The sequence below is a fragment of the Coregonus clupeaformis genome, chromosome 34 (genome assembly GCF_020615455.1).
Source record: "Coregonus clupeaformis isolate EN_2021a chromosome 34, ASM2061545v1, whole genome shotgun sequence".
Classification (NCBI taxonomy): domain Eukaryota; kingdom Metazoa; phylum Chordata; class Actinopteri; order Salmoniformes; family Salmonidae; genus Coregonus; species Coregonus clupeaformis.
In genome coordinates this window covers 36,348,642-36,420,730 of record NC_059225.1, presented here as the reverse complement: position 1 = coordinate 36,420,730, position 72,089 = coordinate 36,348,642, and the positions used below count along the sequence as shown (strand labels likewise).

At 45.0% G+C, this 72,089-nt stretch overlaps 1 non-coding gene and 1 pseudogene across 1 annotated transcript; one reads left to right on the top strand and one right to left on the bottom strand.

Moving 5' to 3' along the window:
• Positions 1 to 14,313: 14,313 nt before the first annotated feature.
• Positions 14,314 to 14,488, top strand: LOC121550117 (annotated as a pseudogene).
• A 27,270-nt stretch (positions 14,489 to 41,758) lies between these two features.
• Positions 41,759 to 41,871, bottom strand: LOC121550133. The gene has a single exon (XR_005996916.1). It is a non-coding gene; the product is annotated as a U5 spliceosomal RNA (small nuclear RNA).
• Positions 41,872 to 72,089: the final 30,218 nt, after the last annotated feature.

The following is a 72,089-nucleotide window of genomic DNA, read 5'->3' as shown; positions in this document are numbered from 1 at the left end:
GTGAGAATGAGAGGGGGAGCTCAAAGAGGAGATGAAGGCGGTAGAGGAAGAGGAGAAGGAGGTAGAGGAAGAGGCATATGTAGAGGAGAAGAAGGTAGAGGAAGAGAAGGAGGTAGAGGAAGACACCTAGGTAGAGGAAGAGGTAGAGAAGGACTTGAAGAGTTGATAGAACCTGAACAAAGAAGACGAGGACCAAATTTGACTCGAGAAATCCGTGCAACACTTATTGACCATGTTATCAACCATGGACTGACACTGATGGAAGCTGGACAAAGAGTTCAACCAAATCTCAGCAGAAATACTGTTGCGTCAGTACTTCGGACATTTCATCGAGAAAACAGGTAAGCTAACCACACAGTATACATTGAAACTGAAGCTTGTATAATCAATATTGTTTACTGTGACATTTGACAGTAGGCTGCATATATATATTTATTTATTTTTATCTTGTTTTTACATAGGATTGAGGGTCGAGGACACCAAGGTGGAAGGGGCCCTATGTTTAGTCGTGCACAAGAGGCCGCCATTGTGAACATGGTTTTGGCCAATAATTGTATCAGGCTACGAGAAATCCAAGCCAATATCATCAATGATGACAATATTTTCAATAACATCCAACTAGTCTCTCTGTCAACATTAGGTCGAATCCTAAAGAAAAATCAAATATACATGAAGCAACTGTATCGGGTACCATTTGACAGAAATTCAGAGAGAGTGAAACATCTGCGCAATGAGTATGTGGAGGTATGCATTGTTCATCTGACTATGGTGTGGTATCATGCACTGCTCATAATGTTCTGTCACAAAAAAATACTGTGCTATAGATATTGAATAGCATCCTATTTTCTTTAATGTGTTTCAGAGAGTCTTGCAAATGGATGCTGCTGAAATTCAACATGAATTTATATATGTGGATGAGGCTGGATTTAACCTTGCAAAAACAAGAAGAAGAGGGAGAAATGTAATTGGGCACAGGGCAATCACCAATGTGCCAGGGCAGCGAGGGGTAACATCACCCTTTGCGCTGCTATCACACAAAATGGGGTCCTCCACCACCATGCAAATCTGGGACCCTATAATGCAAATCTGATACTTGCATTTCTTGACCGATTGCATGAGATTGTCACAGCATTACACCAAGTGGACCAGATGCGGTACATTGTCGTTTGGGACAATGTCTCATTTCATCGGGCTGCTCTAGTCCAGAACTGGTTCCATGATCACCCTGATTTTGAAGTTTTATACCTTCCCCCCATACTCCCCCCTTCCTGAATCCTATAGAATAATTTTTTTTCAGCGTGGCGGTGGAAGGTATATGACCTGCGGCCTTATGACCGTTTGCCCCTCATTCAGGCCATGGAACAGGCATGTGATCTTATTGAAGCAGCTTCAGTGCAGGGGTGGATTCGTCACACAAGGCGATTCTTCCAACGGTGCCTTGCCAATGAAGACATAGCCTGTGATGTGGATGAAATGTTATGGCCTGATCCAGCCAGACGGAGAGACGGATAGTTACAGTATTCTTGTTGCTTTTACAGTAGTTCTTTCATTTCTGTTTACTTTTACTTTACTTTTCTTTAGAGTCAAAGTGTATGTACTGTAATTCATGCAGTAATTTTTATTTGTCTACGGATTTTATTTGTTTACAGTAATTGATATCATTGTTGGTTGATTACTGTAACTGATTATGGTAAGAAATACTGTAAGTATTGAAATACATACTTGAAATATTCAGTCTGCAGCATCAAGTGTTGTGCAGTGCTTGGTAAGGTTATAGTAGGCCTACAGTATTTGTTTACATTCTCCTTATATCTCAAAACAAATCATGAATAATGTTGTGAGTTTCTCACTATTTTTTGTCACCTAAATTATCTCTCACATACAGTAAGAATGTTTTTTTTTTTTTTACAAATGTGTTTTTTATTTATCACAGCAGTGTGAAACTGGCTGCAATAGTGTATGATCATTGATGACTGTGTTGGTTAAATGAAAACAAATAGCATTTTCACAAATATGTGTATATGTTTTGACTGAAGTGTGTATGTTTTGACTGAAGTGTGTCATTTTGCAAACAATCTAGGAATTTTGCTAATTGATTGTGGTGTTTGGATAATTGTGATTATATTTTGACAAAAAGAACTGTTTTCAAAATCGCGTGTAAACAATTGAAAAAAACTGTAAACAAGGGCTGTGGGATGCTAGGCAAGGTTTGGTAAAGTCGGGGGCAAACTGTGGGGTGGAGGGAATAGTGAGGAGAGTGGAGGGAGATTTGAGAGGGAGGATAAGGAGGGAGGAGAGGAAGTGGGGTCACCATGCCGCCATAGAGCGGTGGAAAAGGGGACTAGGGCTGGTCAGATAGGTAAGTCCTAGAAGGTAGTTATTGGTAGGCAGTTGTGGGATATTGATGTGTTAGGTTTACTGATGTATAGTGGTTTTAGTTCGCTGCGGTCCCCTGCAAAGGAACAGGGGTCAGGCGCAGGTTGAACACCAATACCGTGTGTTTATGAGCCATACAAATTATGTTACCAAGTACCATAAATTGAGAATGGGGGAAATGTCAGTAGGTTGGAAAATGGTTTTGACGTGCTGATAGTTCAACTGTGAAATAGATTATGGTGTATGTTAAGATGTGGTGGTACAATGTTGTGAAAACCAGTGGCTTTTTTGTTATAAAAACGTTTTGTATGGGTATGTTATAAATGTATAAATTGTTCACCATTTGGATGTATAAAAGGTAGAATAAAACTTTGAATCATCTGTTTTTATCATTTCTTAACTACCCCAGGCGAAGGGTCCCCCACAACACCTAAGGCCACGGCCTGACAGCACTGCGGAGCCTAGGGCGATGCGCCTAGGGGAGGGCTCTCCTCTGGGCCCCGACGGATGGGTACGAAGTCAATTCAGGAAGAGGCTTTTTTGATAAGGACTCACCCCGTTCTTGTACAAAGGACCAAAGACAGCTTTTTAACAAAGTGACTTTTGACAGGCTTTCCATGTCTTAACATTTTTATACTTTGTTAAATCATTTATGCACATTTTAAATGGCTTTTTATAGATTGGCTTTTACAAGAAAGGGTACTTTTATGCATGATTGCTTTATTGTTTTAAATAAACAACTTGTACCTTTTAAATGTAATATAATGCTGATTTTTATGCATTTTATGCCGTTTTTATGTGTATAAATGAATAAAAAATGTGAGCTGTTTTAAAAGGAAAATGAATCAATAAAAACTTTTCCAAAATAAAAATCTGTTCTTATCAGTTTATTTTGTGTCCCGTGGTGTTGGTAGGCCCTGTTAGCCTAGCATAGCTGGGCCTGCCAGATTCCTCTGGTGTTTACACTTCCCCCCCTTTTTTTTTCTCACTGCTGGTGGGACAAAGGGAGTGGGCCTCCATGTCAGCAGCACAGGCTGGCATGCGGAGGCACCACGCCATGCACCTCCTTTTAAAAGGAGAAGGGAGGGAAAACAATGGAGTTGTCCCAATTGGACTTCTCCAGAAAATTCCTCCAAAAAGAACTCGGTTTCAGACCTGCGCAGGTGAACTGCATCTTAACCCTCTCTTATGGGAAGGGCTTCGATGTTAGTTTCGCCGGCGCCAGCTTCCTGAGGGATTTCTGGGGGAGACTCCAGAACACCCAGGGGTCCCTGACAGCAATATTTGAGGTGACCAAGCTGACGGACAATAGCATTAAAACCGTTATTGTCCATATGTACAATGAGACTGTACAACCGGAGGACGTTGCAGTATGGTTGGGCAGGTACTACAACGTGAGGGGGACCCTGACCCAGGTGAAGGATCCCGATGGGATCTGAACAGGGGCCTGGAGGGTCACTGTCCAGCAGAGGGAGGATCCCGGGGGCTATGGTGGGTTGAAAGCCATCCCATCCACCATAGTCCTCAGAGAGAACAGGGTCCATGTTCACTACCAGGACCAGCCTAAGCAGTGCCGTAAGTGTGGTGAGCATGGCCACCTAGCAGACGCCTGTGACAAGGTGGTCTGCATGAAGTGCCGAGAGGTGGGCCACCGCTACGAGGATTGCACAAACGGAAGATCGTGCAACCTCTGTGGCGAGCGGTCCCACCTCATCCGCAGCTGCCCCTCCTCCTGGGCCAACAAGGTCAGGGCTGGCAGGATGGAGGCGGTGGCTGCGGACCGGGCTTCCGAGCGCCAGGTGGAGGAAGTGGCAGTTGCCACGGTAGCGGAGGTGGTGGTAGCGGTAGTGGAGGAGATGGTGGCGGTAATGGAGGAACTGGTAAACCTACCCACCCCAACCCCCCCGCCCCAGACTGAGGTGAGCCCTGAAGGAGAAAGGGCGGAGAAAGACGGCTCTGGAGTGGTGGTGAGTGAGAGCTCCCCAAGTGGGTCAGATAGCATGATGACAGTGTCAGAAACGACACTGTCAAGCGGGGAAGGTACAAGAGAGAGAGGGGAGAGACCCTGGACGAACACCTTTCCCTACGGAAGAGAAACGCAGAGGAGCTCTCCGACCCCGAACAGGGCAAGTAAAAGAAAGGCAAATTGGAGTGGGAGAGCTCCCAGGGGGAAGAGGAATCCAGGGTCTTCCCATCCAACTCTCCAAACCAGGACTTGTTTTTAAACCCAGTTTGTACCCCCCATAGGGAGAGAGAGAAAGGACCCCAAAAATAACCCCTTTTAAACTGTTTGAATGCCTTCTTTCCTTTTAGCACTGTTTTTACTCACCTCTTTCATGGCTTTTAACATCACCATTAACGTTAGGAGTGTAAAAACAGAGGTAAGAGCACAATCGGTTTTATCCGTTTTAGAAAGTGTTATTTCAGATGTGTTTTTACCGGAGTGTGGTCTACCCTTTTTATCCTCTTACAGCAAATGGCAGGAGAAGTGGCAGCACGGGCCCTCCATTTGGAGCGGATCCAATTTTAATAAAAACGATGGTGTTGCCATTTTATTCAAGACCCCACAGGTGTTGGTGAGGGCGAGCACAGTGGTGGTTGGGGGGCGTGCTCTTTTAGCCAAATGCACCTTTATGGGGAGGGATTTTAATGTGCTAAATGTATATGGTTTTAACAACAAACATGACCGGTGCACACTATTAGAAGACCTGCAGTCCCACATGCTGGGGAGGGATCCTCTAGTGGTGGCTGGGGATTTTAACTGTGTTTTAAGTAGAGCAGACAGGAGAGGAGCGGGAGAAGATTTTAAGGTAAATAGGTCAAGCGTTTTATTGCAAGGGTTCTGCAGGAATTTTAAACTAACCGACTGTTTTAAAACCCTGCATCCAAGAGAGGAGGGCTTCACCTGGACCAGTGGTGACGGAACCAGAGCCTCTCGCGTCGACTATCTGTTTACCCGTGACTGCCCGCCAACTGATGCTAGAATAACCCCTGCTTTCTTCTCAGATAACGTAATGCTGACGTGCACCCTTTCACTAACTTCGGGTGTGACTGTAGGAAGAGGGCCCTGGAAACTGAACTGCTCCCTTGTAGAAGATGATAGAGTAGTTAGCCATTACAGGGAGCAGTTCAGCCAGTGGCAGACGCTACAGGACTTCTTTGACACATGAGCACAATGGTGGAAAATGGTGAAGGGCAAGACGAGGACCTTCTTCAGAGAGGGAAAAAAGTATTTGATCACCTGCTGATTTTGTACGTTTGCCCACTTATAAAGAAATGATCGGTCTATACTTTTAATGGTAGGTTTATCTGAACAGTGAGAGACAGAATAATAACAGAATTATCCAGAAAAACGCATGTCAAAAATGTTATAAATTGATTTGCATTTTAATGAGGGAAATAAGTATCAGAAAATATTTCTGGCTCCCAGGTGTCTTTTATACAGGTAACGAGCTGAGATTAGGAGCACACTCTTAAAGGGAGTGCTCCTAATCTCAGCTAGTTACCTGTATAAAAGACGCCTGTCCACAGAAGCAATCAATCAATTTTCAATCAATTTTATTTTATATAGCCCTTCTTACATCAGCTAATATCTCGAAGTGCTGTACAGAAACCCAGCCTAAAACCCCAAACAGCTAGTAATGCAGGTGTAGAAGCACGGTGGCTAGGAAAAACTCCCTAGAAAGGCCAAAACCTAGGAAGAAACCTAGAGAGGAACCAGGCTATGAGGGGTGGCCAGTCCTCTTCTGGCTGTGCCGGGTGGAGATTATAACAGAACCATGCCAAGATGTTCAAAAATGTTCATAAGTGACAAGCATGGTCAAATAATAATCAGGAATAAATCTGTTGGCTTTTCATAGCCGATCATTAAGAGTTGAAAACAGCAGGTCTGGGACAGGTAGGGGTTCCATAACCGCAGGCAGAACAGTTGAAACTGGAATAGCAGCAAGGCCAGGCGGACTGGGGACAGCAAGGAGTCACCACGGCCGGTAGTCCCGACGTATGGTCCTAGGGCTCAGGTCTCTCAGTTGGCTTTTCATAGCCGATCATTAAGAGTTGAAAACAGCAGGTCTGGGACAGGTAGGGGTTTCGTAACCGCAGGCAGAACAGTTGAAACTGGAATAGCAGCAAGGCCAGGCGGACTGGGGACAGCAAGGTGTCAGCATGCCCGGTAGTCCTGACGTATGGTCCTAGGGCTCAGGTTCTCAGAGAGAAAGAGAGAACAAGAGAATTAGAGAGAGCATACTTAAATTCACACAGGACACTGGATAAGACAGGAGAAGTACTCCAGGTATAACCAACTAACCCCAGCCCCCCGACACATAAACTACTGCAGCATAAATACTGGAGGCTGAGACAGGAGCGGTCCGGAGACACTGTGGCCCCATCCGAAGAAACCCCGGACAGGGCCAAACAGGAAGGATATAACCCCACCCACTCTGCCAAAGCACAGCCCCCGCACCACCAGAGGGATATCCTCAACCACCAACTTACAATCCTGAGACAAGGCCGAGTATAGCCCACAGAGGTCTCCACCACAGCACAAACCAAGGGGGGCGCCAACCCAGACAGGAAGATCACGTCAGTAACTCAACCCACTCAAGTGACGCACCCCTCCTAGGGACGGCATGAAAGAGCACCAGCAAGCCAGTGACTCAGCCCCTGTAACAGGGTTAGAGGCAGAGAACCCCAGTGGAGAGAGGGGAACCGGCCTGGCAGAGACAGCAAGGGCTGTTCGTTGCTCCAGAGCCTTTCCGTTCACCTTCACACTCCTGGGCCAGACTACACTCAATCATATGACCTACTGAAGAGATAAGTCTTCAGTAAAGACTTAAAGGTTGAGACCGAGTCTGCGTCTCTCACATGGGTAGGCAAACTGTTCCATAAAAATGGAGATCTATAGGAGAAAGCCCTGCCTCCCGCTGTTTGCTTAGAAATTCTAGGGACAATTAGGAGGCCTGCGTCTTGTGACCGTAGCGTACGTATTGGTATGTACGGCAGGACCAACTCGGAAAGATAGGTAGGAGCAAGCCCATGTAACGCTTTATAGGTTAACAGTAAAACCTTGAAATCAGCCCTTGCCTTAACAGGAAGCCAGTGTAGGGAAGCTAGCACTGGAGTAATATGATCAAATTTCTTGGTTCTAGTCAGGATTCTAGCAGCCGTATTTAGCACTAACTGAAGTTTATTTAGTGCTTTATCCGGGTAGCCGGAAAGTAGAGCATTGCAGTAGTCTAACCTAGAAGTAACAAATGCATGGATTAATTTTTCTGCATCATTTTTGGACAGAACATTTCTGATTTTTGCAATGTTACGTAGATGGAAAAAAGCTGTCCTTGAAACAGTCTTGATATGTTCGTCAAAAGAGAGATCAGGGTCAAGAGTAACGCCGAGGTCCTTCACAGTTTTATTTGAGACGACTTTACAACCATCAAGATGAATTGTCAGATTTAACAGAAGATCTCTTTGTTTCTTGGGACCTAGAACAAGCATCTCTGTTTTGTCCGAGTTTAAAAGTAGAAAGTTTTCAGCCATCCACTTCCTTATGTCTGAAACACAGGCTTCTAGCGAGGGCAATCAATCAATCAGATTCCAAACTCTCCACCATGGCCAAGACCAAAGAGCTCTCCAAGGATGTCAGGGACAAGATTGTAGACCTACACAAGGCTGGAATGGGCTACAAGACCATCGCCAAGCAGCTTGGTGAGAAGGTGAGAACAGTTGGTGTGATTATTCGCAAATGGAAGAAACACAAAATAACTGTCAATCTCCCTCGGCCTGGGGCTCCATGCAAGATCCCACCTCATGGAGTTGCAATGATCATGAGAACGGTGAGGAATCAGCCTAGAACTACACGGGATGATTTTGTCAATGATCTCAAGGCAGCTGGGACCATAGTCACCAAGAAAACAATTGGTAACACACTACGCCGTGAAGGACTGAAATCCTGCAGCGCCCGCAAGGTCCCCCTGCTCAAGAAAGCACATATACAGGCCCATCTGAAGTTTGCCAATGAACATCTAAATGATTCAGAGGAGAACTGGGTGAAAGTGTTGTGGTCATATGAGACCAAAATCGAGCTCTTTGGCATCAACTCAACTCGCCGTGTTTGGAGGAGGAAGAATGCTGCCTATGACCCCAAGAACACCATCCCCACCATCAAACATGGAGGTGGAAACATTATGCTTTGGGGGTGTTGTCACGCCCTGGCTCTAGGGACTCTTTTAAGTTGAACCAGGGTGTGTAGAGTTTATGTTTTGTGCTCGTTGTGTCTAGTCTAGTTTTTGTATATCTATGTTGGCCAGAGTGGTTCTCAGTCAGAGGCAACGAGTATCAGCTGTTGCTGGTTGTCTCTGATTGGGAACCATATTTAGTCAGGTGGTTTTCCCACAGTGTTTGTGGGATCTTGTTCCGTGTTTTGCACCTGTGGACGTCACGTATCGATTTGTTGTTTTGTTCGTGTATCATTTAATAAATAAGTATGTTCACCTTCCACGCTGCGCCTTGGTCCTCTATATCCGACGATCGTGACAGGTGTTTTTCTGCTAAGGGGACAGGACAACTTCACAGCATCAAAGAGACGATGGACGGGGCCATGTACCGTCAAATCTTGGGTGAGAACCTCCTTCCCTCAGCCAGGGCATTGAAAATGGGTCTTGGATGGGTATTCCAGCATGACAATGACCCAAAACACACGGCCAAGGCAACAAAGGAGTGGCTCAAGAAGAAGCACATTAAGGTCCTGGAGTGGCCTTGCCAGTCTCCAGACCTTAATCCCATAGAAAATCTGTGGATGGAGCTGAAGGTTCGAGTTGCCAAACGTCAGCCTCGAAACCTTAATGACTTGGAGAAGATCTGCAAAGAGGAGTGGGACAAAATCCCTCCTGAGATGTGTGCAAACCAGGTGGCCAACTACAAGAAACATCTGACCTCTGTGATTGCCAACAAGCGTTTTACCACCAAGTACTAAGTCATGTTTTGCAGAGGGGTCAAATACTTATTTCCCTCATGAAAATGCAAATCAATTTATAATATTTTTGACATGCATTTTTCTGGATTTTTTTGTTTTTATTCTGCCTCTCACTGTTCAAATAAACCTACCATTAAAATTATAGACTGATCATGTCTGTCAGTGGGCAAACGTACAAAATCAGCAGGGGATCAAATACTTTTTTCCCCCTCACTGTAGGAAAGGAGAAGAAAAAGAGACGCATTTTGGGACCGCAGAGGCGACTGGAAAGGTATTTTAATCTAGTTCAACAGGGTTTTGATTTTAACCAGGAAATTGAAGTTAAGAAAGAAATTGAATTTTTAGTAGAACAGAAGAGCAAGGGGGTTATTTTAAGAAGCAAAGAAAGGGAATTAGAAAAGGGGGAGAAGTGCACTAGATACTTTTTTAAGAAGATAGTTAGGAAGGGTAGGATAATGACAGTTTTAAAAGATGAAGACAGCGTTTTAAAATAAGACACAGAGGGAATAAAATAAGTAGTAGAGGATTTTTATGGGGAACTGTTTGGGGAAAAAAGACGTGTGCGAGGAAACCATGGGGGACGTTTTATCATACATTGACAGAATTTTACCCAATACAGACGACCTAACAAGAGACCTGACAATGACAGAACTCGACAAAGGACTGATACATTTTAAGAGGGGTAAATCACCGGGGGAGGACGGCCTCCTTTTGGAGTTTTATCTGACCGTTTGGGATGTTTTAGCTGACGAACTTCTGACTGTTTTTACTGACTTTGAACAACTTGACAGACTACCTGACAGTTTTAGAGTAGGAATATTGACCCTTTTACACAAGAAAAATGACAGGACTGACCTGAAACTGGAGACCGATTACCCTTTTAAACTTTGATTGTAAACTTTTTACTAAGGTTTTAACACCCAGAATGTCTTCTGTCTTAGGTGATCCACCCGGACCAAGCCTGTGCCATTCCGGGAAGGAAGATCACGGACAGCCTAGTACTGATCAGAGATGCCATCTGTTATGCGAGAGACAGAAACATGCGGCTTATAGTCCTAAATTTTGATTTTGAGAAAGCTTTTGATCGGGTCTCGCATCAGTACCTCTTCAAGGTACTGCAAAAAATGGGGTTCCCTGAAAGGTTTCTAGCTTGGGTGGGATTGCTGTATGGGGACATCACCAGCAGAATCCTTGTAAATGGGCATTTGTCAAGAGCAGTGGGAGTACACTGCGGCGTCCGTCAGGGATGTCTGTTATCTACCCTCCTGTTTGTGGCTTGCATAGAACCACTGGCACAGGTCTTGAGAAGGGACCAACGGATCAGTGGGGTGGGTATCCCGGGGAGTGGGGGGATGACCGCCAAGTGCATTTTTTACATGGACGACGTAAACATTTTATGCACTGACCTTTTATCTGTCGACAGGACTCTGGACAGGACTGACTGGTACGGACGAGCCTCTGGGGTGAGACTGAACAGAAACAAGACAGAGGCCCGTGGGCAGACTCAGACTTGACCAGACTACCACTGACTGTTAAAATGACAGACATAAGGGTACTGGGTGTAAAATTTGACACGGAGGGAGGAGGGAGTAGCAATTCGACCGGGATTTTAGGGACAGTAAGACAGAGACTAGGTTTTTGGGGACTGAGACGACTGTCTTTTGACGAGAGACTGGGCCGACGGAAGCGCGGAGGTGGCCGCGGTCACGTGTACCGACGAGATGCCGTACACGACGGGGTAAGAAGAAACGACAACCAGAGGCAGAGGGGGCCGTTCACACGGTCCCAGAACCCACGGGACTGAGTGTCTTTAATTTATCAAGTAAGATATTGAGTCCTGCCCATGTCTCCTTACATAATAAAGGGTTATCTTTTGTGCCTGCAACGATTTCGATGTTAATGTAGACATGTTTAAGTTTTTTAGAAACATCAGTTTAAAAGGAACACTTCAGCTCCCCTAATTGTGATATTTCAACTGAACATGTAGGTGGCTCACCTGCACATACTCCGACTCCTTTCAGAAGTAAGAGTTATTTTGTACCTCCAGCCAATCGCAATCACTCTATTGAGACGTATTGCAGACTCGTTGAAAAAGATGTTGGTAATCTCCTTAAGAACAAACAAGAGTACATATCTTTTCAAAATTTACCCAAGGATGAAAAACAAGCTTTGCTTGATTTACAACCAGATACGTCAGTTGTACTCATGGATAGGACAGTTTATGTAAATGTGTGTCACAGACAACTGCTTGACAACACCTTTTACAAGAAACTCAGAAGTGACCCCACTTCCCAATTTCAGAACACTATCTGTTCTGTCCTTGATGGGTATTTAAGTTCTGGTCAAATCACCAAAAAATAACACGATTTTTTGGCTATTCAACACCCTAAAATTGCTACTTTTTATACTTTGCCGAAATTACACAAGAATGTTACAAAACCTCCAGGGCGCCCTATTGTAGCAGGCATTGATGCAGTAACATCCCCTTTATCGACCTATGTTCACTTTTTTATTAGACCTCTCGCAGAACAGCTCCCCTCCTTTGTAAAGGACACAAGCAGTATGATCTCTATTGTTGAATCTCTTGATCCTCTCCCTGATAATACCTTGTTAGTTACTTTTGATGTTGAGTCATTATACACGAATATTCCACACGAGGGTGGTATTGAAGCCATGGAACATTTTCTTCTGCAACATGACCCTAATGAACTACCTTCCAGTGCATGCATTATAACATTGGCTGAAATAGTACTCACACACAACTACTTTGTTTCTAAATTATTTCTTTATTCAGACGAAGGGTACTGCTATGGGATCCCCTATGGCTCCTAACTATGCTAATTTGTATGTGGGTTACATTGAGAAAGTCAATTTTCAATCCTCTAAAAAAAAAAAATATTGCCTAACATTATTTTGAAACGGTACATTGATGATATTTTTGTTCTATGGAGGGGTGATTCTAAACAGCTCCAGGCATTCCATGCTTTTCTTGTTCTGAGCACCTGAGATTTACTATGCAATCTGACACACGTCAAATCAGTTTCCTTGATCTTCTGATTTTGAGTGAGGATAATGTTTTATACACTGATCTTTACAGGAAACCTACTGATCGTAACAGTTTGTTGAGGGCTGATAGCTGTCACCCACTTCCCTTGAAAAACAGTTTGCCTTACAGCCAATTCTGTCGAATCAAAATAATTTGTAAAAAAACAAATCAGATTTCGACTGTAATATGGCTGAGACGCAAAGAAAATTCAAGGAAAGGGGGTACAAAAATGGTCAGATTAATACTGCCATTGAGAAAATTCAAAAACAAAATCGAGACCTGATCTCTTTCAAGGACAGTCTCGTAAAAATAATCATTCTTGCGTTCTAACAACACGCTATTCAAAGTGCTCTGAACAAATTAAGGGAATCGTTCAAACATTGGCACATTCTAAGATCCGATGACAGTTTTGGTAATGTGTTTTCAGACCCTCCCTTGGTTGTATTCTCGCGGGGCAGAAATCTCAGAGATCAATTGGTAAACTCTGATTTACCACCCCTAAATATCCCTGCACAACGTCTATTTGCGCCTCTGCCGGATGGAAACTACAAGTGTAACGGCTGTGCTCAATGCAATGGCACTTACAAATGTAGATCCTTCAAACACCCCCAAACAGGGAAACAGATCCCAATCAAAGGTGTTATTACGTGCTCCACTAAGGCAGTTATTTATCTTATAACTTGTGGTAAAATTTATGTGGGTAAAACAAAGCGCGAATTAAAAGTACGAATCTCGGAGCATCGTAGCACCATTAGGTGCCAAAACTCGACATACCCAGTCGCTGCCCACTTTTTGGAATCGAACCACTCGATTTCTTCCCTACGTTATATCGGCATCGAACATGCTACCTTCGGTCTCAACGTAGACTTTGATTTGAAGCCATTCTTGTGATTTTGCTATTCATTGTAAATGTTGTGGGCCTATGTAGCTAAGTATCTATGATCATATGCTATCCATGTTTTTTGTATGTTGTTTTTATCTGTGAATTGGCCAATGCTATTAGGCCACACCCGGCCATGATTACAGACACCTGCGTGTGTCCTTTCGCACTATATAAACCAGTGACCCGCAGTGTTTGTCATTATACCCTGATGAAGACAGCTTGTCTGTCGAAACGTTGGTTATTAAGATATTAAATTATTGCATCTGAGCTGCTAGAGTGTGCGGCTTTCCTTTTCTTTTTGAAGTGTTTTACGCCGTCAGCCAGCACCTCGCCTAAATAGGTGTGCGTTTCTTTCGCTTTTATCTGCCAGCAGGGGAGGACCTAATGCCCCAGCTTGTGCTGTATGGGGTGGGCCGAAGGCCTATAGCACCAAAACTCTGGCCCACCCTAACGTGTCTGAAGGACGCATTGTGGTCCTCCCGCAACCTGCTGGTAGGAAAACGGTTAGAGACCACCCCCCAGGCAGTGGCTTTGGTAGCCATGGAAGCCCTGGGATGGTACGAACGAAAGGGGGCCTCGACCCCAGGCGAAGGGTCCCCCACAACACCTAAGGTCCTGGCGGCCACGGCCTGACAGCGCTGCGGCGCCTAGGGCGATGCGTCTAGGGGAGGGGTCTCCTCTAGGCCCCGACGGATGGGTACAGAGTTGATTCGGAAGAGCAGGAGGCGGCTTTTTTGATAAGGACTCACCCCATTCCCGTACAGAAGACAGCTTTTTAACAAAGTGACTCTTGACAAGTTTTCCATGTCTTAAAAATGTTTTACCTTTGTTAAATCATTTGTGTACATTTTAAATGCCTTTTTACAGATTGGCCTTTTACAAGAAATGGTACTTTTATGCATGGTTGCTTTATTGTTTTAAAGAAACAACTTGTACTTTTTAACAAATGTAAATGTAATATATAAATGCTGGTTTTAATGCTTTTTATGCCGATTTTGTGTTTTAAAAAAGGGCTGTTTTAAAAAAGGAAATGCATCAATATCTTTCCAAAATAAAAAAATCTGTTCTTATCAGTTTAATATCTGATACGTCCCCCATCGGGGAACTACATATTAAATGGATTTTTCGAACAGGGAGTCGGAAATGGGGCTTGCTCCGTCCGCTCCAAGCATCGACCCGGTATTGCAGTACCTCCGGGAACGGTGCAACGCTGTTCTCCCATTGTCAAGGAAAAAACTACATGGAGGTAGATAAACAGCCAGCAGAAGAAAAGAGAAAGAAAACTATTCCAAACTGAAAGAAGGGCGAAGCACTTTGTGCGGTCCAGCGTTTTCCCTCAATTTTTCTTTTAAAAAATAAACATATATTGGCATTCACCAGGATAGTGTGTTTGTGTCTGTGTGTGTTTTTGACCAAAAACAGAACAAATACTTCACCAGGACAATCAGTCAGTCTGTGACTTTTACCCCACAGCCCCCGAAAACTTGGCAAGTGGGTTCGGGGACAACCTGCGAGAACCAGGCCTAGAGTAAACAGAGTGTGAACAAGTTCTATGAGTGGAGCGGAGTCCCATAGGGAACAGCCTGAGACAAAATTATGCACACACCTGCAGCCATTAGGAGTACAGGTGTCCCTATAAGAGGGGACACTTCCCCTCAATCAGCCTCCCTTTATCTTCAGCGACTGGACTGAAGAAGCTGATGAGAAGAGAAGATTCGGAACGAAAAAGTCGCCGTCGATTTCCAAGTCTCGACGTCGTCCTAAAATGAGTACACCCGGAGATTTTCCACCCCCAAAAGCTATTTTCAGAGCTCAATGTCGCTGCTCCTCCATGGCTGCTGTGGACTCACACAACTTATGTTTTGTGTGCTTAGGATCACAGTGCGCTTGGAGCGGCCTCATAGATCCCCCACTATGCTCCAGCTGATCCCTCCTTTCTTTGAAGGAGACGAAGCAGCGATGGGCATTTTTTCGGGAGGATATCCCTCTAGAGGACGTGTTATCGGTGCTAGCCTCAGCTTCTGAGGCATCATCTGAGGGCGCTGACTCAGGAGATGACAGGGATATTCCATTGGAACAATCCATAATGCTGACCCAGACGTTTAAGACCCCTTTCCCTCAGGAAATTCCCCTGGGTGATGACGACACAGGCTCTGAATTTTCAGCAGCCCCGTCCTACGCCACTGCCTCTCTGCGCTCTGATTATCCAGGGCTCATTGAGAGGGCTGCTAAGCGGCTGGAGATTAAGCTGCCCCCCATTCCCTCCAACCCGGAAGTGGACATGATGGAGGGCGGCCCTTACTCTCGGCCTAGGAGGGCGGCAGAGCCCTTGGCCCCTGCCATGCCCTCGCTTAGTAAATATGTGGAGGGCTCATGGGAGGCACCTCTGGCTGTCTGATGGCCATGAAGGATTCTGACAGATCCACGCTACTGACGATGGCCTGTTTGGGGGTCGCCGTCAAAGATGCGACGGAGCGATTCATAAAACTAGACGAGAACAAAAGCACCTGTCTAGACACCTACCGTTAGCAGGGCGCTCTAGTTTACTGGATCTACTGCTTGGCGTCGTGCCCGGCGTCAGACGGCGGCCTCCAGCAGAAAAGGGAGCGGGCCCCGCCCCGCCCCTCCTGTAGCGCCAGAGGTTCCGACCATTCTGCCGGCGAGAGAGGTCATTAACGCGTCATCCTGGCATCACCCGAAGGGCGGCCAGAAGAGACGCCGTTTATGACATGGCGAGGGGGAGAGAACGGTAGACGGCGCAGCGCCTTGTTGACTGTGCCCACTGTTCCCCCCCACCCTACTGTTGAGGGTATGGAGGAAACTGTGTGTTGTGTGTCTAATAAAGAGTTGGCTCTAATTGACTTTGTCACAAGAGAGCCCCTTTTCCATGATACACCCGAGACCGTTCAGGTGCCTTTACGCTCTCCCTATCTCCTCCTCACCACTCTGAGTGTAGCACAGCCCACTACGGGTGCGTAGCTGAGCATACACATGAGGCAGGTGTGAATAAGGGAACAAGGCAGACATCTTTGATGAGATGCCTTGTTATACCTCATAAAAACCTTACACCACAGACTGCTAGGAGTGTTGTGGTACAGGTTTCAAATAGTAGCCTGCGTACACAGCCAGTTATTGGAATGATGATGCAATCGCTATTGGGAGACGGCACTCTGACTCAGGCGAGCACCTCAGTCAGTGCAGTTCAGACCTGTGCTGCGTTCACGGAGGGCTGGGACAACGAGGTTACGAGTATAACCAACGTGTCGGCGCCCCCGTTTCTCTCAGAACGCGCTCATGTTTCCTCTCCCTTTCATGGGAGGCCCGCCTTGAGCTGTTCCACCACTTCACTGGTCGGGGAACAGTAGCGGCGAGGGCCGTAGAGGAATACAGGTCCTTCCTACTGAATGCACCACAGCTTCGCGCTCTGCCGCACTCTCAGCATTATTGGGAGTGGCAGTGAAGCTGTACCCTCTCCCCCTGGCAAGACAGGACTCTGGAGAATGGTTATGCCATCCAATTTCATCGGACCCCTCCCCCATTCAGGGGGGTGGTGGAGATGGTGATGAAAACTCCGGAAAAAGTCGCCACTCTTGTTACAGAGATTACGGAACTTTTGGCGAAGGAGGCAGTCACAGTAATTCCCCAGGAGCAAAGGAACAGGGGGCTATATTCGCCCTACTTCCTGCTGCCCAAAAAGACGGCAGGAATGAGGCCAATATTGGATCTACGCGTTCTCAACGAGAGCATAGCCAAACGGCCCTTTCGAATGCTGACGACAAAACGTCTGCTGGAATGTGTCCAGAGGAGAGACTTTTGTACGAGCATAGACCTGAAGGACGAGTACTTTCATGTGCCGGTAAATCCGCGTCACAGGAGGTTTCTGCGTTTCGCTTTCAAGGGGCGGCGTACGAATACACGAGGATGCCATTCGGGTACGCCCTGGCACCTCGCATGTTTTCCAAATGTGTGGAGGCGGCAATAGCACTGTTAAGTTATCAGGGTATAAGGGTTTTAGCCTACCTAGACGACTTACTTGTTCAACAGAGCTGGCGATCACACACACACACACGACACAGACAGTGATTCATCATCTCATGCGTCTGGGGTTCGCTGTGAAATGGAAAAAGAGCGCGCCCTGGCCCAGTCATCAGATTGTCTATCTGGGGATATAGCTAGACACTAACGATGAGGGCTCGATTTTTCGGATCCTCGACGGGCTGCCCTGTTGCTAGCCCTATGAAGGTTTTATCCGAATCACACGGTAAAGGCGCTTTCGGTCATGTCACTCTTGGGTCTCATGTCGTCGGCCCATTCCGTGGTTCCGCTGGGACTTATGCCAGTAAATGGAACGTTTTTTCACAGTGTTGTGTCACAGAAAATGTGGACACCGTGTGCTGTCAGGTCGAGAGCATACTCTCATTCCTAAAATTCCTATTTGATAAGCAGCGCTCACCCGCCACCATGTAGCTGCTTGCGGCGGCGATTTAGGCTTGTCATGACGGTTTGGCAGAGACACTGTCTTCAGCCACCCTCTTGTGAAACATTTCCTATTGGGAACGCGGCGGTTTAGGCCAATGCCTAGAGCCATGCTGTCACGATCGTCCAATGAGGGAGACCAAAGCGCAGCGCGTTGAGCGAACATGACTTTATTATATTAAAGTATAGAACATCAAAACAACAAACAATGACGATACGTGAAGTCCACAGTGACAAAGACTGATACGGAACAAAAACCCACAACCACAAGGTGAAAACACACAGTTTAAATATGGCTCCCAATCAGAGATAACGAGCCGACAGCTGACACTCGTTACCTCCGATTGGGAGTCATTTGAACAACCAAATACAACAACCTAGAAATAGACACAACAGAACTACCAACATAGAAATAAACACATAGAATGCACACACCCTGGCTCAACATAATGAGTCCCAGAGCCAGGGTGTGACAGTACCCCCCCCTAAAGGCGCGGACTGCGACCGCACCTCAATACGGGCTAAACAAGGGAGGGCTGGGCGGGCATACCTCCTCGGCGGTGGCTCTGGCTCCGGCCTTGATCCCCACCTCCTCTGCAACCCCCCAAAGTACCCCTGGTCCTGTCTAGCCCCGCTGGCCGGAGCCGGACTGACGACACGCGCCCCTGGCTTGGTGCGTGGAGGACGAACGGGCCTTACCAGGCTGACGACGCGCACCACTGCCTTGGCGCGGGGAGCAGGAATGGGCCGGACCGGGCTGACGAAGCGCACCCTTGACTTGGTGCGGAGAGCGGGACCGGGCCGGACAGGGCTGACGAAACGCACCACAGACTTGGTGCGGGGAGCAGGAACGGGCCGGACAGGGCCGGCAAACGCACCCTAGGCTTGATGCGTGGAGCCGGAACGGGCCTCCCCAGGCTGACGACTCGCATCCCTGGCTTGGTGCGAGTAGCAGGAGTGGGCTGGATCAGGCTGACGGCTCGCACCCTTGGCTTGGTGCGAGTAGCAGGGACGAGCTGAACCAGGCTGACGACTCGCACCCTTGGCTTGGTGCGAGTGGCAGGAACAGGCCGGACCGGGCTGGCGACGCGCACCGTAGGTTTGGTGCGAGTGGCAGGAACAGGCCGGGTCGGGCTGGCGACGCGCACCGTAGACTTGGTGCGGGTGGCAGGAACAGGCCGGACCGGGCTGGCGACGCGCACCGTAGGTTTGGTGCGAGTGGCAGGAACAGGCCGGGTCGGGCTGGCAACGCGCACCGTAGACTTGGTGCGGGTGGCAGGAACAGGCCGGGTCGGGCTGGCGACGCACACCGTAGGTTTAGTGCGTGGAGCAGGAACAGGCCGGGCTGGGCTGGCGACGCACACCGTAGGTTCTGTGCGTGGAGCAGGAACAGGCCGGGCTGGGCTGGCGACGCACACCGTAGGCTTGATGCGAGAAGCAGGAACAGGCCGGGCTGGGCTGGCGACGTACACCGTAAGCTTAGTACGTGGAGCAGGAACAGGCCGGACCGGGCTGGCGACGCGCACCGTAGGTTTAGTGCGTGGAGCAGGAACAGGCCGGGCTGGGCTGGCGACGCACACCGTAGGTTCTGTGCGTGGAGCAGGAACAGGCCGGGCTGGGCTGGCGACGCACACCGTAGGCTTGATGCGAGAAGCAGGAACAGGCCGGGCTGGGCTGGCGACGCACACCGTAGGTTTAGTGCGTGGAGCAGGAACAGGCCGGGCTGGGCTGGCGACGCACACCGTAGGTTCTGTGCGTGGAGCAGGAACAGGCCGGGCTGGGCTGGCGACGCACACCGTAGGCTTGATGCGAGAAGCAGGAACAGGCCGGGCTGGGCTGGCGACGCGCACCGTAGGTTTGGTGCGAGTGGCAGGAACAGGCCGGGTCGGGCTGGCGACGCGCACCGTAGACTTGGTGCGGGTGGCAGGAACAGGCCGGACCGGGCTGGCGACGCGCACCGTAGGTTTGGTGCGAGTGGCAGGAACAGGCCGGGTCGGGCTGGCGATGCACACCGTAGGTTTAGTGCGTGGAGCAGGAACAGGCCGGACTGGGCTGGCGACGCACACCGTAGGTTCTGTGCGTGGAGCAGGAACAGGCCGGGCTGGGCTGGCGACGCACACCGTGGGCTTGGTGCGTGGAGTAGGAACAGGCCGGTCCGTACTGGGAACACACACCACTGGCCTTAACCGGGGATCAGGAACGGGCCGGACCGGACTGGTAACACACCTCAGTCTCTCACGCCGTGCCTCAACTGCTTCCCTCCCTCTATTCGCCAATGGCTCCCGTAATCCGGTAGCCTTCTCTCCACGTCTCCCTGTGGCAGCCTCCTGCTGCCCAGCCGCCCAAGCCATGTGCCCCCCCCCAAAAACTTTTTGGGGTTGCCTCTCGTCCCTCCGACGATGGCCCTGCTGACGCCGTTGCTCCTCTCTCGCCAGGGCCTTGATCCTCCCCCAAGGTCCCTTGCCCCCGAGCATGTCCTCCCAGGACCACGATTTGCCCACCTGGGCCATCGCCAGCCTCTCGATCTCCTTACCAGGCGCTTCCTCCCATGTCCAGTCTCCTTGCTCCTGGACACGCTGCTTGGTCCTTTTTAGGTGGGTTTTTCTGTCACGATCGTCCAATGAGGGAGACCAAAGCGCAGCGCGTTGAGCGAACATGACTTTATTATATTAAAGTATAGAACACCAAAACAACAAACAATGACGATACGTGAAGTCCACAGTGACAAAGACTGATACGGAACAAAAACCCACAACCACAAGGTGAAAACACACAGTTTATATATGGCTCCCAATCAGAGATAACGAGCCGACAGCTGACACTCGTTACCTCCGATTGGGAGTCATTTGAACAACCAAATACAACAACCTAGAAATAGACACAACAGAACTACCAACATAGAAATAAACACATAGAATGCACACACCCTGGCTCAACATAATGAGTCCCAGAGCCAGGGTGTGACACATGCTTCCTCAGTGGGATTTTACTTTGGTACGCGAAGCGCTCTGCGAGCCACCGTTCGAGCCATTGAATCAAATCCCCCTGAAGATGTTATCTTTGAAGACGACACTGTTGCTCGCTTTGACCACAGCTAAACGTGTCAGTGATTTGTGCGCTTTTTCGACTGCCTTGCCATTTATGGCGATTGAGCAGGGCGGTGTTAAGTCTTAATCCGGCATTTATGCCTGAGGTTATTAAGAGCTTACAGATCATAGAGCTGTGGCCCTTCTCTCCCTCTCCCCATGTTGAGAGGAGAGGTGAATGGCTCCATCGCCTGTGCCCAGTGTGCGCCTTGGCGCGCTACGTGGAACGCAAGGCGGTGATTAGGTCATCGCCTCAGCTGTTTTGTGTGTCACGGTGCGGCTGCACTCGGTAGACCACTTTCTGAACAGCGTCTGTCTCACTGGCTTTTTCAGAGGAACAGGTGTAGAGGATAATTGCGCAGCGGTGTCTTGATCGTCACAGTCTCCTTTTATCCATTTCTACCTGTTAGATATGTCTTCTAACTCTCTGGTTCAGTCTGTACTTGTCAGGGTCTGATGTGGATGCGGTGGTGGAGTAAAGCGCAGGACACAGGAATAGTCAAGACGACTTTACTAATACCTCTCAAGGTACACACAAATTAACAGCCTCCAAAAACACAAGAGGCGTAACAAAATACGCGAGTGCGTAAAACCCACAAAAGCCAAGGTCACAGAACCTATACATACACGACAGGCGACAATAACACACAACATGCAAACCTAACACAGGGGAACTTATAGGAGACATAATCAAGACAGAATACGAGACAGGTGCACCAACTAGACATAACCAAACAAACATCGAAAACATCAAGCGGTAGTAGCTAGTACTCCGGGGACGACGAACGCCGAAGCCTCCCCGAGCAAGGAGGAGGAGCAGCCTCGGCGGTCTCCGTGACAGTACTCAGTGTAGCTGATGGAAGAACTTGAACTAAGAGAAAAAGATGCAGGACCAGTGGGCAGGGTTCCCATTGAGAGGTGTGTTTCAGTACCTTTCCTGAGTGTTTGTGTGTATTGATACTCTAGGGGGTGCTGCACAGTGGTGCCCTGCAGCATTTGTTTGTTTGTTGTTTAAACTCGTCTGTTTTTGTTGCTTTGTTTATAGTAGTTTAATAGTGTTTTATGTTGCATCGGATTACCGATTAGGCTATGGTAGAGCGACATGAAGTGTGTACAGTGGATTATTCTTCTACTTGGATTACTTTTGCTGGTACCTGAAACAGCATGAGAACTTTTGAGAAAGTCGGCAGCGCCACATATCCGCTATAGCAGAAACTATCCTTTACAATGTAATAACTCAAGTTCGGGAGAATGGATCAAAAGGGGACATACCTGCAGAGATTGTGAGACAAAACCCGGGCGAAGGACTACTAAAAAGGAAGAGGAAAAGGGGAAGGAAAGGAGGTGTGCAGCAGAGGTTGAGGAGGAACAAAACAAAGATTCCGCTTCCAATTATCCTTCTCTCCAATGTCCAATCACTCTAGGGGAAAATGGACGAATTGCGGGAAAACTCACGGTATCTCTATGAATACAGGGAGGCCTGTGTGATGGCCTTTTCTAAAACTTGGCTGTCGGAGGCAGTGCCTGACACTATTACTAAGATGGACAGAGACAGTGAAGCTACTGGTAAGGAGCACGGAGGCAGAGTCTGTGTTCTGATAAATTATAGATGGTGTAAAACTACGATTGTCAGGAATAAGAATATGCACTCCTGATGTAGAGCTAATGTCAGTGTCACTGCGAACGTTCTACCTACCCTGTGAATTGCCCCAGCCGTTTCTGACAGTTGTTTACATCCATCCAAGAGCTAGCAGTGTCAATGCAGCTGACATTTTTAACGTCACTCAAGAGCTTGATGCGATTTCCCCTGATGCACCCAAATTCATCATGGGGGATTTCAATAGCTGCGCTCTCAAGCACACTTTGAGTACTTACATCCTTGGCCAGACCTCCCCTGGGTGGATCAGATCATAACTGTTCTTCTACGACCAACTTATAGACAGTTACTCAAAATGGAGGTGGTGGTGGAAAAACAAATACTGGTGTGGGACAATGACAGTATTGATCAATTGCAGGGATGCTTTGATTGTACTACCTGGAGTGTATTTGAAGAATCATCAGAAGACATGAACAAGATTAATGACGTAATATCTGGCTATATTGAATTCTGTGTTGATTTGTTGATCCCCAAAAAAACATGTAAGATATTTCCTAACAAACCATGGGTGACCAAAGATTTGAAAACATTTGTATTTGTATTTATTATGGATCTCCATTATCTGCTGCCAAGGCAGCAGCTAGTCTTCCTGGGGTCCAGAAAAATAAAACATTACAATATATTCATAAGATTTCACCACATATTAAGGCCTCTACTCTACTACCACATATCTATAACACAAAATCCATGTGTACATGTGTGTATAGTGCGTATGTTATCATGTGTTTGTATGCATCTGTCTATGTTTTTGTTGCTTCACAGTCCCCGCTGTTCCATAAGGTGTATTTTTATTTGTTTTTTACAATCTAATTTTACTGCTGGCATGAGTTACTTGGTGTGGAATAGAGTTCCATGTAGTCATGGCTCTATGTAGTACTGTGTGCCTCCCATAGTCTGTTCTGGACTTCGGGACTGTGAAGAGACCTCTGGTGGCATGTCTTGTGGGGTATGCATGGGTGTCCGAGCTGTATGCCAGTAGTTCAAGCAGACAGCTCGGTGCATTCAACATGTCAATACCTCTCACAAATACAAGTAGTGATGAAGTCAATCTCTCCTCCACTTTGAGCCAGGAGAGAGATTGATACGTAAGCTCTCCGTGTACATCAAAGGGCCAGCCGTGCTGCCCTGTTCGAAGCAAATTGCAATTTTCCTAAGTTCTTCTTTGTGGCACCTGACCACACGACTGAACAGTAGTCCAGGTGCGACAAAACTAGGGCCTGTAGGACCTGCCTTGTTGCTACTGCTGTTAAGAATGCAGAGCAGCGCTTTATTATAGACAGACTTCTCCCCATCCTAGCTACTATTGTCTCAATATGTTTTGACCATGACAGTTTACAATCCAGGGTTAATCCAAGCAATTTTGTCTCCTCAACTTGCTCAATTTCCAAATTATTCATTACAAGATTTAGTTGAGGTTTAGGGTTTAGTGAATGATTTGTCACAAATACATTGCTTTTAGTTTTCAGAAATATTTAGGACTAACTTATTCCTTGCCACCCATTCGGAAACTAACTGCAGCTCTTTAAGTGTTGCTGTCATTTCAGTTGCTGTAGTAGCTGACGTGTAGTGGTGTCATCCGCACACATACACACTGGCTTTACTCAAAGCCAGTGGCATGTCGTTGTTAAAGATTGGTAAAAGTAAAGGGCCTAGGGAATTCCTGATTCTACCTGGATTTTGTTAGAGGCTTCCATTAAAGACCACCCGCTGTGTTCTGTTAGACAAGTAACTTCATCCACAACATAGCATGGGGTGTAAAGCCATAACAAATCAGTTTTTCCAGCAACAGACTATGATCAATAATGTCAAAAGCTGCACTGAAGTCTAACAAAACAGTCCCCCCCAATCTTTTTATCATTCATTTCTCTCAGCCAAGCAGTCATTTGTGTAAGTGCTGTTCTTGTTGAATGGCCTTCCCTATAAGCCTGCTGAAAGTAAAATAGCATTTTATCTGGTTAATCACCATTTTCTCCAAAAGTTTACTAAGGATTGGTAACAGGCTGATTGGTCGGCTGTTTGAGCCAGTTAAGGGGGCTTTACTATTCTTAGGTAGGTGAATAACTTTTGCTTCTCTCCAGGCCTGAGGTCACACACTTTCTAGTTTGCTTACATTGATGCTTAACAATAAGAAACAAGTGTTTGCCTCCTGGAATCCACTAGAAAGAAAAAAAGAGGTACAGAGGTGATCAAAAATATTTAATAAAGGCAAGATGCCAGTACATGGAAAATGTGCAACAGATAATGTCACAGGGAGACACTCGGTCTGACTGGATGGGCATTAAGAATATGGCAAACGCCCCCTTTAAAGGGAGGCAACATATCGATCCCTGCCCGGACGAGAGGGTGTGCCTCTACAACCAATGAACTAAACGAGTTCTTCACCTGCTTTGCCTATCTGGAGGAGGATGTCATGGCAACCGAGAGCGCGCTTCTCATCAATGAGGTAGTCGTACAACGAGTGCCTGAAAGCATAAGTGGTCTTGTCTTGAAACACTGTTCCGCTCAGCTGAGCGGTGTCTTCTGCGCTTTCTTCCAGCGGTCCCTGAATACATTGTAAATTCCATCTCTATGGAAAAAAATCTGTTATACCTGTCCCAAAAACCTCTCATCTATCTGCATCAAATGACTACAGACCTGTTGCTCTTACCTCTGTCTTGATTAAATATCATCAAGGCAGACATAATCAACACCAAACACCTTCTTGACCACCTCCAATTTGCATACTCGTCAGAGAGAGGAACAGATGCCATCCTCTCGTTCTTACACTACCGGTCAATAGTTTTAGAACACCTACTCATTCAAGAGTTTCTTTATTTTTACTATTTTCTACATTGTAGAATAATAGTGAAGATGTCAAAACTATGAAATAACACATTTGGAATCCTGAAGTAACCAAAAAAGTGTTAAACAAATCAAAATATATTTTATAAATTCAATATAGCCACCCTTTGCCTTGATGACAGCTTTGCACACTTGGCATTCTCTCAACCAGCTTCATGAGATCGTCACCTGGAATGCATTTCTATTAACAGGTGTGCCTTCTTAAAAGTTAATTTGTGGAATTTCTTTCCTTCTTAATGCATTTGAGACAATCAGTTGTGTCGTGACAAGGTAGTGGGGGTATACGGAAGATGGTCTTTTACCAAATAGGGCTAAGTCCATATTATGGCAAGAACAGCTCAAATAAGCAAAGAGAAACGACAGTCCATCATTACTTTAAGACATGAAGGTCAGTCAATCCGGAAAATGTCAAGAACTTTGAACGTTTCTTCAGAGGATAAGTTCATTAGTTACAATCCTCAGAAATCGGCAATTAACTGCACCTCAGATTGCAGCCCAAATAAATGCTTCACAGAGTTCAAGTAAGACATCTCAACATCAACTGTTCAGGAGACTGCATGAAATCAGGCCTTCATGGTCAAATTGCTGCAAAGAAACCACTACTGAAGGATACCAATAATAAGAAGAGACTTGCTTGGGCCAAGAAACACGAGCATTGGACAAGTGGATCTGTTCACAGTCAAGAACATTCCTTTTCTGATTATAGTGGACTACTATTCAGATTTTTGGGAGGTGGAGAAAGTGATTGACACAACAGCCACTTGCATCATCGACTGTTGTAAGCAGCAGTTTAGCAGATATGGTATACCTGACAGTGGTGTAGTTATGGATAATGGGCCCCAGTTCACTAGTCAAGACTTTGCTTTTTTGCAAAAGCCTGGGAGTTCCATCATGTGACCTCCTCACCCTACCACAGTCAGAGTAATGGTAAGGCGGAGTCAGCAGTAAAAATAGCAAAGACTCATCACAAAGGCTATGCAGGAAGGCACAGATGTGTGGCAAGCCATTTTGGCGTGGAAAAATACTCCCACAGAGGGCTTCGGCAGCAGTCCTGTACAGCGCTTAATGTCTAGACGTACTCGCTCTCTGTTGCCAACAACTCCCAAACTCCTCGCACCAAAGGTCATCAGGGATGTTCAGGCACACAATCGTACACGTCAGGACAAGTCAAAACATTACTATGACCAGCATGCAAAAAATCTCCCTGTAATAAAACAAGGCCAAGCTGTCAGAGTGCTCCTGTCACCTCAAGCCAGGGATGCCACATGGAGTCTTGGCACATGCATAGGGCACATCAGCGCAATGTCATATGAAGTGGAAGTAAAGGGCCGAAAGTGTCGAAGGAACATACGCCAGTTCAGGAGAGCATAGGGCACAGGAGGGCCACATGGGAAGACTGAATATCCTCTGGATGGTGTTGGCAGGACACATAATGAGGAGACCCCACCAGGGCAGTTCTGCCGACCATGCCTCCACAATTTCAGGAGGATGTGGAAGAGGAAGGAGAGGCCCTGAGGCTCCCAGAGGTGCCCGACATCCCAGAGTTGCCAGGAGAGGCCCTGAGGATCCCAGAGGTGGCCAATATGCTACCAGTGCGACAAACTAGGACAAGGGCTTATACAAAAAAAAAAGTTGATAATGTAAATAGGTATTTTCACTGCATTATTAAAAATGGTATGAAGTGCTCAAGCTAATTCTATATGAAAAGGAACATGTTGAGATAATGGGCATAATGCCAACCCAGAGATGGTGCTAGTGGGGCACTGTTATGATGAGTTTCTAGGGTATCAAGTAATTAATGATACAAGAAGATGTAACACTTAGTAGTTGATGCAGACTGGTGGGGGATTGGGATTCGCTTCATCAACGTTTATGCACCTGCTGAACCTCGAGGTAGGAAATATCTTTTTTTGGCCTTGTTCAATGTCTCCATTTAAGGTACTGGGGATTTTAGCCTACCTTATGTTTCTGTGGATAAGAATTTTTCTTTCAGAATTGTCGACCCACGGGGGAGGGTATGATGTGGGCAAAGTCAAGGGGTTCCTGTTGTCGAATTTATTTTGTTTTTACCTGCATCTGTGCCGGTCTCTCGAGTCACCGTTTCTCCTGTCTGTTTTTTTGACCATTGCCAAGTGCAGGTAATGTTCTCGGTTGATGTAACTATGTTTGGGGGAGGTTTTTGGGAGTTAAACTAAGATTTTGGGGGATCTTTCTTTTAGGGAGGCCTTTAAATCCCATTATGAGTTATCGGGGGACCTCAAGCCCCATTTTGGATCTTTAGTCGAATGGTGGGAGTGTGTAGCGTGCAATGTGCGCACCTTGGCCATTTCGGGAGCTTTTTCAGCGCCTTCAGGGGGATCTGACTGCCTTGGTGTCAGCTGAGAAAAGGGTGAGAGGAGGGATGTGGAGAAGATGGAGGTTTTAAAAAGTTAGTTATTTTCAGGAGAAGGCCAGGGATTTTCTCTTCAGGTGTCAAAGGGACAAGTTTGAGTTTAGGTAGGCTAGCAGTTCATATTGTTAAAGCTGCCTGTGCCAAAGCAGTTATTGCTCAGCTGTGAACAGAATGGAATGGTACCTGACCGAAAGGGGATGGTGGAGGCAGCATCCGCTTTCTACCAAGAATCCTTTAGGGAGAAGGACACAGACGGTTAGGAAGAGTGTCTTTTTGGGGTTTTTGGGGAGAAAGATTCCCCCGAAGGCAGTCTGACCTCGACCGCCCTTTCGAGCTTGCGGAGGTTGAGGCTGCCTTGCGGGGCTTACCTACCAACAAGGTGCCAGTATTCAATGGGCTTCCTCTGGTGTTTTATGTTACCTTTTGGGAGATTGGGGGATAGATTCTTTCTGTAGTTAATGCAGAGTTTGATTCAGGGATTTTGGGGTCTTCAATGAGGGAGGGGGTCTTGACGCTGCTTTTTAAAGTAAGAGGAAAGGTATAACCTGGGGAATTACAGGCCCATTACACTATGGTGTGCAGACTACAAGGTGGTAGCCCGTGTTTTAGCTGGCCGCCTCAGGAAGTTTCTGCCCCATGTCATACATAAGGACCAGACCTGTGTGGTGGAGGGGAGGTCTATCCACTGGAACCTGAGTCTGGTGAGGGACTGTATTACTTGGGCCCAAGTAATACGGGGGTGCACCTCATGTTGGTGGGCCTAGACATGGGAGAAGCTTTTGATAAGGTGCATCATGGGTTTCTTTTGTGTGTTTTGGAAAGGATGGGATTTGGGGAAGGGTTTTTGAGGTGGGTGGGGATTTTATATACTGGAGTGGGAAGTAGGGTTTTAGTTAAATTAGCATTTCAGTGAGGTGGTTCCTCAGCAGACTGGAGTACGTCAAGGTTGCCGATTTCCCCACTGCTTTTTGTTTTGTACATGGAGCCTCTGGCAGCAGCTTTCCGGGCAGACAAGTATTTTGGGCCTCCGTCTCCCTGGCGGTGGCTCGTCGGTGGTCAAGATCTCCCAGTACGCGGATGACATGACGCTGTTTCTGACGTCCGAGGGGAGTATCGCCAGGGTGGTGGTGGTCCTAGGGGAGTTTGCACAGGCATAAGGGGGCTAGTTTCAACATGGGGAAGTCCTCAGTGGTCTCTCACTCTGCTCGAGGCCTATGAGGATCCTGTGGGTGGATTTTGAAGTGGCAGGTAGCGAGGGCATCAATTGGGTGCAGAGGAACTCAAAAGTGCGCTCCCGGGTGGGCCTTTGGAAAGCTCGTCAGCTCTCTATGAGTGGACGGGTTCTCATCATTAAAACAGACATTCTTCTGTCTTCAGTTTGTTTGGCCTGTTTTTCCTTTGCCTCCTTGTTACATGTACAAAGGGAATGGATGGTGCAATCAGTGGAGGAAGGGGTGTTCCTGACCTCCCTCTTATGTTGGACACTTTCTTTTCATCGATATGTAAATGTTACGTCAGTCCTTGTAACCACAGGTTCAAGGCTTTTCTTTTGGCTATCCTTCACTCTGCAAAGGTTGGTAGCCTGGGACAACTCCCGCCCTAAGGCGTAGACCCTCACGGCTCATTTCCAACATGCAGTGAAGAGGAGCAGAAGGCACACTGAGTGCCTGGAGGATCTGCTCTGCATGGACCACAGGGCTTTATGCAGGACCTTGGTGGCTAAGCGGTGTGTTTTTGTTGTTCCCCTCCATCTTGTTTCCCTACTTTTCCCCCCCCCATTTTTTGTCAACTGAGGAGCTTTTTGGCTGGCCGGCCTGCTAGCCTCCTAGCTTTTTTTAGTTTGTCTTGTTTGGGGTGCGTTTCCTCATTTGTGCCCCTTCCCCTTTGTGTCGGTTTGGTGCGGTTGGTGGGTTGACTGGATTTCTAGCTGGCTGGTTAGCCGGCCATGCTGGTTTAGCTGGTTTGTCATCTCACCTTCCGGGCCTTGTTGGTAAGTTCACGTTATTTGGATCGGTGTCCCATATATGGGACTGTTGAGCTAACGTGCGCTAATGTGATTAGCATGACTGTTGTAAGTAACAGTAAACTTTCCAGGACAAAGACATGAATTTTATGGGCAGAAAGATTACCTTCTAAGAGAAGAACAGCGCCGGAGAAGATGGCTGCCGTTTTACAGCCCTCTAACCAATTGTACTATTATGTGTGTTTTTCCGCGTTATTTGTAATTTATTTTGTACATAATGTTTCTGCCATCGTCTCTTATAACCAAAAAGAGCTTCTGGATATCAGGACAGCGATTACTCACCTCGCATTGGACGAAGATTTTTTCTTCAACGAGGCGGCCGCGAAGGATATCCTACAAACACCCGACAAGGCCCAAATCCCCGTCATTCGCGTGAGGAAGAGACGGAGATATCGCGGACGCAGATCCGGGTGCCTTGTAAGGATCCGACGGCGAGCGAGTAAACTGCCTCTCCCATCAATCCTATTAGCCAACGTTCAAGCTTTTGAGAATAAAATGGACGATTTAAGATTACGGTTATCCTACCAACGGGACATTAAAAACTGTAATATCTTATGTTTCACGGAGTCGTGGCTGAACGACAACAATGATAACATTCAGCTAGCAGGCTATACGCTACATCGACAGGACAGAACGGCAGACTCTGGTAAGACAAGGGGTGGCGGTCTGTGTATATTTGTAAACAACAGCTGGTGCACAAAATCAAATACTAAGGAAGTCTCGAGGTTTTGCTCGCCTGAGGTAGAGTATCTTATGATAAGCTGTAGACCACACTATTTACCAAGAGAGTTTTCATTTATATTTTTCATAGCTGTCTATTTACCACCACAAACCAATGCTGGCATTAAGATTGCACTGAATGAGTTGTACAAGGCCATTAATCAACAGGAAAACGCTCATCCAGATGCAGTGCTCCTAGTGGCCGGGGACTTTAATGCAGGGAAACTTAAATCCGTTCTACCTAATTTCTACCAGCATGTTAAATGTGCAACCAGAGGGAAAAAAACTCTAGACCACCTTTACTCCACACACAGAGACGCATACAAAGCTCTCCCTCGCCCTCCATTTGGCAAATCTGACCATAACTCTATCCTCCTGATTCCTGCTTATAAGCAAAAACTGAAGCAGGAAGCACCAGTGATTCGGTTAATATAAAAGTGGTCAGATGACGCAGATGCTAAGCTACAGGACTGTTTTGCTAGCACAGACTGGAACATGTTCCGGGATTCTTCAGACAGCATTGAGGAGTACACCACATCAGTCACTGGCTTCATCAATAAGTGCATCGATGTGTCGTCCCCACAGTGACCGTACGTACATACCCCAACCAGAAGCCATGGATTACAGGAAACATCCGCACTGAGCTAAAGGGTAGAGCTGCCGCTTTCAAGGAACGGGACTCTAACCCGGAAGCTTATAAGAAATCCCGCTATGACCTCCGACGAACCATCAAACAGGCAAAGAGTCAATACAGGTCTAAGATTGAATCATACTACACTGGCTCTGACGCTCGTCGGATGTGGCAGGGCTTGAAAACTATTACAGACTACAAAGGGAAGCACAGCCGCGAGCTGCCCAGTGACACAAGCCTACCAGACGAGCTAAACCACTTCTATGCTCAGCCGAGGCAAGCAACACTGAAGCATGCATGAGAGCACCAGCTGTTCCGGATGACTATGTGATCACGCTCTCCGTAGCCGATGTGAGTAAGACTTCTAAGCAGGTCAACATTCACAAGGCCGCAGGGCCAGACGGATTACCAGGACGTGTACTCCGAGCATGTGCTGACCAACTGGCAAGTGTCTTCACTGACATTTTCAACATGTCCCTGACTGAGTCTGTAATACCAACATGTTTCAAGCAGACCATCATAGTCCCCGTGCCCAAGAACTCTAAGATAACCTGCCTAAATGACTACCGACCCGTAGCACTGACGTCTGTAGCCATGAAGTGCTTTGAAAGACTGGTCATGGCTCACATCAACAGCATAATCCCAGAAACCGTAGACCCACTCCAATTTGCATACCGCCCCAACAGATCCACAGATGATGCAATCTCTATCGCACTCCACACTGCCCTTTCCCACCTGGACAAGAGGAACACCTACGTGAGAATGCTATTCATTGACTACAGCTCAGCATTCAACACCATAGTGCCCTCTAAGCTCATCACTAAGCTAAGGATCCTGGGACTAAACACCTCCCTCTGCAACTGGATCGTGGACTTCCTGACGGGCCGCCCCCAGGTGGTAAGGGTAGGTAACAACACATCTGCCACACTGATCCTCAACACGGGGGCCCCGCAGGGGTGCGTGCTCAGTCCCTCCTGTACTCTCTGTTCACCCATGACTGCATGGCCAGGCACGACTCCAACACCATCATTAAGTTTGCCGATGACACAACAGTGGTAGGCCTGATCACCGACAACGATGAGACAGCCTATAGGGAGGAGGTCAGAGATCTGGCCGTGTGGTGCCAGGACAACAACCTCTCCCTCAACGTGACCAAGACAAAGGAGATGATTGTGGACTACAGGAAAAAAAAGAGGACTGAGCACGCCCCCATTCTCATCGACGGGGCTGTAGTGGAACAGGTTGAGAGCTTCAAGTTCCTTGGTGTCCACATCACCAACGAACTATCATGGTCCAAACACACCAAGACAGTCGTGAAGAGGGCACGACAAAGCCTATTCCCCCCTCAGGAGACTAAAAAGATTTGGCATGGGTCCTCAGATCCTCAAAAAATTCTACAGCTGCACCATCGAGAGCATCCTGACTGGTTGCATCACCGCCTGGTATGGCAACTGCTTGGCCTCTGACCGCAAGGCACTACAGAGGGTAGTGCGTACGGCCCAGTACATCACTGGGGCAAAGCTTCCTGCCATCCAGGACCTCTATACCAGGCGGTGTCAGAGGAAGGCCCTCAAAATTGTCAAAGACTCCAGCCACCCTAGTCATAGACTGTTCTCTCTGCTACCGCACGGCAAGCGGTACCGGAGTGCCAAGTCTAGGTCCAAAAGACTTCTCAACAGCTTCTACCCCCAAGCCATAAGACTCCTGAACAGCTAATCATGGCTACCCGGACTATTTGCACTGCCCCCACCTCATCCTTTTTACGCTGCTGCTACTCTGTTAAGTATTTATGCATAGTCACTTTAACTCTACCCACATGTACATATTACCTCAACTACCTCAACTAGCCGGTGCCCCCGCACATTGACTCTGCAACGGTACCCCCCTGTATATATAGCCTCCCTACTGTCACTTTATTTTACTTCTGCTCTTTTTTTCTCAACACTTTTTTTGTTGTTGTTTTATTCTTACTTTTTTTGTTTAAAATAAATGCACTGTTGGTTAAGGGCTGTAAGTAAGCATTTCACTGTAATGTCTGCACCTGTTGTATTCGGCGCATGTGACCAATAAAATTTTATTTTATTTGATTTGATTTCTAACTGCACTGTCCAATTTACAGTAGCTATTAGAGTGAGAAAATACCATGCTATTGTTTGAGGAGAGTGCACAACATAAAACGTATCACGGCAACTGGTTTGATACATTCACCTCTGAAGGCAAATCATGTACTTACATTCAGTAATCTTGCTCTGATTTGTCAACCTGAGGTTCCCAGAGATAAAACGTAGTGTACTTTTGTTCGATAAAATCAATTTTTATATTCAAATGTAGGAACTGGGTTCTACAGTTTGAACCCTTGCTGTCTCTGGCTCCACACCCACCCCGCACGGCCATCTAGATGTGTTTAAGTTAGTGTATAAGCTAATGGTCCATCATGTATGACATTCCTGGGAGTGTGTAAACTTACATTTTGTATTACCATAACATTTTTGTATGTTCTCTATAGTTATGTATTTGAAAATGTGTCAATTGACCAAGTCGGCACATTTGGGCAGACTTGATACAAAATATTGCAATGCTTCACTGGAGCAATCTGAAACTTTGCACGCACTGCTTACATCTAGTGGCCAAAAACTAAATTGTGCTTTTAACTGCAATATTAGATTGTGGCATCTTGCATTTTAAAGATGGAACATAAAAATAGAAAACACATGTTTTTTGTTTGTAATTTATTTTACCAGATCTAATGAGTTATATTATCCACATTAATTTCACATTTCCACAAACACAGGCTGACAAGAGGAGGCACCATGCTGTGCGCCTCCTCTTGAAAGCGAAGGGGGAAAAGAGAATGAGTTCTCATTTGGATTTCTCCAGAAAAATCTTCCAGAAGGAGCTCAGTTTCAAACCTGCCTTGATTAACTGCATCTTAACTGCATTGAAAAATGTTGCTCAACCAGAAGGAGGAACTAACAGAGTCACTGAACAACAACCAAAACAGGCAGGGTTTTAGGAGGGGTTCTGAAAGACACTCATTGGGTTGTCCACTGAAAGTTGACTAGCAACAACAACTAGAACCTAAAAGACACCCACCAAATTTGCCCGAAAGAGGCAAACTAAAGAAAAACCCACACCAAACCTAAAGATAGGAAGCAAATCAAAAACATGGCGCAAAACAAAATCAGATAAAGGATTGTTTGTCTAGAAATCAAAGTAGGGCGCACCAACTAAAAGGGTGTTGACCTTCCACATATCTCAAGACAACTGAAGCACTGGGCCAGTCACTCTTAAATAGCACCTGGGCCAGCACAGGTGAAACACCTTCCCACTAACGAGATGGCAACCAGCACAGCTGTAACACATATCGACTAACAAGGTGACACCAATCGGTGCGCCCTACGTGCTAACGAGCTATACCTGCTAAGGTCCAGCCTCAAAACATAAATGGAAAAACCAAAGCCTGTAACACCTTACCCCTTAAGACAACAAATATATCCTATGTTTTTGTTGGACAAGTGTGCTCACCACCAACAGAAAACAACTTCCGTTGCACAACATAATCAATTTAAATCTGTCGCCTTCTGCAATATAAATATGGTGACTACTGGCTGTCAACAATTAAATACAAGGCAAAACAGCCACCTCTTATTTATTTTTAAATGTATATATGCTTTGTTTTTTTGTATTTTACAATATTTTCTACATTTGTGTAATTGTACATACACACACAAATACATATACAGTACCAGTCAAAAGTTTGGACACACCTACTCATTCAAGGTTTTTCTTTATTTTTGCTATTTTCTACATTGTAGAATAATAGTGAAGACATCAAAACTATGAAACAACACATATGGAATCATGTAGTAACCAAAACAAGTGTTAAACAAATCAATATATATTTTAGATTCTTCAAAGTAGCCACCCTTTGCCATGATGACAACTTTGCACAGTCTTGGCATTCTCTCAACCAGCTTCACCTGGAATGATTTTCCAACAGTCTTGATGGAGTTTCCACATATGCTGAGCACTTGTTGGCTGCTTTTCCTTCACTCTGCGGTTCAACTCATCCCAAACCATCTCAATTAGGTTGAGGTCGGGTGATTGTGGAAGCCAGGTCATCTGATGCAGCTCTCATTCTTGGTCAAATAGCCCTTACACAGCCTGGAGGTGTGTTGGGTCTTTGTCCTGTTGAAAAACTAAATGATAGCCCCACTAAGCGCAAACCAGATGGGATGAATTCTAAATAAATCACAGACAGTGTCATCAGCAAAGCATCCCCACACCATAACACCTCCTCATCCATGCTTCATGGTGGGAACCACACATGCGGAAATAATCTGTTCACCCACAACGCGTCTCACAAAAACATGGCGGTTTGAACCAAAAATCTCAAATTTGGACTCATCAGACCAAAGGACAGATTTCCACCGGTCTAATGTCCATTGCTCGTGTTTCTTGGACCAAGCAAGTCTCTTCTTATTATTGGTATCATTCAGTAGTGGTTTCTTTGCAGCAATTCGACCATGAAGGCCTGATTTCACATAGTCTCCTGAACAGTTGATGTTGAGATGTGTCTTACTTGAACTCTGTGAAACATTTATTTGGGCTGCAATGTGAGGTGCAGTTAATTGCCGATTTCTGAGGCTAATAACTCTAATGAACTTATCCTCTGTAGAAACTTTCAAGATCCTTGAAATTTTCCGGATTGACTGACCTTCATATCTTAAAGAAATGATGGACTGTCGTTTCTCTTTGCTTATTTGAGCTGTTCTTGTCATAATATGGACTTAGCCCTATTTGGTAAAAGACCATCTTCCATATACCCCCACTACCTTTTCACGATACAACTGATTGTCTCAAATGCATTAAGAAGGAAAGAAATTCCACAAATTAACTTTTAAGAAGGCACACCTGTTAATTGAACTGCATTCCAGGTGACGATCTCATGAAGCTGGTTGAGAGAATACCAAGTGTGCAAAGCTGTCATCGAGGCAAAGGGTGGCTATTTGAAGAATCTCAAATATAAAATATATTTTGATTTGTTTAACACTTTTTTTTGGTTACTACATGATTCCAAATGTGTTATTTCATAGTTTTGACATCTTCGCTATTATTCTACAATGTAGAAAATAGTAAAAATAAAGAAACTCTTGAATGAGTAGGTGTTCTAAAACTAGTGACCGGTAGTGTAAGAACGAAAGGATGGTATCATCTGTTCCTCTCTCCGACCGGTATGCAAATTGGAGGAGGTCAAGAAGGTGTTTGGTGTTGATTATGTCTACCTTGATGATCTTTTCAAGATATTTAATCAAGACAGAGGTAAGAGCAACAGGTCTGTAGTCATTTGATGCAGATAGATGAGAGGTTTTTGGGAAAGGTATAACAATATCTTTTTTTTCCATAGAGATGGAATTTCCAATGTATCCAGGGACCGCTGGAAGAAAGCGCAGAAGACACCGCTCAGCTGAGCGGAACAGTGTTTCAAGACAAGACCACTTATGTTATCAGGCACTCGTTGTACAACTTCCTCATTGATGACAAGCGCGCTCTCGGTTGCCATGACATCCTCCTCCAGACAGGCAAAGCGGGTGAAGATCTCGTTTAGTTCATTGGTTGTAGAGGCACACCTCTCGTCCGGGCAGGGATCGCTATGTTGCCTCCCTTTAAAGGGGGCATTTGCCATATTCTTAATGCCCATCCAGGCAGACAGAGTGTCTCCCTGTGACATTATCTATTGCACATTTTCCATGTACTGGCATCTTGCCTTTATTCAATATTTTTGTTCACCTCTCTGTACCTCTTTTTTTCTTTCTAGTGGATTCCAGGAGGCAAACACTTGTTTCTTAGTTTTAAGCATCAATTTAAGCAAACTAGAAAGTGTGTTCCCTCAGGCCTGGAGGGAAGTAAAGCCCCCTTAACTGGCTCAAACAGCCGACCAATCAGCCTGTTACCAATCCTTTCAGCACGCTTATAGGGAAGGCCATTCAACATGAACAGCACTTACACAAATTACTGATGATTGGCTGAGAGCAATTAATGATAAAAAGATTGTGGGGGCTGTTTTGTTAGACTTCAGTGCGGCTTTTGACATTATTGATCATAGTCTGTTGCTGAAACTGATGTGTTATGGCTTTACACCCCCTGCTATTTTGTGGATAAAGAGTTACTTGTCTAACAGAACACAGCGGGTGTTCTTTAATGGAAGCCTCCGACAAAATCCAGGTAGAATCAGGAATTCCCTAGGCCCCTTACTCTTTTCAATCTTTACCAACGACATGCCACTGGCTTTGAGTAAAGCCAGTGTGTATGTGTACGGACAACACTATACACGTCAGCTACTACAGCAACTGAAATGACAGCAACACTTGAAGAGCTGCAGTTAGTTTCAGAATGGGTGGCAAGGAATAAGTTAGTCCTAAATATTTCAGAAAACTAAAAGCATTGTATTTGGGACAAATCATTCACTAAACCCTCAACCTCAACTAAATCTTGTAATGAATAATGTGGAAATTGAGCAAGTTGAGGAGACAAAATTGATTGCAGTAAACCTGGATTGTAAACTGTCACGGTCAAAACATATTGAGACAATAGTAGCTAGGATGGGGAGAAGTCTGTCTATAATAAAGCGCTGCTCTGCATTCTTAACAGCACTAGCAACAAGGCAGGTCCTGCAGGCCATAGTTTTGTAGCACCTGGACTACTGTTCAGTCGTGTGGTCAGGTGCCACAAAGAAGAACTTAGGAAAATTGCAATTTGCTCCGAAAGGGGCAGCACGGCTGGCCCTTTGATATACACGGAGAGCTAACATATCAATCTCTCTCCTGGCTCAAAGTGGAGGAGAGATTGACTTCATCACTACTTGTATTTGTGAGAGGTATTGATATGTTGAATGCACCGAGCTGTCTGCTTGAACTACTGGCATACAGCTCGGACACCCATGCATACCCCACAAGACATGCCACCAGAGGTCTCTTCACAGTCCCGAAGTCCAGAACAGACTATGGGAGGCACACAGTACTACATAGAGCCATGACTACATGGAACTCTATTCCACACCAAGTAACTCATGCCAGCAGTAAAATTAGATTGTAAAAAACAAATAAAAATACACCTTATGGAACAGCGGGGACTGTGAAGCAACAAAAACATAGACAGATGCATACAAACACATGATAACATACGCACTATACACACATGTACACATGGATTTTGTGTTATAGATATGTGGTAGTAGAGTAGAGGCCTTAATATGTGGTGAAATCTTATGAATGTATTGTAATGTTTTAATTTTTCTGGACCCCAGGAAGCGTAGCTGCTGCCTTGGCAGCAGATAATGTGGTTCCATAATAAATACAAATGTTTTCAATTCTTTGGTCACCCATGGTTTGTTAGGTAATATCTTACATGTTTTTTGGGGGATCACCAAATCAACACAGAATTCAATATAGCCAGATATTACTTCATTAATCTCGTTCAGGTCAGCTGATGATTCTTCAAATACACTCCAGGTAGTACAATCAAAGCATCCCTGCAATTGATCAATACTGTCATTGTCCCACACCAGTATTTGTTTTTCCACCACCACCTCCATTTTGAGTAACTGTCTATAAGTTGGTCGTAGAAGAACAGTTATGATCTGATCCACCCAGGGGAGGTCTGGCCAAGGATGTAAGTACTCAAAGTGTGCTTGAGAGCGCAGCTATTGAAATCCCCAATGATGAATTTGGGTGCATCAGGGGAAATCGCATCAAGCTCTTGAGTGACGTTAAAAATGTCAGCTGCATTGACACTGCTAGCTCTTGGATGGATGTAAACAACTGTCAGAAACGGCTGGGGCAATTCACAGGGGAGGTAGAACGTTCGCAGTGACACTGACATTAGCTCTACATCAGGAGTGCATATTTATTTCCTGACAATTGTAGTTTTACACCATCTATAATTTATCAGAACAAAGACTCTGCCTCCGTGCTCCTTACCAGTAGCTTCACTGTCTCTGTCCATCCGAGTAATAGTGTCAGGCACTGCCTCCGACAGCCAAGTTTTAGAAAAGGCCATCACACAGGCCTCCCTGTATTTATAGAGATACCGTGAGTTTTCCCGCAATTTGTCCATTTTCCCCTAGAGTGATTGGACATTGGAGAGCAGGATAATAGGAAGCGGGATCTTTGTTTTGTTCCTCCTCAACCTCTGCTGCACACCTCCTTTCCTTCCCCTTTTCCTCTTCCTTTTTAGTAGTCCTTCACCCGGTTGTTTTGTCTCACGATCTCTGCAGGTATGTCCCCTTTGATCCATTCTCCCGAACTTGAGTTATTACATTGTAAAGGATAGTTTCTGCTATAGTGGATATGTGGCGCTGCCGACTTTCTCAAAAGTTATCATGCTGTTTCAGGTACCAGCAAAAGTAATCCAAGTAGAAGAATAATCCACTGTACACACTTCATGTCGCTCTACCATAGCCTAATCGGTAATCCGATGCAACATAAAACTACCATAAACAAAGCAACAAAAACAGACGAGTTTAAACAACAAACAAACAAATGCTGCAGGGCACCACTGTGCAGCGCCCCCTAGAGTATCAATACACACATAAACACTCAGGAAAGGCACTGAAACACACCTCTCTTCATCCCCTGACATTCACTGTCACAGCTGTAAATAGGGCCATGCAAAAGAGAGAAAAAACGAACAAGATCGCCCAGGGTAAGTACAGTCTATCTCAGACAGAACCCTCCCCCATCCACAAGCCACTCACCCCTTCCAGGTAGAGGTAACTGTTCGGCATGCCCGGTGCCACAAAGGAGCGTTCGGGGCTGGAAGAGGAGTCCACATAGGTTGCTACCTGTCCACAGGCCAACGATGCCTCCACAGGGCTCGAAGAGTAGTCTCTCCTGGAAAGTACCTGTGCACAGTCCATTGAAGCCTCCTCAGGATTGGTGTCCACCTCCGAGGCATCCTTCTCGGAAACTGCCGGAATCAAAAAGGACCCCTGGAGCTGATCCCCAGTCCGCACTATCGAGGCCTCGGAGACCGCCAGCGCTGAAGCTTCAAAAACCCTGGGTCCCGGCCCCCACATCTGACCCTTCATTCCCGGTATCAGGGTTCAGTACTGTAAACCTGTTGGAGATGGCCACAGATGGCCTCCTGTGTTCTTCTATCAACACCAGGTCTATGGTCCTCCTTTTCTTCCTTTTCCCCTTGTATTCAAACCCTGACTGTCCATTGTCCAAAGATGCCGCCAGCCGAACACTACCTCATCTTCCGCGAACGGGTGGGTGTAGCAGAGTCGTCTGACATCTCGCTCAGCAGACTATCCTCCCAGGCGCCCTTCAGCAGCTCAATCTCCTCCAAGGTCTCCTTCGTCTGGACCTCCTCTGCTGCACTTCCCCCCTGAGCTTTTCCCACCTCAGCTGCAGCCGCTCGAATTTCCTCAAGAACCTCCTCTATTGGCCGGAAAGGAGAGTCCGCAGCACCTACCTCGGGGCCATCGTCGGCTGCGTCCGCATAGGTCCGTTGTCTCCTTAGGCAGTCTTTGAAAATTTGGCCCTGCTTCCCACAGCCGTTGCAGACTCTGGCTTCCCTGCAGTTGGCTGCCCCATGACCTGGCTTCCCGTAGTTTCTACACTTCAGCAGGGTGCACCCCGTGGCCAAAGTTGCGGCAGTTTCTGCAAAAACTTGGCTGGCCTGAATAAAACAGGTACCCTCGGTCCGCTCCAATGGAGAAATAGGCTGGTGGGTGAAACAGTTTATCGACTCCTTCCGGATCCCTCTTCAGTACGACCCGAAACTGCCTCCTCCCCGACCAGATCCCGTACCCGTCCCTTAGATACCGTACCCCGGGACTCACTTTCCCAAACCGGCCTAGGAAAGCACCAATGCTGTCATTCCCCACATAGGGATTGTACAGTTCTGATCTTCAAATCCAACCTATACAAGGGGAAAACCTGGAAGTTCGAGAGGCCCACTGGCTGCCTTCTCTTTGCATGTGTCCATACACCGCCTGTACAAGGACTGGCTGTTTAGGGAAAGGTCATACCCCTCTGGAGCTGTGTTCCGCTAGAGGCAGAAAACATGCTCTACCCTTAAACCAATGATCACCGTCCTGATGAACCATTCTCGATTCCCAATCTGCCTGCCCTTGTTCTTCCATAAAAACTGTAAAGTATTGCGCAGTCCATCCCCTCTGACTGACTGATGATCCTGCCTTCCGGCCATGGCTTTAGGACTAAGGGGTTGTGGTACCTCAGTACATAACTTAATCTTAGCCAAAAGGCAGAGAAGCGATAACCCATAAATTGACCCCTGCACCCACCGGGCACCCGGGGGTCTCGGGAGACCTCTGTGGTTTGGCAAAAGTGGGCTCCTCCCACGCCACCCCTCCCTCCCCTTAACGTTTCCCTGCCGACAGTCAAGTGTTTTTTCCAAAAAGTTGCCGATGCGTCAAGTCACTACTAGCTCTTTATGTCCAGTGACACTATTTGTTCAAAGGCCGGAAAATACGCCAGTCGTCGTTGTCGGGCTTGAATTCAATTGGCCGAGTGACTACTTTGACTGGACAAATACGCTGGTCAGCCAGCATGAACTCAAATACCTGAGCAAAAAGTCTGCGCGGCAGGCAGACACCGTCTCTGTTGATTTCTCTTGAAACAAGATATCGGGCTCTGCCAGAAGCAAAGCCCCTCCAAAAATACATTGAACTCGTAAGTGTTCCTCTCCACGGAAGTCTTTAGTAAAAGGCGAAAGGCTTGTGCTTAGTGGAAACCAGAGTCGTATGGAAGTCAGAGGTTGGGGCCCGAGACGCACTCTGTTTACTCTAGGCCGGGTTCTCGCGGGATGTCCCCGAACCCACTCGCCAAGTTTTCGGGGGCTGTGGGGAAAAAGTCACAGACAGACACAAATACACACAGACCCACTATCCTGGTGAAGTATTTGTTCTGTTTTTGGTCAAAAACAGACATGGACAGACACACACAGATGCAAACACACTATCCTGGTACATTAAAATATATGTTTTCTTGTGGGGTTTTTAAGAAAATGGAGGGAAAACGCTGGACCGCACGAAAGCGCTTCGCCCCTTCTTTCAGTTTGGAATAGTTTTCTTTCTCTCTTCTTCTGCTGGATGTTTACCTACCTCCGTGTAGTTGTTTTCCTTGACAATGGGAGAAAAGCGATGCACCGTTCCCGTAGGTACTGCAATACCTGTCCTCTACAGCGCCATCTCCCATTAACGGGCGCGAGAGAGAGAGAGAGAGAGAGAGAGAGAGAGAGAGAGAGAGAGAGAGAGAGAGAGAGAGAGAGAGAGAGAGAGAGAGAGAGAGAGAGAGAGAGAGAGAGAGAGAGAGAGAGAGAGAGAGAGAGAGAGAGAGAGAGAGAGAGAGAGAGAGAGAGAGAGAGAGAGAGAGAGAGAGAGAGAGAGTCAGGATTGTAGCCTCCTTGCTCGCACACGCTTTTTCAGTTCTGCCCACAAATGTTCTATAGGATTGAGGTCAGGGCTTTGTTGTCCTTAAGCCATTTTGCCACAACTTTGGAAGTATGCTTGGGGTCATTGTCCATTTGGGAGACCCATTTGCAACCAAGCTTTAACTTCATGACTGATGTCTTGAGATTTTGCTTCAATATATCCACATAATTTTCCTTCCTCATGATGCCATCTATTTTGTGAAGTGTACCAGTCCCTTCTGCAGCAAAGCACCCCCACAGCATGCTGCTGCCACCCCCATGCGTCACGGTTGGGATGATGTTCTTCGGCTTGCAAGCGACCCCCTTTTTCCTCCAAACTTAACGATGGTCATTATGACCAAACAGTTCTATTTTTGTTTCATGAGACCAGAGGACATTTTTCCAAATAGTACAATCTTTGTCCCCATGTGCGGTTGCAAACCATGGTCTGGCTGTTTTTATGGCGGTTTTGGAGCAGTGGCTTCTTCCTTGCTGAGCGGCCTTTCAGGTTATGTTAATATAGGACTTGTTTTACTGTGGATATAGATACTTTTGTACCTGTTTCCTCCAGCATCTTCACAAGGTCCTTTGCCGTTGTTCTGGGATTGATTTGCACTTTTTGCACCAAAGTACGTTCAACTCTAGGAGACAGAACGCGTCTCCTTCCTGAGCGGTATGACGGCTGCATGGTCCCATGGTGTTTATACTTGCGCACTATTGTTTGTACAGATGAACGTGGTACCTTCAGGCATTTGGAAATTGCTCCCAAGGATGAACCAGACATGTGGAGGTCTACAATTTTTTTTCTGAGGTCTTAGCTGATTTTCTTTGGATTTTCCCATGATGTCAAGCAAAGAGGCACTGAGTTTGAAGGTAGGCCTTGAAATACATCCACAGGTACACCCTCCAATTGACTCAAATTATGTCAATTAGCCTATCAGAAGCTTCTAAAGCTATGACATCATTTTCTGGAATTTTCCAAACTGTTTAAAGGCACAGTCAACTTAGTGTATGTAAACTTCTGACCCACTGGAATTGTGATACAGTGAATTATAAGTGAAATAATCTGTCTGTAAACAATTGTTGGAAAAATTACTTGTGTCATGCACAAAGTAGATGTCCTAACCGACTTGCCAAAACTATATTTTGTTAACAATAAATTTGTGGAGTGGTTTAAAAACGAGTTTTAATGACTCCAACTTAAGTGTATGTAAACTTCCGACTTCAACTGTAGGTAGTGGTATGTATTCATGTGTAGTCTGAATTTAATATATTCCCAGATTATGGTTGGGGGCATTTAACCTCTTCATCAATAGGCACCTGGCTAAAGTGCCTGCCTCGAAAATGCATGCCCAAATTGAATAGAGTATATCTCCAAAACGACAAGGGCTATCAACATAATCTTGGTAGCAAAAGGTAACATATGTGAGATGTATCTTGAAGTGAAATAATTAATGTGGGTATTACTATGTCAGAGTACATGAAGCTAGAACACAGCATAAATTGGGAGGTTTTGATGCCACCTGAAAGTAACTTCAGGTTTTATAGGGAATAATGTATTGGACTTATGCAGCTGCAGCCCTAAACACTATGGGACCATAGCCCAATATCTGATGAGTACTTATGTGAAGTTTGATGCCAATAAAGTAAATTAAACCAAAGTTGTAGGGGTTTTAGTTGAAGTATGTTTAGGCGGATTACCAAATGGAGATATTTGGGTAGATTTGGGCACCATCAGTGCCATTTGACTTTATCAGGTACCAGACAGCAAAAGGCATTTAATTTCACTAACATATCACTATATGTGTACATTCCATCAAAATACAACTGTTTTGATGTTGTTTCCCATGTTCTCCCAGACCTCTATATGTGTTCCCATTAAAATAAACCATACAATGGGAAAGTTTGACTCCAAACTGAGCAGATTTATTAGAAACTATAAACAACAAATTTAAAAACAAAAATTACACACATCCCAAAACTATAAACAATTATATGGTGTCATTGGGTGGGTTGTCACACAAAATGTAGACCATTTTTTCTCTTCTCATGCCACCTATCTTCTTCTTCCTCTTCTTCCTCCCCGACTCTTAGAGTGGCAGGCCTACCTCCACCACGCTGACTTGGATGCGCTGACTTTGAGAAAACTTTTCCTTTTCTTTTGGGTTGAGGGCTCTTTACAGGGGACTCAGTGTCCGATGAAGACCGTGGCCGAGGGAGGGGAGCAGAAGTGCGTTGTCTAGACAAGAGGCCAGGCTGAGGAAGAGGAGGCTCTGCCTGAGGAAGGGGAAGCTCTGCCTGAGGAAGGGGAAGCAGTGGCTGAGGAGGCAGATGCTCTGGCTGTGGCTCATCACCCCTATAATCATCTTCACTGTACAAACAAGACAAAAGAGAAAAGAAAATCATGACTAAAACACACTTGTATTCATTCATTGACAAATCTGACTCAAAACAGTCAGATATATAAAATAAATAGTTAGAACTATGAGAATGTTGACTAAAGTGATAATTCAGTGACAAGAAATAATACATATAGCGTTCTATTGTAAGTCAACTTGCGCGTGGGCCTCTAAGCTAAGCTAGCTAAGCTAGCGCTAACTTACGTTGAGCTTCAGTTACTCAAATAGATATTTTAGAATGTATGTTTTGTACTCATTCAATAAATTAGTAATAGTAGTATTAGAAGTAATAAATAACAATGGAATTACATACTCTTCTGATGCTTGAGTAGGGCCCCTGGACACGATAACCTTCGTTCTCGTCGTTGTGGTCTGGTTCGTCCCGTCTAAGCAGGTCCTCATCGTCTGATTTAGAGTCAATGGGGATACATGGTCCAACTTTCATCTGTTACAATGAATAACGCCTCTGTAACTGTATATTTGTTACTAGAGCCTGCCATATTTGAATAAACTTTGCGTTTTACCTCCGAAATTCTAGTGTTGTGGTGCGCTCTGCGTAACCATGCGTAATGCAGCAAGTCAACTAATATGAGACAATGAGGTGCGCACCTGGATATGTGACCCCTCTATCGAAAGCTCTGGATCTGTAGAATTAAATGAGCACAATGATAAACCACCGGGATTGCATCATATATCTAGAAGATGGCGACAAAACAGTTCCTGTTGTGATTGAACCAAACTACTGACTTCTTCTTCAAACACATTGTTGGCCATGTAAAACGATGGAAACTCATTGAAATCGACTCGGAATGAGAGAGAGACCCTAGAGTATCTTTTCAAGTGGTTTTATTCTATCAGACACTACTTTTGGTAACAATAACAAACTTCGTCTTACCTTTGTTGTTTCTGACGTTCTTTGATTAATAGTTCAGTGAGTAATATAGGACTTGTTTTACTGTGGATATAGATACTTTTGTACCTGTTTCCTCCAGCATCTTCACAAGGTCCTTTGCCGTTGTTCTGGGATTGATTTGCACTTTTTGCACCAAAGTACGTTCAACTCTAGGAGACAGAACGCGTCTCCTTCCTGAGCGGTATGACGGCTGCATGGTCCCATGGTGTTTATACTTGCGCACTATTGTTTGTACAGATGAACGTGGTACCTTCAGGCATTTGGAAATTGCTCCCAAGGATGAACCAGACATGTGGAGGTCTACAATTTTTTTCTGAGGTCTTAGCTGATTTTCTTTGGATTTTCCCATGATGTCAAGCAAAGAGGCACTGAGTTTGAAGGTAGGCCTTGAAATACATCCACAGGTACACCCTCCAATTGACTCAAATTATGTCAATTAGCCTATCAGAAGCTTCTAAAGCTATGACATCATTTTCTGGAATTTTCCAAACTGTTTAAAGGCACAGTCAACTTAGTGTATGTAAACTTCTGACCCACTGGAATTGTGATACAGTGAATTATAAGTGAAATAATCTGTCTGTAAACAATTGTTGGAAAAATTACTTGTGTCATGCACAAAGTAGATGTCCTAACCGACTTGCCAAAACTATATTTTGTTAACAATAAATTTGTGGAGTGGTTTAAAAACGAGTTTTAATGACTCCAACTTAAGTGTATGTAAACTTCCGACTTCAACTGTAGGTAGTGGTATGTATTCATGTGTAGTCTGAATTTAATATATTCCCAGATTATGGTTGGGGGCATTTAACCTCTTCATCAATAGGCACCTGGCTAAAGTGCCTGCCTCGAAAATGCATGCCCAAATTGAATAGAGTATATCTCCAAAACGACAAGGGCTATCAACATAATCTTGGTAGCAAAAGGTAACATATGTGAGATGTATCTTGAAGTGAAATAATTAATGTGGGTATTACTATGTCAGAGTACATGAAGCTAGAACACAGCATAAATTGGGAGGTTTTGATGCCGCCTGAAAGTAACTTCAGGTTTTATAGGGAATAATGTATTGGACTTATGCAGCTGCAGCCCCTAAACACTATGGGACCATAGCCCAATATCTGATGAGTACTTATGTGAAGTTTGATGCCAATAAAGTAAATTAAACCAAAGTTGTAGGGGTTTTAGTTGAAGTATGTTTAGGCGGATTACCAAATGGAGATATTTGGGTAGATTTGGGCACCATCAGTGCCATTTGACTTTATCAGGTACCAGACAGCAAAAGGCATTTAATTTCACTAACATATCACTATATGTGTACATTCCATCAAAATACAACTGTTTTGATGTTGTTTCCTATGTTCTCCCAGACCTCTATATGTGTTCCCATTAAAATAAACCATACAATGGGAAAGTTTGACTCCAAACTGAGCAGATTTATTAGAAACTATAAACAACAAATTTAAAAACAAAAATTACACACATCCCAAAACTATAAACAATTATATGGTGTCATTGGGTGGGTTGTCACACAAAATGTAGACCATTTTTTTCTCTTCTCATGCCACCTATCTTCTTCTTCCTCTTCTTCCTCCCCGACTCTTAGAGTGGCAGGCCTACCTCCACCACGCTGACTTGGATGCGCTGACTTTGAGAAAACTTTTCCTTTTCTTTTGGGTTGAGGGCTCTTTACAGGGGACTCAGTGTCCGATGAAGACCGTGGCCGAGGGAGGGGAGCAGAAGTGCGTTGTCTAGACAAGAGGCCAGGCTGAGGAAGAGGAGGCTCTGCCTGAGGAAGGGGAAGCTCTGCCTGAGGAAGGGGAAGCAGTGGCTGAGGAGGCAGATGCTCTGGCTGTGGCTCATCACCCCTATAATCATCTTCACTGTACAAACAAGACAAAAGAGAAAAGAAAATCATGACTAAAACACACTTGTATTCATTCATTGACAAATCTGACTCAAAACAGTCAGATATATAAAATAAATAGTTAGAACTATGAGAATGTTGACTAAAGTGATAATTCAGTGACAAGAAATAATACATATAGCGTTCTATTGTAAGTCAACTTGCGCGTGGGCCTCTAAGCTAAGCTAGCTAAGCTAGCGCTAACTTACGTTGAGCTTCAGTTACTCAAATAGATATTTTAGAATGTATGTTTTGTACTCATTCAATAAATTAGTAATAGTAGTATTAGAAGTAATAAATAACAATGGAATTACATACTCTTCTGATGCTTGAGTAGGGCCCTGGACACGATAACCTTCGTTCTCGTCGTTGTGGTCTGGTTCGTCCCGTCTAAGCAGGTCCTCATCGTCTGATTTAGAGTCAATGGGGATACATGGTCCAACTTTCATCTGTTACAATGAATAACGCCTCTGTAACTGTATATTTGTTACTAGAGCCTGCCATATTTGAATAAACTTTGCGTTTTACCTCCGAAATTCTAGTGTTGTGGTGCGCTCTGCGTAACCATGCGTAATGCAGCAAGTCAACTAATATGAGACAATGAGGTGCGCACCTGGATATGTGACCCCTCTATCGAAAGCTCTGGATCTGTAGAATTAAATGAGCACAATGATAAACCACCGGGATTGCATCATATATCTAGAAGATGGCGACAAAACAGTTCCTGTTGTGATTGAACCAAACTACTGACTTCTTCTTCAAACACATTGTTGGCCATGTAAAACGATGGAAACTCATTGAAATCGACTCGGAATGAGAGAGAGACCCTAGAGTATCTTTTCAAGTGGTTTTATTCTATCAGACACTACTTTTGGTAACAATAACAAACTTCGTCTTACCTTTGTTGTTTCTGACGTTCTTTGATTAATAGTTCAGTGAGTAATATAGGACTTGTTTTACTGTGGATATAGATACTTTTGTACCTGTTTCCTCCAGCATCTTCACAAGGTCCTTTGCCGTTGTTCTGGGATTGATTTGCACTTTTTGCACCAAAGTACGTTCAACTCTAGGAGACAGAACGCGTCTCCTTCCTGAGCGGTATGACGGCTGCATGGTCCCATGGTGTTTATACTTGCGCACTATTGTTTGTACAGATGAACGTGGTACCTTCAGGCATTTGGAAATTGCTCCCAAGGATGAACCAGACATGTGGAGGTCTACAATTTTTTTTCTGAGGTCTTAGCTGATTTTCTTTGGATTTTCCCATGATGTCAAGCAAAGAGGCACTGAGTTTGAAGGTAGGCCTTGAAATACATCCACAGGTACACCCTCCAATTGACTCAAATTATGTCAATTAGCCTATCAGAAGCTTCTAAAGCTATGACATCATTTTCTGGAATTTTCCAAACTGTTTAAAGGCACAGTCAACTTAGTGTATGTAAACTTCTGACCCACTGGAATTGTGATACAGTGAATTATAAGTGAAATAATCTGTCTGTAAACAATTGTTGGAAAAATTACTTGTGTCATGCACAAAGTAGATGTCCTAACCGACTTGCCAAAACTATATTTTGTTAACAATAAATTTGTGGAGTGGTTTAAAAACGAGTTTTAATGACTCCAACTTAAGTGTATGTAAACTTCCGACTTCAACTGTAGGTAGTGGTATGTATTCATGTGTAGTCTGAATTTAATATATTCCCAGATTATGGTTGGGGGGCATTTAACCTCTTCATCAATAGGCACCTGGCTAAAGTGCCTGCCTCGAAAATGCATGCCCAAATTGAATAGAGTATATCTCCAAAACGACAAGGGCTATCAACATAATCTTGGTAGCAAAAGGTAACATATGTGAGATGTATCTTGAAGTGAAATAATTAATGTGGGTATTACTATGTCAGAGTACATGAAGCTAGAACACAGCATAAATTGGGAGGTTTTGATGCCGCCTGAAAGTAACTTCAGGTTTTATAGGGAATAATGTATTGGACTTATGCAGCTGCAGCCCCTAAACACTATGGGACCATAGCCCAATATCTGATGAGTACTTATGTGAAGTTTGATGCCAATAAAGTAAATTAAACCAAAGTTGTAGGGGTTTTAGTTGAAGTATGTTTAGGCGGATTACCAAATGGAGATATTTGGGTAGATTTGGGCACCATCAGTGCCATTTGACTTTTATCAGGTACCAGACAGCAAAAGGCATTTAATTTCACTAACATATCACTATATGTGTACATTCCATCAAAATACAACTGTTTTGATGTTGTTTCCCATGTTCTCCCAGACCTCTATATGTGTTCCCATTAAAATAAACCATACAATGGGAAAGTTTGACTCCAAACTGAGCAGATTTATTAGAAACTATAAACAACAAATTTAAAAACAAAAATTACACACATCCCAAAACTATAAACAATTATATGGTGTCATTGGGTGGGTTGTCACACAAAATGTAGACCATTTTTTCTCTTCTCATGCCACCTATCTTCTTCTTCCTCTTCTTCCTCCCCGACTCTTAGAGTGGCAGGCCTACCTCCACCACGCTGACTTGGATGCGCTGACTTTGAGAAAACTTTTCCTTTTCTTTTGGGTTGAGGGCTCTTTACAGGGGACTCAGTGTCCGATGAAGACCGTGGCCGAGGGAGGGGAGCAGAAGTGCGTTGTCTAGACAAGAGGCCAGGCTGAGGAAGAGGAGGCTCTGCCTGAGGAAGGGGAAGCTCTGCCTGAGGAAGGGGAAGCAGTGGCTGAGGAGGCAGATGCTCTGGCTGTGGCTCATCACCCCTATAATCATCTTCACTGTACAAACAAGACAAAAGAGAAAAGAAAATCATGACTAAAACACACTTGTATTCATTCATTGACAAATCTGACTCAAAACAGTCAGATATATAAAATAAATAGTTAGAACTATGAGAATGTTGACTAAAGTGATAATTCAGTGACAAGAAATAATACATATAGCGTTCTATTGTAAGTCAACTTGCGCGTGGGCCTCTAAGCTAAGCTAGCTAAGCTAGCGCTAACTTACGTTGAGCTTCAGTTACTCAAATAGATATTTTAGAATGTATGTTTTGTACTCATTCAATAAATTAGTAATAGTAGTATTAGAAGTAATAAATAACAATGGAATTACATACTCTTCTGATGCTTGAGTAGGGCCCTGGACACGATAACCTTCGTTCTCGTCGTTGTGGTCTGGTTCGTCCCGTCTAAGCAGGTCCTCATCGTCTGATTTAGAGTCAATGGGGATACATGGTCCAACTTTCATCTGTTACAATGAATAACGCCTCTGTAACTGTATATTTGTTACTAGAGCCTGCCATATTTGAATAAACTTTGCGTTTTACCTCCGAAATTCTAGTGTTGTGGTGCGCTCTGCGTAACCATGCGTAATGCAGCAAGTCAACTAATATGAGACAATGAGGTGCGCACCTGGATATGTGACCCCTCTATCGAAAGCTCTGGATCTGTAGAATTAAATGAGCACAATGATAAACCACCGGGATTGCATCATATATCTAGAAGATGGCGACAAAACAGTTCCTGTTGTGATTGAACCAAACTACTGACTTCTTCTTCAAACACATTGTTGGCCATGTAAAACGATGGAAACTCATTGAAATCGACTCGGAATGAGAGAGAGACCCTAGAGTATCTTTTCAAGTGGTTTTATTCTATCAGACACTACTTTTGGTAACAATAACAAACTTCGTCTTACCTTTGTTGTTTCTGACGTTCTTTGATTAATAGTTCAGTGAGTGTTGGTCATAGAGGAACATGGCTATCACTGTTGGAATCTGTGAGGTAGCAGCTTTTGAATGGTGTATCGTTTGCGTAGATAGGTTGAGAAAAATACATTTACATTTTAGTCATTTAGCAGACGCTCTTATCCAGAGCGACTTACAGTTAGTGAATACATATTTTTTTATACTGGCCCCCCGTGGGAATCGAACCCACAACCCTGGCGTTGCAAACGCCATGCTCTATCAACTGAGCTACATCCCTGCCGGTCATTCCCTCCCCTACCCTGGACGACGCTGGGCCAATTGTGCGCCGCCCATGAGTCTCCCGGTCGCGGCCGGCTGCGACAGAGCCTGGATTCGAACCAGGATCTCTAGTGGCACAGTTAGCACTGCGATGCAGTGCCTTAGACCACTGCGCCACTCAGGAGTACATCTGTCTAAGAATATACGGGCATGCACGGTTTCAAAATACAATACTGGTTTTGCTAGATGCTTATATATTTGCTTGGAGTCGGAATATTATTTAATTTGGGCAACAACAGTTTAGCTAGATTCACAGTTGAGACGCTTCTCGTTCCAGTAGTGTATAACATTCAGGTATTCACACATGTTTGAAAACCGTACTATGCCATTGTTTGAGATTGGGGGAGGAGTACCCCGGATATGGGGAACTTCGTGATGAAGAGGATAAAGAGCAACATACAGTGAGCTCCATAATTCATTGGACAGTGACCATTGTTTTGTTATTTTGGTTCTGTACTCTAGCACTTTGAGTTTGAAAGGATACAATGACAATGAGCGTGAAGTGCAGACTGTCAGCTTTAATTTGAGGGTATTTTCATACATATCGGATGAACCGTTTAGAAATGACAGCACCTTTTGTACATGGTCCCCCCATTTTAAGGTACTACAAGTATTTGTTAAATTGGCTTCACAGATGTGTGTCGTTAGGCAGGTGTATTCATTTGTGTCGTTAGTGAATGCAGGAGAGCTGTTGATGAATAGTAATGATTCTAGACGTTGCTATTGCCTTTGGAGGTTGTTATTGGGGTGTGACAACATGAGGGAAGACAGCAGTGTCGATGCAAATGAAGTTGGCCGTCATAAGGCTCAGACATGAAAATCAATCATTCAGGAACATTGCAAAAACCCTGGCCATGCCCAAGTCAACAGTTTTGTTCATCATTAACAAGAAAAAAAACAACCGGTGAACTCAATTATGTCAAAAGACCTGGTAGACCGAGGAAGACCACTGTAGTGGATGACCGGAGAATACTCTCTATGGTGAAGAAAAACCCCTGATAACAGCCCAAAAGATCAAAAACACTCTCCTGGATGCAGGTGTAGATGTGTCAAAGTCTACCATACGCAGAAGACTACACCAGCAGGACTACAGAGGGTACACTACAAGATGCAAACCACTGATAAGCCTGAAGAACAGAAAGGCAAGATTACAGTTTGCTAAAAGCACCTAAAAGAACCCCAAGAGTTCTGGAAAAAAATATTGTGGACAGATGAGACAAAGATTAACATGTACCAGAGTGATGGAAAGACAAAAGTGTGGAGAAAAAAAGAAATGCCCATGATCCAAAGCATACCACCTCATCCATGAAACATGGTGGAGGGGGTGTTATGGCTTGGGCCTGTATGGCTGCCAGTGGAACAGGCTCACTTGTCTTCATCGATGATGTGACTACAGACAGAAGTAGAACAATGAATTCTGAAGTCTACAGAAATATTTTATCTGCTCAGATAAAACCAAATGCCTCCAAACTCATTGGACGGCACTTAATCACGCAACAAGACAATGACCCTAAACATACTGCTAGAGCAACAAAGGGGTTTTTGATGGCCAAAAAGTGGAAAAACCTTGACTGGCCGAGTCAATCACCAGATCTGAATCCAATTGAACATGCATTTTACATGCTGAAGAGGAGACTTAAGGCAATAAGTCCCCGAAACAAGCAGGAACTGAAGATGGCTGCAGTACAGGCCTGGCAGAGCATCACCAGGGAAGATACCCAGCGTCTGGTGATGGCGATGCATCGCAGACTTCAAGCAGTCATTGCATGCAAAGGATATGCGACCAAATATTAACAATGATTACTTTATTCTACATTATGTTAAACTGTCCAATGATTTCTGATGCCCGAAAATGGGGGGGACCATGTACAAAAGCTTCTATAATTCGTAAACGGTTCATCCGATATGTATGAAAATACCCTCAAATTAAAGCTGACAGTCTGCACTTCACCCTCATTGTCATTGTATCCTTTCAAACTCAAAGTGCTAGAGTACAGAACCAAAATAACAAAAGAATGGTCACTGTCCAGTGAATTATGGAGCTCACTGTATGTGAAGAGCAGCTGTCTCTGACGTTTTTGGGGCAAGATATTGACATCCAGAAAGTACAAGGCCCAAAATGAAGCCAGACCTAAATTTGAGATGCTTTTGGGTGACAGCGGCAGAACCGTTGAGGCTAGATCTGCGCAAGCCTACCCTTGACCATGTGGAATTAACCCTTAACAGTGAAAACAGGGCGTATTTCTTCTGACATTTGACATTGATCTCTCTCCCCATAGGAATACATTGTCTGCTGCCCTAAATTCAACCTGATGCCTATGTGGGTTATGATTGCCATATCAAACTGTCTTCAATGACAACCCATCAGGCCACTATAAGGATTATCTGTGTTGATATTAAGCTTCCTGGAGCAACCGGAAGTGGTTAAATTGACCCTAAATGTGGTTTTGATTTCACTCTCTGCAGTTAGTGAAAAACACTGCATTCAACCCTCTGTAAATCAGTCAGTTCTTCAAATAAAGATTTGAAACTCAGGATTCTGTAAAAGCATGTTCCGGTTGTCACAGCTTCCTGTATCAACCGGAAGTGCCTCAAATTGGGGTCATAGGGGCTGTTTCGAAGGGTTAAAAAGGTCACATCTTTCCAAAATGTCATGTGTGTGATTAGGCAATCCTCATGTAAAACTGTAAATCAGTCAGTTCTTCTTCGCGACTGTCATCATCTATGTGTACCTGCAGAAAAACATTAATACATTAATGAAGAACGTCATTAACTAGCCACGGGCGCCCCTGGTTGACCACGAATCCCGCTCTATCTCGCAACCTGAACGTCGCACAGTAATGGTTCTACGTCTCTGGGAGGACCAGAGGAACACATTGGTATCAAGTTCGAGCTGATTGGATATACTGGCGAGGAACCAGAAACAGAAAAGCGAAAATGTCAAAAATTTGAAAATGAATAAAATAACAATGCAGAAGTACATGAAATGATCAAAGTTAACAAACTAATATCTTCAAACGTTGAAAAAGTTGTTTTAAATAGGCAGCCTGAACCTTCTTCTTCCAAGAAGATGCCTGTTCTTCTTGGAGGAAGTAGTATCTTCCAGGGCCAGATTGAACAGCAGCGGTGACACTGGATCACCTTGCTTAACACCGACCGACATGTCGATTAGCTCCATGATGTGCTGGTCGAGGTCCCTTTGCCATAGAACACCCTGAAGGTGCTCGTGTTATACCGAGTCGAAGGCCTTCGCAAAGTCCACAAATACCACTGCTAGAGGTGTTCGTTGTTTTTTACTCTGCTTGATGAGCCCCTGGAGCAACATCAAGTTTTCTGAACACCCCGGGGGTGGATATGAAGCCCCTCTGTCGCGGGATTTATCAGGCAGGCACGCGCCAGCCTGGCTGTAATAATCCTTGAGAAGAGCCTTGCCACTACAGATCCGATAGTGATGGGCCTCCATTGTCCAATCTGCATCCGCTCTACTGGATCAGACGTTTTTGGTATTTGGGTAGTGCGGCACTCTTTGGAGGTCGATATAGGGCCAGTGTCACCAGTCACATCGAGAATAAGCTAGCCAACTTGTCTCCTTTGGGGTCCCAATTTAACAGACTTTCTCTGGTCACTCCATCTGGTCCCGCTGCTGTGCCCTTTTTCAGTTTTTTTTTGGTTTTCATATACCTCCATTGCTGAGATCAGATGCTGGAATTCACCATTGTTGGCCCCTCCTTCTGCGTGGAATTGGCCCAGCCCGTTGAAAGGCTTTGTGGCCCGCCATCGGTCAGCAAAGGCCAGAGTGAGTTCTGGCATGGGGATGGCACACGAACCTTTCACCTCTCCATCTAAGATTAGTGACGCCAGTTTGGACTGATCTTTGTCAAACAACATCTGTTGTCGACGGAAGACCACCCTCTTTACTTTCCATTTCTTATTCCCGCTCCTAGGCCTACTTTCCGTCGTATCGCTCTTCCCATACTGTCCCGCAACGTTTCCCAGCAACTGCTGCATTTCTAGTGACGAGGACTCAATCTGTGCACAATTCTGATACACACCCCTCAAAGAAAATGTGCTCATCCCGATTTCGAGATCACCATCCATCCACCATTGGCCTCGACCGCAGCTCGGATTTTGTCGTGGACCCCGTATATTGAGGGTGGTGTTTCACCTGGGCTGGACAGCCATCCGGGTTCTTTGTTCACCACAGAGGCTTCCGTGGGACCATTGCTTTGGATCACTGTCTTTCTCAGGTGTCCTCGTTTATACCTCACCTGCTCTCAGGTCCTCCCCGGTAGGCCCACCTCGACCATGCTATGGATTGCTTTGTGGCCCTCGAATAGTTCATACCGGCTGTTCATCTCTCGCCCTCCCATTCTGTCCAGCCCTCATTGGTATTTTCCCTTCTGTTCCGCTTTCCTTTGATCGCTCTCGCTTCCTCTGACTTTTGCTGGCAATAAAGGGCTAGGTGGACATGCCGCTTACGCTGGGAGAGGCCAATCACAGAACTGAAGCTTTTCGGCAATATTCGCATGCGAAAGCTGCCGCAGCCGCAACCTGGGTCTCTGTCACGTCGTTACACTTAGGAACGTGACAGGAGATTGCATGACTACTGGGGCCGGAACGCCCACAAGAGCTGCATTTACATAGGACTTTCACCAGGCTATGGCGGATCTTAAAGTGTCTGACGACGCCGCCCACCCGTTTAAGTATTTCACCACATAACCTGCAGCTCAGTTCATGTACCGGGATTATGATGAGCATGGTGTCGACGGCCGGAGGCTTGGCTGGAAGACGGTCTGTGGCAGGACATGGTTCGGACCGAGCTGGCTGTGGTGGCAACACATTTACATTACATTTACGTCATTTAGCAGACGCTCTTATCCAGAGCGACTTACAAATTGGTGCATTCACCTTATAGCCAGTGGGATAACCACTTTACAATATGTTATTTTATTTTATTTATTTTTTTTATTATTATTTTTTTTTAAATGGGGGGGGGGGAGTGGGGTAAGGGGGGGGTAGAAGGATTACTTTATCCTATCCCAGGTATTCCTTAAAGAGGTGGGGTTTCAAGTGTCTCCGGAAGGTGGTGAGTGACTCCGCTGTTCTGGTGTTGTGAGGGAGCTTGTTCCACCATTGGGGTGCCAGAGCAGCGAACAGTTTTGACTGGGCTGAGCGGGAACTGTGCTTCCGCAGAGGTAGGGGGGCCAGCAGGCCAGAGGTGGATGAACGCAATGCCCTTGTTTGGGTGTAGGGACTGATCAGAGCCTGAAGGTACGGAGGTGCCGTTCCCCTCACAGCTCCGTAGGCAAGCACCATGGTCTTGTAGCAGATGCGAGTGGAGTGTGCGGAGGAGCGGGGTGACGTGAGAGAACTTGGGAAGGTTGAACACCAGATGGGCTGCGGCATTCTGGATGAGTTGTAGGGGTTTAATGGCACAGGCAGGGAGGAGCCCAGACAACAGTGAGTTGCAGTAATCCAGACGGGAGATGACAAGTGCCTGGATTAGGACCTGTGCCGCTTCCTGTGTAAGGCAGGGTCGTACTCTCCGAATGTTGTAGAGCATGAACCTACAGGATAGGGTCACCGCCTTGATGTTAGCGGAGAACGACAGGGTGTTGTCCAGGGTCACGCCAAGGCTCTTCACTCTCTGGGAGGAGGACACAACGGAGTTGTCAACCGTGATGGCGAGATCATGGAACGGGCAGTCCTTCCCCGGGAGGAAGAGCAGCTCCGTCTTGCCGAGGTTCAGCTTGAGGTGGTGATCCATCATCCACACTGATATGTCTGCCAGACATGCAGAGATGCGATTCGCCACCTGGTTATCAGAAGGGGGAAAGGAGAAGATTAGTTGTGTGTCGTCTGCGTAGCAATGATAGGAGAGGCCATGTGAGGATATGACAGAGCAAAGTGACTTGGTGTATAGCGAGAATAGGAGAGGGCCTAGAACTGATCCCTGGGGGAAACCAGTGGTGAGAGCATGTGGTGCGGAGACAGATTCTCGCCACTCAACACGACCTTCTTTCCTCCGTTATTCGATGCTCTGGAAGGAGTCATTCATTCGCTCAACCACTGAGGCGCCACAATGCCTGGGTCCCCACCGCATCCGGCTGTCTGGGGAATCCAGGCTTGTGGGCTGAGCATTGTTTAGGCGGCAATGTTTTCTCGGTTGGCTAGACCGGGGTTCGTTCAAGTTTGAGCTACAGTGGGGGAAAAAAGTATTTAGTCAGCCACCAATTGTGCAAGTTCTCCCACTTAAAAAGATGAGAGAGGCCTGTAATTTTCATCATAGGTACACGTCAACTATGACAGACAAAATGAGAAAAAAAAAATCCAGAAAATCACATTGTAGGATTTTTAATGAATTTATTTGTAAATTATTGTGGAAAATAAGTATTTGGTCAATAACAAAAGTTTCTCAATACTTTGTTATATACCCTTTGTTGGCAATGACACAGGTCAAAAGTTTTTTGTAAGTCTTCACAAGGTTTTCACACACTGTTGCTGGTATTTTTGCACATTCCTCCATGCAGATCTCCTCTAGAGCAGTGATGTTTTGGGGCTGTCGCTGGGCAACACAGACTTTCAACTCCCTCCAAAGATTTTCTATGGGGTTGAGATCTGGAGACTGGCTAGGCCACTCCAGGACCTTGAAATGCTTCTTACGAAGCCACTCCTTCGTTGCCCGGGCGGTGTGTTTGGGATCATTGTCATGCTGAAAGATCCAGCCACGTTTCATCTTCAATGCCCTTGCTGATGGAAGGAGGTTTTCACTCAAAATCTCACAATACATGGCCCCATTCATTCTTTCCTTTACACGGATCAGTCGTCCTGGTCCCTTTGCAGAAAAACAGCCACAAAGCATGATGTTTCCACCCCCATGCTTCACAGTAGGTATGGTGTTCTTTGGATGCAACTCAGCATTCTTTGTCCTCCAAACACTACGAGTTGAATTTTTACCAAAATGTTCTATTTTGGTTTCATCTGACCATATGACATTCTCCCAATCCTCTTCTGGATCATCCAAATGCACTAGCAAACTTCAGACGGGCCTGGACATGTACTGGCTTAAGCAGGGAGACACATCTGGCACTGCAGGATTTGAGTCCCTGGCGGCGTAGTGTGTTACTGATGGTAGGCTTTGTTACTTTGGTCCCAGCTCTCTGCAGGTCATTCACTAGATCCCCCCGTGTGGTTCTGGGATTTTTGCTCACCGTTCTTGTGATCATTTTGACCCCATGGGGTGAGATCTTGCGTGGAGCCCCATATCGAGGGAGATTATCAGTGGTCTTGTATGTCTTCCATTTCCTAATAATTGCTCCCACAGTTGATTTCTTCAAACCAAGCTGCTTACCTATTGCAGATTCAGTCTTCCCAGCCTGGTGCAGGTCTACAATTTTGTTTCTGGTGTCCTTTGACAGCTCTTTGGTCTTGGCCATAGTGGAGTTTGGAGTGTGACTGTTTGAGGTTGTGGACAGGTGTCTTTTATACTGATAACAAGTTCAAATAGGTGCCATTAATACAGGTAAGGGAGGACAGAGGAGCCTCTTAAAGAAGAAGTTACAGGTCTGTGAGAGCCAGAAACTTGCTTGTTTGTAGGTGACCAAATACTTATTTTCACCATAATTTGCAAATAAATTCATTAAAAATCCTACAATGTGATTTTCTGGAAAAGAAAATCTCAATTTGTCTGTCATAGTTGACGTGTACCTATGATGAAAATTACAGGCCTCTCTCATCTTTTTAAGTGGGGGAACTTGCACAATTGGTGGCTGACTAAATACTTTTTTCCCCCACTGTATCCCCCAGTGCCGGCTGGGTCTCTCTCGATTGCCCTTCACGTGTTCTGCGCTTGTGAGTCTGACTTGGCCGCACTTTTGGATCTGATCTCCCATAATCCCCAGTGTATTTATACCTATGTTCTCTATTGCCAGTTTGTTTTGTTTCGTCAAGCCTACCAGCGGGTTTCCCCTTGCTCCTGTCTTTCTCAAGTTCCTGTTTTCTAGATTTCCAGGTTTTGACCATTCTGCCTGCACTGACCCTGAGCCTGCCTGCCGTTCTGTACCTTTTGGACTCTGATCTGGATTACTGACCTCTGCCTGCCCTTTACCTGTCGTTTGCATGCCCCCTGTTTTTGTAATAAACTTGTATTACTTCGACACTGTCTGCATCTGGGTCTTCTCCTGAAACATGACAGCACTTAGTGGTCTATAGCAGCTTCCCACGAGAATGGGCTTTAGGTGAGGTAGATGAGCCTGTAGCCATATTACTTCGACAGTATTTAGCATCAGACGCTCTCTAAGCTTGTGGTTCTGAATATAAACAGCAACACCTTCACCATTGGCATTTCTCTCTTTTCTGTAAATGTTATAACCATGTATCATCAGGTATTATCTAAGTGCATTTCAGAGATTTCATATATTAACTTGGGCTATTTTTTGCACTTTTCTGTGATGCTTGATTGTTTTCATTGATTTACTGAGAACCTTAGCAAAAGTAGAAATGCTCTTCTTATTTATGTTACTGCAGGATGAGCTGCACACAGTGGACTTCATGCTAGGGCACACCGCCTCAGTGCTAACAGTATAACTCTGATTCAAAGACACATGATTACTGCATACAATAACTCTAGGATCAGCAGAGGCATTCAGGGCAGTAAGAGGGACATAAATTAGGTTACTTACATTGTGTCTTCCAGCGCCCCTGGGATAATGTACATTTGCTTAAGATTATGACAACTCAGCGACACAATGGTAGGGATTAAATTAGCTGGACTGGGGTCATTGATAAGTCATTTTGTCAACACAGCCTTATTATGCTGTGATAGGATCCAGGAACCCAAATTATTTGGGTGGATCCCATCCTCCTTATAATACGAGCTTTGTTTCCAGAATGTATCAAAATTGTCAAATGTTACACCCACAGAGCTTCAATAGTCTCGTTGCCAGTTATGGAGGGCTAAAAGTCTGCTGAACCGTTCAGTGCCAAGATTTAGGGAGGGCTAGATATTATGGTGCCAAGTAGTGACCCAATCAGTTCTTTAAAATCCATGTTCAGCTGTTCTGAGCTGCCCTTCATAATGTCATTGAATCCCACATGAACTATGATGGACTCAATTTCCTGATGCCGGTTTAAAATGTTTGTGAGCAGCTTATTGATGTCCTGTATTCGTGCTCCTGGATAGCACAAGGTTTTTGCTCAAGGGACTGAGACATTTCTCAACATTGAACTGCCCAATACAACAGCCGGAGAAGGGAATTGAGAAATCCGCCCATTCCCACCCCTCACACAATTCGTAGAGCTTTTCACGGACCCACGAGAAGCAGGATAGTATACGCCCGCTGCTCCCAGTGATAGGTCCACACCTCCCACAGCAGGCAGTGCCCCGTCAGATCCAGAGAGAGGGAAAGGAGCCGAACTCGATGACGAAGCCGCTGCAGGAGTCACTGTAGTTGGAGTTACCACCGCCGTCGCAGACATAGGCAGTCCCAGCGATGAAGGCGCAGGTAGATCAGGCACCAGTGCAGCGAAGCTATTCCTTATGTCAATCTGCTCCAAACCTCTCGCATTCACTCCCATCCACTTAGCAGCCTGCCGCTGCCTTCGGTTTCCATAAACTTGTGACACGGGACCAGCGCTGATTGGAAGACTCTTCTTGCTGTTCTCCGTCTACTTCACTACAGGATGGAGGAGGAGAAGCAGATGGATGTAACTTCCTTGGCAGGCAAGTTTCAGGTAGCACAGGCCATTCGGATAGGTATAGATGACAACGCGGGGAAACATCCATAATTTGCTTGTAACAGATGACATTCATATTCTGACTATCGCTGAAACTCACTTTGATAATACCTTAGATGACACAGTGGTAGCAATGCATGGTTATAAGATCTATAGAAAAGCCAAATGTGGAGGTGTGGCTGTTTATATTCAGAATCACATTCCTGTAAAGCTTAGAGAGGATCTCATGTTAAATACTGTTGAAGTAATATAGCTACAGGTTCATCTGCCTCACCTAAAGCCCATTCTTGTGGGAAGCTGCTATAGACCACCAAGTGCTAACAGTCAGTATCTGGATAACATGTGTGAAATGCTTGATAATGTATGTGATATCAATAGAGAGGTATATTTTCTGGGTGATGTAAATATTGACTGGCTTTCATCATGCTGCAAACTGTAACTAGTGCCTGCAACCTGGTTCAGGTTATCAATCAACCTACCAGGGTAGTTACAAACAGTACAGGAATGAAATCATCAACATGTACTGATCATATCTTTATTAATGCTGCAGACATTTGTTTGAAAGCAGTATCCAAATCCATCGAATGCAGTGATCACAATATAGTATCCATATCTAGGAAAACCAAAGTTGCAAAGGCTGGGCCTAATATTATGTATAAAAGGTAATACAATAAGTTTTGTAGTGATTCCTGTGTTGTTGATGTGAAGAATATTTGTTGGTCCAAGGTGTGTAATGACGAGCAACCGGACGCTGCACTTGACACATTTATGAAATTGCTTATCCCAGTTATTAATAATCATGCACCCATTAAGAAAATGACTGTACAAACTGTTGAATCCCCGTTGATTGATGAGGAATTTAACAATTGTATGGTTGAGAGGGATAATGCAAAAGAGATGATAAATTGGTCTGGCTATACAACCGATTGGCAAACTTTCTGCAAATTGAGAAATCATGTGACTAAACTGAATAAAATAAATAAATAAACTACACTATGAAACAAAGATAAATGACATAAAGAATGATAGTAAAAGCACCTTCAATGAAATGTTGGGCAAAAAGGCAAACTCCGCTCCATCATTCATTGAATCAGATGGCTCATTCATCACAAAACCCACTGATATTGAAAACGACTTTAATGATTTTTTCATTGGCAAGATTAGCAAACTTAGGCATGACATGCCAGCAATAAACGCTGACACTACACATCCAAGTACAGTGGGGAAAAAAAGTATTTAGTCAGCCACCAATTGTGCAAGTTCTCCCACTTAAAAAGATGAGAGAGGCCTGCAATTATCATCATAGGTACACGTCAACTATGACAGACAAAATGAGAATTTTTTTCTCCAGAAAATCACATTGTAGGATTTTTAATGAATTTATTTGCACATTATGGTGGAAAATAAGTATTTGGTCAATAACAAAAGTTTCTCAATACTTTGTTATATACCCTTTGTTGGCAATGACACAGGTCAAACGTTTTCTGTAAGTCTTCACAAGGTTTTCACACACTGTTGCTGGTATTTTGGCCCATTCCTCCATGCAGATCTCCTTTAGAGCAGTGATGTTTTGGGGCTGTCGCTGGGCATTACAGACTTTCAACTCCCTCCAAAGATTTTCTATGGGGTTGAGATCTGGAGACTGGCTAGGCCACTCCAGGACCTTGAAATGCTTCTTACGAAGCCACTCCTTCGTTGCCCGGGCAGTGTGTTTGGGATCATTGTCATGCTGAAAGACCCAGCCACGTTTCATCTTCAATGCCCTTGCTGATGGAAGGAGGTTTTCACTCAAAATCTCACGATACATGGCCCCATTCATTCTTTCCTTTACACGGATCAGTCGTCCTGGTCCCTTTGCAGAAAAACAGCCCCAAAGCATGATGTTTCCACCCCCATGCTTCACAGTAGGTATGGTGTTCTTTGGATGTAACTCAGCATTCTTTGTCCTCCAAACACGACGAGTTGAGTTTTTACCAAAATGTTATATTTTGGTTTCATCTGACCATATGACATTCTCTTCTGGATCATCCAAATGCACTCTAGCAAACTTCAGACGGGCCTGGACATGTACTGGCTTAAGCAGGGGGACACGTCTTGCACTGCAGGATTTGAGTCCTTGGCGGCGTAGTGTGTTACTGATGATAGGCTTTGTTACTTTGGTCCCAGCTCTCTGCAGGTCATTCACTAGGTCCCCCCGTGTGGTTCTGGGATTTTTGCTCACCGTTCTTGTGATCATTTTGACCCCACGGGGTGAGATCTTGCGTGGAGCCCCAGATCGAGGGAGATTATCAGTGGTCTTGTATGTCTTCCATTTCCTAATAATTGCTCCCACAGTTGATTTCTTCAAACCAAGCTGCTTACCTATTGCAGATTCAGTCTTCCCAGCCTGGTGCAGGTCTACAATTTTGTTTCTGGTGTCCTTTGACAGCTCTTTGGTCTTGGCCATAGTGGAGTTTGGAGTATGACTGTTTGAGGTTGTGGACAGGTGTCTTTTATACTGATAACAAGTTCAAACAGGTCCCATTAATACAGGTAATGAGTGAAGGACAGAGGAGCCTCTTAAAGAAGAAGTTACAGGTCTGTGAGAGCCAGAAATCTTGCTTGTTTGTAGGTGACCAAATACTTATTTTCCTCCATAATTTGCAAATAAATTCATAAAAAATCCTACAATGTGATTTTCTGGATTTTTTTTCCTCAATTTGTCTGTCATAGTTGACGTGTATCTATGATGAAAATTACAGGCCTCTCTCATCTTTTTAAGGGGGAGAACTTGCACAATTGGTGGCTGACTAAATACTTTTTTCCCCCACTGTATATCTGACCAAATTATGAAAGACAAGAATTGTACTTTTGAATTCCGTAAAGTGAGTGTGGAAGAGGTAAAACAATTATTGTTGTCTATCAACAATGACAAGCCACCGGGGTCTGACAACTTGGATGGAAAATTACTGAGGATAATAGCGGACGTTACTGCCACTCCTATTTGCCATATCTTCAATTTAAGCCTACTAGAAAGTGTGTGCCCTCAGGCCTGGAGGGAAGCAAAAGTTATTTTACTACCTACGAATAGTAAAGCCCCCTTAACTGGATAAAATAGCCGACCAATCAGCCTGTTAACAACCCCGTAGTAAACTTTTGGAAGAAATTGTGTTTGACCAGACACAATTCTATTTTACAGTAAACAAATTGACAACAGCCCTTCAGCACGCTTGTAGGGAAGGACATTCAACAAGCACAGCACTTACACAAATGACTGATGATTGGCTGAGAGAAATTGATGATAAAAAGGTTTTGGGGGCTGTTTAGTTAAACTTCAGTGCGTCTTTTGACATTATCGATCATAGTCTTTCGCTGGAAAAACGTATGGCTTTACACCCCCTGCTATAAAGTGAATAAAGAGTTACCTGTCTAACAGAACACAGAGGTTGTTCTTTAATGGAAGCCTATCCAACATAATCCATGTAGAATCACGAATTCCCCAGGCCAGCTGTGTGGGCACCCTACTTTTTTCAATCTTTACTAATGACATGCCATTGGCTTTGAGTAAAGCCGGTGTGTCTACGTACAGTGGGGAGAACAAGTATTTGATACACTGCCGATTTTGCAGGTTTTCCTACTTACAAAGCATGTAGAGGTCTGTCATTTTTATCATAGGTACACTTCAACTGTGAGAGACGGAATCTAAAACAAAAATCCAGAAAATCACACTGTATGATTTTTAAGTAATTAGTTTGCATTTTATTGCATGACATAAGTATTTGATACATCAGAAAAGCAGAACTTAATATTTGGTACAGAAACCTTTGTTTGCAATTACAGAGATCATACGTTTCCTGTAGGTCTTGACTAGGTTTGCACACACTGCAGCAGGGATTTTGGCCCACTCCTCCATACAGACCTTCTCCAGATCCTTCAGGTTTCGGGGCTGTCGCTGGGCAATACAGACTTTCAGTTCCCTCCAAAGATTTTCTATTGGGTTCAGGTCTGGAGACTGGCTAGGCCACTCCAGGACCATGAGATGGTCTGCTTTTTCATATCTGGCAGTTTGTCAATACTGCCGTGAGAAAGGACACATAGTCTCTGTGTCCTATGTTGAAGCTTGAGAAAAAGCTGTTTCTTCTTTTGGGAGCACTCCATCCCAATAAGTCTCTGGTTGGGACTGGTGTATCTCCTTAACAAGATTTTGGATCAGATGTGTAAGAACCCTTTGTTTCAGACGGGTTCGTGTCTCTGCAGAGTGGTGATGCTGTTAAGCAGCCGGTGTAGATACTGCGAGACACTAGGGCAGGACATCCTTCATTTTGGAGAGTGTTTTGCCTTTTTCTGCAAGGCGTGGAGATGGGTTGCATGGAAGTTCCTTTGTATAATGTGGAACTCAAGTCCGATCTTATTTCTGGTTCAGTTGTCATTGGAGTGAGGCCTAGCCTACCGGTGAAGGGGGTCTCATTCATTTTGGGAAACGATTTGGCTGGAGGGAAGGCCGTGCCAAATCCTGTCATTTGTAAGGAACGCATTGTAGAGGAACCTGATGGGTTATCAGAAAGTACCCTAGAGTGTTCCCAGCGTGTGGCGTTACACGTCTAAGAAAGTCGCTGGGTGCAAGTCTAGTGTTGAGGATGTCAGCGATCCCACCATGGTCGAGACGTTTATGGATGATCCTGATTTCGCAAAAATTTCTGAGTTGACCTCTCCTTTGAAAACCCCAAAGGTGAGGAAGTTTGTAGGACAGCTGAAGGAAGAGAGGGTCCCTACAGTTGACACTTCGATGTCTAGGAAGCAGCTGATTGCTGAACAGAGTAAAGATGTTTCCCTCTCCCCTCTTTTTGCTGAGATACGTCCGGAGGAGGAGTTTGAAGTTTTATGTGGGATACTTTGACAGAGATTGGGTTCTAATGAGGAAATGGCCTTCTCGCGCCACTTCTGGGCAGGACAATTGGCCCAGTGTATTTCAAATTGTCGTTCCAGTTATGCTTCGACAAGATACTGAGGTTGGTTCACGATGGTAGTATGTCAGGCCATCTTGAGGTCAACAAGACGTATGACCGTATCTTGCATAACATCTGGTCTGAAAACGGATGTTGTGTCTTACTGTAATTCCTGTCTAGTTCGCCAGCGGACAGGTAAACAGAACCAAGCTGTACCGGTTGCACCTTTGCAGCCTATTCCTGTTTTTGACAAACCTTTTAGCAGTATTCTGGTGGATTGTGTTGGTCCTTTGCCCAAAGCAAAGAGTGGTAACCAGTTTATCTTACCATCATGTGCACTGCCACTCGATTCCTTGAGGCCATTCCACTGAGGAAAATCACTACGGATATTACAGGAGTTTCCACTTGAAAGCCGACATGACTGTGGTAAGGACAACTTGGTTGCTGATTTGTCTTTCAAGGGTGGGCAGTCAATACGTTTTGCATTTAGCCAGTGTGTTGCCCTGGCTCAGAATTTATTTTCACTGCACGTTTACCGTTTTGGAGATGAGTATTGTTTTGGTTGCGCTCGTTCCAGTGGGAAGAGAGTTATAGAAAAGTATGTGAGTTTTTGAAAACTTCAGCGTTTTAGGCAACTATGAAAACAAAAACATAACGAAAAAAATAATAATGTATATATATACAGTGCCTTGCAAAAGTATTCATCACCCTTGCCGTTTTTCCTATTTTGTTGCATTACAACCTGTCATTTAAATTGATTTTTATTTGGATTTCATGTAATGGACATACACAAAATAGTCCAAATTGGTGAAGTGAAATGAAAAAAATTACTTGTTTCAAAAAACATTTAAAAAAAAAATACGGAAAAGTGGTGCGTGCATATGTATACACTCCCTTTGCTATGAATCCCCTAAATAAGATCTGGTGCAACCAATTACCTTCAGAAGTCACATAATTTGTTAAATAAAGGCGTGCAATCTAAGTGTCACATGATCTCAGTATATAGACTGATTGTGTATATTGGTTCCTGACTTCCCTGAAAATGTGCATATCGCGGGGGCTGTTCGATGCTAATGCAGTATGCCACAGGATGTTTTTGTGCTGGTCAAGGGCAGTCAAGTCTGGGATGAACCAGGGGCTATATCTGTTCTTAGTTCTGAATTTTTTTGAATGGGGCATGCTTATTTAAGATGGAGAGGAAAGCACTTTTGAAGAACATCCAGGCATCCTCTACTGACGGAATGAGGTCAATATCCATCCAGGATACCTGGTCCAGGTCAATTAGAAAGGCCTGCTCGCTGAAGTGTATTAGAGAGCGTTTGACAGTGATGAGGGGTGGTCCCATTACGGAGGCAGGCAATGAGGCAGTGATCGCAGAGATCCTGGTTGAAGACAGCGGAGGTGTATTTAGAGGGTAAATTAGTCAGGATGATATCTATGAGGGTGCCCATGTTTACAGATTTAGGGTTGTACCTGGTAGGTTCCTTGATAATTTGTGTGAGATTGAGGGCATCTAGTTTAGATTGTAGGACGGCCGGGGTGTTAAGCCTATCCCAGTTTAGGTCACCAAACAGTACGAACTCTGATGATAGATGGGGGGCAAGCAATTCACATATGGTGTCCAGGGCACAACTGGGGGCAGAGGGGGGTCTGTAGCAAGCGGCAACAGTGAGAGACTTATTTCTGGAAAGGTGGATTTTTAGAAGTAGAAGCTCAAACTGTTTGAGCACAGACCTTGATAGTATGATAGAGCTCTGCAGGCTATCTCTACAGTAGATTGCAACTCCGCCCCCTTGAAAAATGTTGTAAATCGGGATGGACATTTCTAAATTTTTGGTGGCCTTCCTAAGCCAGGATTCAGACACTGCTAGAACATCAGGGTTGGCAGAGTGTGCTAACGCAGTGAATAACTCAAACTTGGCAAGGAGGCTTCTGATGTTGACATGCAAGAATCCAAGGCTTTTACGGTTAAAGAAGTCAACAAATGATAGCGCCTGGGGAGTAGGAGTGATACTGGGGGCTACAGGGCCTGGGTTAACCTCTACATCACCAGAGGAACAGAGGAGGAATAGAATAAGGATACGGCTAAAGGCTTTAAGAACTGGTCTTCTAGTGCGTTGGGTACAGAGAATAAAAGGGGCAGATTTCCGGGCGTTGTAGAATAGTTTCAGGGCATTATGTACAGACAAGGATATGGAACGATATGAGTACAGTGGAGGTACACCTAAGCATTGGGTAACGATGAAAGAGATAGCATCACTGGAGGTACCGATTGAGCCGGTCTCCGCGTGTATGGGGGGTGGGACAAAGGAGCTCTCTGAGGCTGGTTAAGCAGGACTGGGGGCTCTACAGTGAAATAGTACAATAAGAACTAGCCCAAACAGCAATAGGCTAGGCATATTGACATGGGAGAGGAGCATAACGCAATCACAGGTGTTATTCGAGAGGCAGACCATTCGTGATGGATCAGCGGGGCTCCGTGTCGACACTAGGAGGTCCCGTCCGGTTGACAGAGAGGTAGATAGCCGGGAGATGGGCCTGGCTCGAGGCTAGCTCAAGGCTAACTGGTGCATCGGGACAGTGGTGATTAGCCAACAACAGCCAGTCGGTTGCAGCTAGCTAGTTGCGATGATCCGGGTTTAAGGTCCAGTGATTCAGTGATTCCGGCAGAAAATCTGATATGCTCTGGGTCGATAGCACGCTGTGCAGACTGGCCGATAATTGTCCAGGCTAGAGCTGGCTGGTAGGTAGTGCAGGCCACGGACAGTGGTGAAGATCACTAACGGTGGCTAATAGCAAGTAGCTAGTTAGCTGGCTAGATGGCTAGTTTTTTTATAAAAATAAAGAAATAATAGAATCCGTTCCACATTGGGTGAGGCTGGTTGCAGGAAAGTATATTTAGTTAAAGGATGGAAAGTGAGATAGAGAAATATATACGAAAAAAAGACAAAAAACTAAAAAACAGGCCTTTACACGAGGACACAACAGAATTCACGACAACACTGCTACGCCATCTTGGATTGGAAATATAGGAGGAGCTGGAGCAGTTTTGCCTTGAAGAAAGGGCAAAAATCCCAGTGGCTAGATGTGCCAAGCTTATAGAGACATACTCCAAGAGACTTGCAGCTGTTTTTTTGTCTTATTTCTTGTTTGTTGCACAATAAAAAATATTTTGCATCTTCAAAGTGGTAGGCATGTTGTGTAAATGAAATGATTCTCTAGTTTGAGAAACAGATGCCTCACAGGTCCTCAACTGGCAGCTTCATTAAATAGTACCTGCAAAACACCAGTCTCAACGTCAACAGTGAAGAGGTGACTCCGGTATGCTGACCTTCTAGGTTGTGACAAGGAAGGGGTGGTATACAGAAGATAGCCCTATTTGGGAAAAGACCAAGTCCATATTATGGCAAGAACAGCTCAAATAAGCAAAGAGAAACAACAGTCCATCATTACTTTAAGACAAGTCAATCCGGAAGGTCAAGTCAATCCGGAAAATTTCAAGAACTTTGAACGTTTCTTCAAGTGCAGTCGCAAAAACCATCAAGCGCTATGATGAAACTGGCTCTCATGAGGACCGCCACAGGAAAGGAAGACCCAGAGTTACCTCTGCTGCAGAGGATAAGTTCATTATAGTTATCAGCCTCAGAAATTGCAGTTCAAATAAATGCTTCAGAGTTCAATAACAGACACATCTCAACATCAACTGTTCAGAGGAGACTGCCTTCATGGTCAAATTGCTGAAAAGAAACCAATACTGAAGGACACCAATAAGAAGAAGAGACTTGCTTGGGCCAAGAAACACGAACAATGGACATTAGACCGGTGGAAATCTGTCCTTTGGTCTGATGAGTCCAAATTTGAGATTTTTGGTTCCAACCGCCATGTCTTTGTGACGCGTTGTGGGTGAACGGATTATCTCTTCATGTGTGATTCCCACCATGAAGCATGGATGAGGTGGTGTGATGGTGTGGGGGTGCTTTGCTGATGACACTGTCTGTGATTTATTTAGAATTCATCCCATCTGGTTTGCGCTTAGTGGGGCTATCATTTAGTTTTCCAACAGGACAATGACCCAACACACCTCCAGGCTGTGTAACGGCTATTTTACCAAGAATGAGAGCTCCATCAGATGACCTGGCCTCCACAATCACCCGACCTCAACCCAATTGAGATGGTTTGGGATGAGTTGGACCGCAGAGTGAAGGAAAAGCAGCCAACAAGTGCTCAGCATATGTGAAAACTCCATCAAGACTGTTGGAAAAGCATTCCAGGTGAAGCTGGTTGAGAGAATGCCAAGACTGTGCAAAGCTGTCATCAAGGCAAAGGGTGGCTACTTTGAAGAATCTAAAATATATATTGATTTGTTTAACACTTGTTTTGGTTACTACATGATTCCATATGTGTTTCATAGTTTTGATGTCTTCACTATTATTCTACAATGTAGAAAATAGCAAAAATAAAGAAAAACCTTGAATGAGTAGGTGTGTCCAAACTTTTGACTGGTGTGTATATGTACAATTACACAAATGTAGAAAATATTGTAAAATACAAAGAAAAACAAAGCATATATACATTTAAAAATAAATAAGAGGTGGCTGTTTTGCCTTGTATTTCATTGTTGACAGCCAGTAGTCACCATATTTATATTGCAGAAGGCGACAGATTTAAATGTATTATGTTGTGCAACGGAAGTTGTTTTCTGTTGGTGGTGAGCAAAGTTGTCCAACAAAAAATAGGATATATTCGTTGTCTTAAGGGGTAAGGTGTTACAGGCTTTGGTTTTTCCATTTATGTTTTGAGGTTGGACCTTAGCAGGTATAGCTCGTTAGCACGTAGGGCGCACCGATTGTTGTCACCTTGTTAGTCAGTATGTGTTACACCTGTGCTGGTTTTCATCTCGTTAGTGGGAAGGTGTTTCACCTGTGCTGGCCAGGTGCTATTTAAGAGTGACTGGCCCAGTGCTTCAGTTGTTTTGAGATATGTGGAGGGTCAACACCCTTTTAGATGGCGCTCCCTATTTTGATTTCTAGATAAACAATCCTGTATCTGATTTTGTTTTGCGCCACGTTTTTGGTTTGCTTCCTGTCTTTCGGTTTGGTGTGGGTTTTTCTTTTGTTTGTCTCTTTTGGGCAAATTTAGAGGGTGCTCATGGTGGGTGTCTTTAAGGTTCTATTTGTTGTTGCTAGTCAACTTTCAGTGGACAACCCCATGAGTGTCTTTCAGAACCCCTCCTAAAACCTTGCCTGTTTTGGTTGTTGTTCAGTGACTGTTAGTTCCTCCTTCTGGGTGAGCGACATTTTTGGTTTTATTGCTGTGGAACGTAACAGTACATAGAGACAATTGTTTTAATGCTATTGTCCGTCAGCTTGGTAACCTCAAACATGTCTGTGAGGGACACCTGGGTATTCAGTGCATTCCCCCAGAAGTCCCTCAGGATGCTGGCACCAGAGAAGCTGACGTCAATGCAGTTAAAATGCAGTTATTCTGGGCAGGTTTGAAACTGAGCTCCTTCTGGAGGATTTTTCTGGAGAAATCCAAATGAGAACTCATTATTTTTTCCCCCTTTGCCTTCAAGAGGAGGCGCACAGCATGGAGCCTCCTCTTGCCAGCCTGTGCTGCTGACAT